The sequence below is a fragment of the Arvicanthis niloticus genome, chromosome 3, assembly GCF_011762505.2.
Source record: "Arvicanthis niloticus isolate mArvNil1 chromosome 3, mArvNil1.pat.X, whole genome shotgun sequence".
NCBI classification, from domain to species: Eukaryota; Metazoa; Chordata; class Mammalia; order Rodentia; family Muridae; genus Arvicanthis; species Arvicanthis niloticus.
The window spans coordinates 40260717-40332805 of NC_047660.1; the positions used below are offsets into that span (position 1 = coordinate 40260717).

The window sequence follows — 72089 nt, forward strand, 5'->3', positions numbered from 1 at the left end:
CCACAATTCTCAACAATAGCTGTTAGCACTATGAAACAGAGTCCCAGGGAGAGCAATGCTCAAGGAGACTCCGTTAATAACTTCTTTTAAAATTCCATTTACCCTATTATTCTACAGTGGTTGCCATGGATGAAAATCCAAAGCATCATTTATTCAATATTCTATTCCTGAATTCATTCATTCTTTTATTCCGTTGGTGTTTATCAACTACTTTTCTTCAAGCACTATGCTAAAATGATGTTTTCTAGGGTTCTTCAAAAATATCACTATAGTAAAGAAAAGCCCTTTTTTATTTAGACAAAGTGGGAAATGTAGGAGGTTGTTCTGTATTCAGATGCTAAATACTAGCCCCCAAGATCTGGTTGTCCCTGACAAGGAGATCCTCACATACAAGTGATGCTATGTAACCTTACTCCCCAAGTTAATTTCTCAATAAAAGGCTAAAGCCTATGGTTGGGTAATAATAGGTAGAGGTAGGTGGGCTTTCTGTTACCTGGCTGGGGGTCACAGGGAGAGAAAAGGAGAAAAGAAAGGACGCCAAACTAGAAGAACAAGCTGCCATAAGAAGAGATGGACGGTGACCATGAGGCCAAAAGCAGCAGCAAGTAACAAGGGACATATGGCTGGGATGTAAGTTAGAATAGCCCCAAACCTGCCCAATCTAGGCTTATAGCTTGGATATAAAATACCTGGATTGTGTGTCTTTTCTATGGGATAGCTCAAGTTTATTGTATCTTCCACATAACACAATGGAGTCTCCTACCCCAGTATAACTAGTTTGGATTCCTACTGAGATTGTCTTAATCTTGACAGATATTATACTTACTTTTACTGGCCTTTACTCAGCAAGTAGATGACCTGTGTAGTATAGCAGAGAATCAGACTTCCTACAGATTAATATCCAGGGCACACTCTGGCTACCGGTACAGTAATAGGTCTGGCAGCTTGGAGACTTCAGAAGCAAGCATAGAGTCTGTGCAGAATCAACAGTATTTGGAATTTTAAAAGCTATTTACTTCTTACAAAGAGTATTGAAACCCAAACAGAGGATTCAATTTCTCTGAGTTCTCCTAGGCACTGCCACAAATAAAAGGGAACCAGAGGCTAAGTGTAGTTAAATGGCAACTGAGGCATGCGCTTCCCTGCATTGCAAAAGCCTGGGCATCTGGGACCCCAAGAAAACTGAACCAAAGTCTCCTAGCAGCCTGACTTGAAGTCCTCATTTACAGCATGGCACTGAGGACTTAAGCTGACTGATGAAGACTTAACTGTCAATTCTGCTTATAACCAGTCAGTTACTACATCCATGACCTCAGTGTAGGTTGTTTTGACCTTTTCTGGACTGTCATCTTCTCTTCCATAAAAGTTACCATCCTGTTTTACAAAATTCTCATGCAGGTTAACAAATAAGACCCTGTAGGTAAAGTACAGCACCTAGCACATAGTAGGCTTTCAATATGTAGTCACAGCTTACATTATTACTGTCATCATGTTTCTTTGGCTGGGTAAAATGAACATCCCTTTAAACTAAAAGAAAATTAGAGATTAGGTACAGAGCTACTGGCTGAAAGCCAAGGGGGGAAGATAAAGCTTTATAATTGCCTCTCCTGGGAAAAGCAATAAATCCAGGCAGCTGTGCTGCTCCCACGCACGGGCTGCCAGAGGAGAGCTATGTCTGTGGACTTAGATGCTGTCTTGGAACACATGAGCATCTACTGTGCATAAAGCACTCTGTCCTGGCATGATAGACACATGTGGGCAGCTTCACTCCTGCCCTCTGGAAACATGTTATCTCTACAAATTAGACAAAAGGAGTGATACACACCCAAAGAAGTCATTTTAGTATGAAGCAAGGATTCTAAAGGGAGGAACACTCATGAGATATTCAACAAGGATGAGATTTCAGTATGGCTAGTCGGGGCATGGGGCATCATTACAGGCCTTATTATGAATATACAGGATATTAGGGATAAGAATGGTTAGGTAAACTTCAGTAGGGAGACCCAGAGAAGCAACCAAGAAAGTAATGAGTCAGGCAAGGAGTAGGTTCACTGAGCTAACATCATGTAAGTCTGTTTGACTACAAGAAGGATGATATAACCAGTGTCTATACTATGAATGTCCATTAGGGCTGCTTGATGTGATTGTCAGTGGGAGTGGCAACCTTTGGACAATACAGAAGGAAGGTTATGCTGGAAGCTACATGGACAATAGGCTAGAGGAAGAAGTCAGAAGAAGAAAGGTCAACTAGTGGAGTGTGCTGTACATGCTGCATTCACAGTGGAAGCCAACAGAAGAAGGAGATGCTCTCTAGGCCCTATGCTTTTGTCTATACACAGCTGCTGCGTGAAAGAGAATCATTCATTCTGAGGATATTCTCACTGGTATGTCATGCCCATGTAGAGTAAGCTAATTGGACTTAGTGGTTACGTGTGTGTGTGTGTGTGTGTGTGTGTGTGTGTGTGTGTGTGTGTGTGCATGTGAACCGGACATGTTGGGGAGATATAGAGGCAGTTGGAAGAGGAAAATTGGGGTTGTATATGATCATGTGTCATTGAATGTACATGTACAGAATTCTCAAGATCAAGAAAACTTATAATTAAAAAAACTTACATCAAAGAATCTATCATAAAAGATGATTAAAGGCTTAGACAGGATTCATATACCAACAAGTTTATAAAAGCACAGAAGTTTTCTTGAAAAAAAATAATAAAAGCATAGAAAAGAAAGGGAAGAAAAACAAATTAAATCCCAGCAATAGGAAAAAGGTTAGATTATTTTATGTGTATGGAATAATTTCATATATTAAAAATCCTGTTTCTTCAGATATGTTATTAATTTGAAGATGAGGATAACATACTCTTTAGTTCTAGGTACAATAAAGTTATACAACACTGCCCCCAAAATACATTTTGAAACTGGGTGTGGGGTGGGACTTGTTTACAAAAAAATGCTAAATTAAAAAACAAATAGTTTACTGAACTGCATATACTTTAGGATAATACATTGGCTGGTTTTGTGACTTGACACAAGCTAGAATCATCAGAGAGGAAGGAGCCAAATTGAGAAAATGGCTCCATAAGATCCAACTGTAGGTAAGAAAGTGTTTTACTGGAGCCCACAATTGAAAGATTTCAAATTTTAAAAGAGACTAGCTATTTTAAATGGGATGAGATTTTAGTGTGTTTGAATTTGTAAAGACTATGGAACTTTTAAAGTTATTTATGTTTTTAATGTGATGTTGTGGGGATTAATAAGAAAGCAAGGGTTGTAGCTTAATGGTGATGTTTGTGTGTCAAGTTGACAAGGAGTCAGTTATACTGGTTGGTTTTGTGTGTCAACTTAACACAAGCTAGAGTCATCAGAGAGGAAGGAGCCTAGTTGAGAAAATGCCTCCATTAAATCCAGCTATATGGCACTTTCTCAATTAGTGATCAATGACAGAAGGTCTAGCATGTGGTGGGTAGTGCCATCCTTGGGTTGCTGATCCTAGGTTCTATAAGAAAGCTGGCAGTGCAAGCCATGAGGCACAAGCCACAAAGAAGCACCCTTATATGGCCTTTGCATCAAATTCTGCCTCCAGGATCCTGCCCTGCTTAATTAAGTTCCTGTCCTGACTTCCACCAGTGATGAATGATGAACAGCAATGTGGAAGTGTAAGCCAGTAAACCCTTTGCTCCCCAATTTGCTTTTTGGTCATGGTGTTTTGTTGCAGCAAGAGAAACCCTAACTAAGACAGATAGCATGCTAGCACAGTAAGGGCTTTTACCCTCAGTCTGAGGATTGAAGCAGATTTCATTTTCTTCTTCAGAAACCTATAAACTTTCTAATTTATAGCCATAAGTTTGCATTACAATAATAGACTTCCATGGAACACTATCCAGTTCCAGGTAAGGTACTATGAGCTTCACAGGAGTGTCATCCCATCCAGTCTTTTTAGTAACTACAAAACAACTACTGGGACAGTTTTACAGCTGAAGAAACAGAGGCTTAAGGAGGTTGATCAATCAACATCACGTGAATGGGAAAGGGCTGTGCTCAAAGCCAAAGTCAGATCCAGTGGCCAGTCTCTCTCACCCATTTTCACTCACAATGTCCTTTTCCCCCCAGCATTTTACTCTTAGAGAAGCATAGGATATTTGACAGAGGAGACTATGACCTTCAGAGCTAGACTCTCGTTTGTTGCCCTATAATTTACCTTTGGATGGCAAGGTCACGGTCACTTCAATACCAATGATAACTCCTTTGCAGTTGAAGGGATATGCTTTAGAAAAGGGCAGAGAAAACAGCTTTCTATTGTTATCTATTAGCTAATTAAGTAAATTATGTTAGATAGTCAACACTAAAGCCAGCCATTAGAGTTTATGAGTAGATTCAGAACAAGTGAAAATGTGGCTTTGCTTTTATTATTTTCTCCATTTGTTTGTTTGTTTGTTTGTTTAGTTTGGAACAGAATGGAATTAGAAAAATCAGCCCGTTCTACCCACCCACCCCCCCCCCCGCGCCCCCTGAACCCTGACTATGTTCCAATAGGCAGAGCCATGGAGAAGCACAAAGCTCACTGAGGCTTTTGACACAGCTCAGCCACTTGAAGCTGTTATAAGGGCCTTGGAAGAATATTCACCCCTTGTCTTTTATCATCTATAAAACAAAGGGATCCACGTGTTTCTAGCTCTACTGATATCTGTCCGAGGACAGACAGTATAGAAAACAAACCTGTCTTAATATCTGGCAAGGCTAGTACACTTCCAGGTAGAGAAACCCAAATTTTTATATTGCTGCTTCTCCCTAAGAAAGAAGGATCTGGAAGCCACAACTATGCTCACCAAGGCCAAGGATTTCTGCAGCAAAGCAGCTAAAATGAGGGTCTACAAAGGAAGCCATGTGGGCCAGTACAGGAGAGAGAATATGACTCTTTTGGGGTAGCCAGATTAATTTTTACCCATGATGCCCTGTGTGAACTATCACTCAGAATGCTGTGTTCTGACTCTCTCCCTTTTCAAGGGATTCATAATCCCAAGGGTCACTAAAATGAGAAGAGGAAGTTACTTCCTGTGCACAAGGCATGATTTCTTCCCTGACAAAGTCCTCACTGATCTGTTAGCACCTGGCTCGATTTTTGTCCTCACCAGTTGGTATTCTGCTTATGACACAAAGCACAGGAAAATCAAGGCCAAATACAGATGGCTATACAACAGAAAGGGACTGAGAGCAGACTTGAGTGGGGAGAGAGCCTAGTCTCATCTTACCATTTAGGGGTAACAGGATAAAGAAAGAGAAATGGACCTCCATAGTGTCTTTGAAAACCAAAGACCCAGGCTAAACCTCTCCAGGACTGACCTGCGGGAACATCAAAAAGTATAAGTCTTGAATTCCTGGTACATCAAACATTCCTATGCTTCATTCTTCCAGCCATACACAGATTGATGTACTCTAGACTCTGCACAAATATGAGGTCAGAGGAGTTGGGCCAGACCTGGATGTCACTCATAAAGAACATGAAAACTGAAATGAACTCAAAGATGGCTTCCTCACCAGAAGAGAGAACATTTCTCTTTGCAATACTCCTCCTCTGCTCCAGGTTCTGAAACATGACAACTGGAAGACAAAATGAATAACAACTGGTGACTAACCAGATGGGTCAACCATGCTACCAAAATTTGGAACAGATTTTGTCATATAATCTTCATAACCACTAAACTTCATATCAAGGGAAATTGAGACTTGGGGTCTCAGTTTAGAAACCAACACAGCTAGTAAGTTGTAGGGGTGAGGGAATTTAAATTCAGGTTCTAGTGCTCTGATCCCCGCCCCCCTCAAGACCTGATCTGTTTCTGTGAAGCTTCTCATAATATTATATGGGTGGGTTGGGTGTCTATGTTATGGTGTATGTCTCTGCATATCGATATCTTTAAAGCTGAGCACAAGTTCTGTTATCCAAGTTGTCATCCAGGCAGGGCAAGAGGAATCCAAGACATAGAACCAGCCTTCAATGCCTGCTGGAGTTAAGAGCAGATGTGACTAAGTACCTCTGCCATCAGACGCCCCATCACTTACCAACATTGTCAGCATAATGCTTTCAAGAAAAAATTCCACTCAAGCTCCTGGGACATTTCCAAAGGTTTCTCCTCTCTCCCTTGGCACTGTATCTTCAGAGCAGTGGTCTCTGTCAGCATCGGTGGCACTAGATATTCTATTACAGTCAATATTTTTTTTGATGTAGCCTGTTTTCCTTGAGACAAGTCTTGACTTTTTTTTCCAATGGAACTGTGAGTCTGCTCATCACTAAATGTGTGAAAGTAGAGGCCACGTGTCTCCTGACAGCTTGCCCAAAGCAATAACAAAGAGTAAAGAGATAAACAAAAACTAGACTTTTTCCTATGAAGTAGCTACCGATAGGGTGAGTTTATAAACTAGTGTTCATACTAGACCGCCTCCGAGAGAGAGTGTGCACAATCAGTATTTACTCCAAAAGCCAGATGTGGAGACGCGTGCCTGTAAACCCAGCACTCAGGAGACGGAGGCAAATGGATTATAAGTTAGAAGCCAGCTTGGACAACATATTGAGAATGTGTCTCAAACACAAGCAAACAAAGGAACAACTTGACATTACATAAATCAAATTGTCCATGGGAGCCAAGATGTCAAACCCCTGAACAGGATGTAACTTGAATGAGCAAGGTCGGGTCCCTGGTCTTGTCTGTGTAGCCTGTAGCATGTTATAGGATTTTTTATATCTATATAATACAGAAAAAGAGGTTTTTATTGGGACAGAGCTGAAAGAAGGGAAAATGGTACAGAAAGCAAGTGGGTTTTGTTGTTGTTGTTGTTTTCCTTCTGGGTTTGGTTTGTTTCCTATTTTGTTTTTTTTGTTTGTTTGGTTGTTTGGTTGATTGGTTGGTTGTTTGGTTGTTTGGTTGGTTGAGTGATTGGTTGGTTGGTTGGTTGGTTGTTTGGTTGGTTGGTTTTTGCTTGCACCACTTCTTCCCTAGACCTTGAACCATCCCAATGGCCCTCATCTATACCCAGGCCCTCTTCACTCAACATCTTTACGTATCCCATGACTTAAACTTTTCACGCAAGGTTTTGAAAACCAAATCATTGTAAATACATTATCTCTTCCAAAGATGTTTAACTGGGAATAGATCTCTAAATCCAAGGAGTGATTCTTGGCGCCTCATTCTATACCAGGTATGAAAATAGCCTATTCCTCCTCTTGAAAGGTCCCTTCATAGTGAAAAGCACCAGTTCTTTCGTAAGCTTGCCAAAAGGCATGAAAGGAATAACCTGGCATTCATGCATATTGAACCCCAGGATTAGCTGACTCTAGGCTTTGTCAATACAAGGTTAATGAGAAGCTCATGCTGGAGGTGTATGACATGCCAGGCATACACATCAGCATATACTTCACAGTACACATCAGCATATACTCCACAGTACACACCAGCATATACTCCACAGTACACACCAGCATATACTCCACAGTACACACCAGCATATACTCCACAGTACACACCAGCATATACTCCACAGTACACACCAGCATATACTCCACAGTACACACCAGCATATACTCCACAGTACACACCAGCATATACTCCACAGTACACACCAGCATATACTCCACAGTACACACCAGCATATACTCCACAGTACACACCAGCATATACTCCACAGTACACATCAGCATATACTCCACAGTACACACCAGCATATACTCCACAGTACACACCAGCATATACTCCACAGTACACATCAGCATATACTCCACAGTACAGGAGCCTTCTCTACTGTCTCTGTCTCCTGTTGACAAAGATGAAGTTTCTTTCCCTGCAGGCAGTGACAGTCATGCAGACCTGAGGTCTGCTGCTGAACGGGTCTACAGTCAAATAACAGCAGATACCACCAGGAAAGAGCTTCCGGGATACTTCTTAATTGGGTACACAAAACCCAGAGTCTACTAATGGCCATTTAAATACCAGCACCATTAGCCACTTCACTGTTGAACAACTTACGAGATCAGATGTATAACAACCATATTTACTGGTCTGTTTGCAGCTGGTTGTACCTTCTCTGGCTCCATGCCCCACTCATTCAAATAACTGTTTCCCCATCTGTTTCAATGAAGGAAACGTGATGCAGGTCAGGGATATGGCATTTCAGGCATGCACAGAATGCCCAGTATAAGATTGAGAAGGAAGGCAATGTCAAGGTCAGGTGATGGCAACAGTCTGATTTTTGCTGTTGTTGTTACAAAACATTTAAGAAGAACAAATGTGTTCTTACTACCAGAATGCTTTGGTTGCTTTTGCTGTTGGGAGAGGAAAAGCTCCCTGTATGTCTTATTCAACAAGACTAGACCACTGTTACTAGAAATTTTTTCCCCAAACTATTTTCCTCAGCATAGATTTCTGGAATTCCTCCTTCTCCTGGGCAGCTCTGTCTTCCTTTGCTGGCTTCTCAGCTCTAGCTAGGCAACCTATCACCTGTGTTTCAGTATAGAGTCCCTTGTGAAAAGTAAGTCTCAAAGGCATAATGCTTCCTTGACTCACCCGAACTCTTCTTGTGGAGGTAGAGCTTGCTGAAAGCCTGGGTGCTCTCCCAATGTGATGTCACCTTAGGATTCTGAGAAAACCTTTCACAAGCAGCAGAAAATATTTTTACCTAAAGGCAGAGGAGACTTGAGGTCTGGAAACCTCCTAAGACAGGGTGGGTGACATAAGAGTGACTCACTACATGGAGAAATTCATCTCCAGTGAGGTCTAACAGAGGGGCTGTAAAGTTGTAAAAGCCAGTTCCCCTTCCAAAGGTCACTCAGTATCATCACTATCGAAAGAGACTCTCCTCACTATGTTGGTATCAGACAAAGCTATCACGGGAGTGTGACGATTAAATATATAAAAACATATATTTATGTAATATATATTTAAATCTATATTTATACACACATACACAGATGGCTTTGAGTTAAAATGTTTCAACTTCATGATGGTGCAAAAGCAATACAAATTCTGCAGAAATCATACTTTCACATTTTGAATTTGGATCAGTTCCCAGGCTAGCTATATTCAGTACAATACTCTCGAGGTGCCGGGCAATAGCAGCCACATACAGCTCCAAGTCAGTCAGACAATCATGGGGGAGACAATATTCCACAGTGTACTATGTTGCTTAGCTATGATGTTCAGGAGGTTGGAGATATTCAATGAATTTTTTTACATGATATTTTAAAACCAACAGTAAGCCTATCTGAAACAAGCCCCAACACAAACTGAGAAGCATTTGTGGCCAGGCATGTCCAGAAGATAAATTACAGGTGCTGAGAAAAACATTCCCCTAAGGCAAAATGGGAGCATCAGTAACAACAAAAGCAGTAGTGGCATTAACATCAATTCCCCACCTCTCCTGTTATCTTCTGTTTATCACAAGAAAAGGATCATTTCAAGAACACATGGGGGAAAGGTACAGCAACCAAAACTAAGTAGGTGTGACATTGCCACAGGATGCCTGTTAGCTTGTATACTGTTTAAAAAGAAAGAAACTATTTCTGTGTGTTCTTTGGAGATATTTTTCTGTGGGTACTTTAGACTCAGTCAACAAAATCCACTTAGGTTAGATTTGGAAGGCAAAGGGTCTCTTCGGGAACAGAGAGCTAAGTGAGCATCACAGAGCTGACTATCTGCAGCAGATGGACTCTGGGGTCCATGGTCTGGTACCAGTTTAGAGGACTACAGGAATGACAGCTAGGATGGTAGCAGATGCAGGTTCTTGGCTTCTGGATAGTAGGAGCAGTATGACCTAGAATCCAAATTTTAAGTGGTAGTCTGTAGTTGCTTCATCTCTAATCTTCCCTAGAATTTCTGGAGCAATTCTTTGTATTAACTCCTTTCTTTGTAATACCTTCAATGGTAAAACAGACTGACTGGCTACTCCAAAGCCATCTTTCTTTCTGCTATGTACCCAGTACATTGTACATTTTCCACCCTGATTGGCAGCTATCTGTGGACCTGTGCTAATGGATACAGACAGGGATGATGTACATTGCTTTCAGAGCAGAACTGAGTCCACTTTCTGCATAAGATGCTTCGTATTCTTTTTCTATCTAGCTGCTTTGTATAAATAGCCACAGTGACCTTAGAAGCTACATGGAATAAGCTTGAGTCCTAAAGTCACTGCTTAGAAGAGAATAATTTTTGGAAGAAAGAAAATAAGTCTTGGTGGCACCAGAAACACACACACACACACACACACACACACACACAACTGGGACATGAAGTAGAGAAGAAAAGGTTTGGGTCATGAGGAGGAAGTTAAAAGAAATACTAATGAGAATAAAATAGTGAAATTGGTACCACAGAACTGAAGGAGAAAAAGCATGCTGTTGTGCCAAGCCATTTGTTATGGTTTGAATGTAAAATGTTCCCTACAGGCTCGTGTGTTTGAATACTTGGTCCCCAGATACTGGCATTGTATTAGAAGGTTATGAAACCTTTGGCAAGTGGGGCATAGCAAAGAAAGTGGGTCACTATGGGGCGGGCCTTACGGGTTCTCCTAGTTAGCTTCAGCTTTCAAATTGACACAGTCTAGAGTTATCTGAGAGGATATTAACTGGGATATTGCGTACATCAGAATGGTCTGTGGCTTACTTGTGGGGCATTTTCTTGATTGTTTACTGATGTAAGAGGGCTCTGCCCACCATGGGCATTACCATTCCTACTTAGTGAGCCCTGAGATATGTAAGAAAGCTAGCTGAGCATTAAAGTGAGAATGAGCAAGTAAGCAATGTTTCTTCATGAATTCTGCCTCAACCTGTCTTACATTTCTGCCTAGGTTTTCTTCGATGACTGCCTATCATCTGTAAGCTGAAATAAACTCAAGTTGTTTTTGGTTATAGTGTTTACCAAACCAACAAAAATAATAGTAGGGTATGAAGTAATGGCTAGGTCCCATTTTCTAAAGATTTCTCAATGCTTCTTGGCCTAGTGAGATGCAAGACAATAGTGGTCAGACACTAAGGCTGCCACAGAGCCACCTCCACAATATTCTTCCTGTAATATTGGACTATATCTTCTCAAGCCATGAACAAAATAACTTTTTCTTCCTTAAACTGTCTTGCCAGGTATTCAGACATAGGACCATTGAATTAATCAGGCCTGGTTAATAGAGTCAGCAGAACCCCAGTTAGAGAAGCTGTTTCTATCCTTACAATAAAATTTAGCTGATAATAGTCACTCAGGTGAAAGTTAGAGTAAGTCACCAATAATACCTATATAAAACATTATTCAAGGTTGGTGCTGTATGGCAATTGTAGAGTACTTGCTGACTAGCATGCCCAAGGCCCCGAGTTCAATCCCCAATACTACAAATGCACCAAGAGAATTATTGCCTACATTTCAAAAGCAATGCAGTTGGTTGGCAGAATCCAACTAAAGGGAAATAAATTTAGTCTTTATACAGGAAAATGCACATATTAATAAGCTCAAAAGCACTGGGCATTTCACAATGCACCACAGTGGACATACAATCAAAGTCATATGCCTAGTATTTATTTTATTATTTTCAAGAAAGTTAAAGTGAGAATTTTAAAAAGAAGAGAGGAAAGGAAAGGAGAGAAGACGAGGGGAGGGGAGGGGAGGGGAGGGGAGGGGAGGGGAGGGGAGGGGAGGAGAGGAGAGGAGAGGAGAGGAGAGGAGAGGAGAGGAGAGGAGAGGAGAGGAGAGGAGAGGAGAGGAGAGGAGAAAATGGAGAGATTTGAAGTTACCATACATTTTCTGGATGGACACAGTGGAATCTAATTCCTTTGTTGGCACTTGAACCCTAACCTATCCATCACTTTGCCATATCCTCTGCCACCTTCACATTCAGTGAGATCCAAGTCACCTGAAACTTCTCAATCACACAGGTCTTCCTTTAGTTATTCTCATGGGAGACAAGGTCCAGAAAACCATCCTGACAGTGGGACTCTTGGCTCTAGGAAATCCTAAGGTGACACCCTATGAAAAAACCCTCTCCTAATGCATTGAAGGTTATCTTTCTCCACCATGGACCTTGATTCCAATGGTAGTTTCCCCTGAATGAGCTCCAAGAACAGATGCAAATTTCAGAGACAAACGGGTACATCCCATGCTACCAGTGTGAGGCCTGGCAATGAGCTGACAACTTAAATAGCATGCCTTACCCATGAGCCAAGCCAGCTGGTCTGTTTTACTGGTTGGGACTGTGCCTTAGAAATGTGTTTGTTTTATTTAGAAATGTGTATGTTGCAATTCACCCTTTTGCTGCTATGGGATAGTCAGGAACACAGAAGACTAATGATGCTTCATAATATGACATCTGTTTGAGATGAGGAAAGGCTCAGACTCAGATGCTAACTGTGTCATCCTGAAGGTAGCCACACACTGTCCCAGGTCTCTCTTTTGGAGGGCTTTCCCTCTGCATAGTTCACAACATAAAAAGACAAAGTACACCACTATAGTTAGTAACTTAATAAATCCTACCATATAGCTATACCTAAAAATGACATGCAAAATAAGGCCCAGCCCTGATCTGAAGACTGATATCCCTGTTGAGTACAGAAAAGCATGTGAAAAACAGACACATCTATTTTAAACTGATCCACAGAGCATGATGAAGTCAGCTTCCAGCTAAGTTAAAAAGAAAATGGCAACGAGCCCAATCTTTATTTTTCTTATTGGCCTTATTTGTCCACCAAAGCACAGGAAGTATCAAGTCGAAAGACCAATTTTGTATGCAAGGACAAAGAGAGAATGTTCTTGCAACTCTTTCAGGGCGAAATGTTCCTGCTCAAAGAGAAACTGCTCGCAACAGCTCTCGTGGAGAGAAATGTAACTTCCAGGCCCAGTTATTCTTTTTACCTTATCAACACCATGACTACTCTGAACCTAAATCAAAAGAAACAGAGGTAACTGTTTGTGAAGGGCAGAGCACATACCAGAGTTTATAGGCTTAGCATCATTGAATTCACCCAAAAAGACTCCTATCTGAGTGGTCATACAGAATTACCATACAGAAAATGACATTGAGTCTCAGGAGTGAAAGGCACCTGCCTACAGCCATACCGTTAGCATCAGCAGAAAAGTCAAATCAGCTTTGCGTGACTCTGAATCCTGCACTCCTCGGAGTCACTCCATGTGTCATGAATTAGTATCAAGTCTCACTTGAGTCAGAGATGCTCAAGGCACAAGGTACAAAGTTGAAGAAAAGCCTTTGTGAGGCTAGGTGACAGGAAACTTTCTCACTTGGGAGGTACTGCTGAGAGGTTAAACTCTCCCCAGCTCTAAGCCACGGCCCCTTATGCAGCCCCAAGGAAAGTAATAGACAATGAAGAAAACCGCCAGAGCTCTGATAAAGCCCTGGTGTAATTTAAACCCACTGTCTATCCTTAAACAGAAAATGAAGAACCCAGACTTGAAAGGCCATACTCTATGCTCTTCCATGTCAATGACCTTCTAAAAAAAAAAAAGTATGATGCAAGTATAACATACCTATTAGCAGTATGGAGGCTGAAAGGTGAAAGAGGAGGTGACTGTAAAAGGGTCTGAGACATTTTTAAAGGTATAATAGAAATGTTTTCTTTCCTAATTATAGTAGACATCACATTACCATTCATTTGTCAAAATTCACTGAATTATACATCAAAACTCAGCACTCTTTACACATGTAAATTATACATCAGTAACCCTTAAGCTTGTGTGCACACAGGAAGCTGAAGTGACAGCTTAATCAATAAGTGCTTACCATGCAACCATGAGGATCTCAGTTTGATTCCCAGCACCCATGTTAAAAGCTAAGTGTAGTGATTCACACAACCATAATCCAGAAGATCCCTAGAGCTCGCTGGCCAGCCAGCCTAGCCTAATGTGCAAACCCTAGTCCCAGTGGGAGACCCTGTCTCAAGTAATAAAGTGAACAGCTCCCGATTAACAAAACTCAAAGATCTCTAGCCTCCACATGTAAGTGCATACACATCTACAAGCATGCAAGCCCCTGTGTATACAAGGACATCTAAAATTTACAAATTCTAAGCTTGTGCTTTTATATACAAATAAGTGTTTCAAACAGACAATAGTTGATAAATCTTGGGCTAAAATTTCTTTGTAAAACTGCAGTGCATAAACCCATGAGTCCAAACACCTCCGTCACTCAGCCTTCCCGGTGCGGAGATTTTTCTGCAGGCAGCCACTGTAAGCTGACACACCATGGCCAGGGAGGGTCTGAAGGGAATTTTCAGGCAAACACTTCTGTAGCAGTTGGAGTGAGAAGCTGATTGTGAGGGTTATCTTGGCTTCCTGCCTCCTTTCCAGAATTTTCAGAGGTCATTCTGTGTACTTAATAGAAACACTCATCTGGAAAATTGCCTTAAGCCAGATTAAATACCATATCACTGTTTTTTAACCTGTACTTCATATATAGCATGTGTGTCTTTATCGTCATATCCTGTTGCAATTTGAAGGACATACCTGTCTCTATGCTGAGCCCTGAACAGATTCGGGGGTGGAATTTTGCTTAAAATACCAACCAGTATATCTTCTGGTTGTCTAAAATAGCTTGGCATGTATTTTAAATGAGAATTTTGTGAGAATAAATACACTAGTCTAGTTTCTCTATTCCTCAACTTGAGTTATATGTTCCCACATACATCTTCTTTAGTGAAGGTGCTTCTCTTTTTAATTCGGCCTCTTAGTACCTTTGTTTTCTATCCAGCACATGTTATTTGAGAAGAGTTTGGAGTTTTTCAGACACATTGTTGATAGCTCACTTGTGAAAGGAACATAAGCCACACAAATATGGACTTGCATTGAAGTTAATCAGGTCAGTCATGCAAATTAATAAGCCCATGAGGTCATATCCCTGAAGATAAAGGAGCAGACACAGATGACAAAAGCTGCCAGAAAAAAAAAAAAATGGGTTTGAAAGGGAAATAAACACTAAAAACCCATCCAATTTTAGGATCTTCTAAAAGTTATCAATATTTTCTGCTAGTGTGTGAACTCCTGATCTCAAACGTTTAAGAGGCATTGTTCATACTCCATAGCAGGATATGGTCACTTTATTAAATTGAATGTTTATCTGTCTCTATCTTTTTAAAATTAAAAAATGGTAAATAAAGAGAAATTCTTTAGTTCAGTTCACTCTTTAATAGTTTATTTTTAAAAATAGAAAGACAGAATTTAAAGATTAGGATTTGGCCGGGCGGTGGTGGCGCACGCCTTTAATCCCAGCACTTGGGAGGCAGAGGCAGGCGGATTTCTGAGTTCGAGGCCAGCCTGGTCTACCGAGTGAGTTCCAGGACAGCCAAGGCTACACAGAGAAACCCTGTCTCGAAAAACCAAAAAAAAAAAAAAAAAAAAAAAAAAAAAAACAAAAAAAAGATTAGGATTTGAACATCAATGGAAAAATATCCAAGACCATATGACAGAGCCACCCAAAGCCATCAGAGCATCTGCACCTAGCATGCTCTCAAGAGGTTCCCTGGTTAAGCTGATACTACAGGGTGATTTTCTATATTATTTTTATATATAAATTTTTACATATAAAAATTTTTTACTTTCTTGCAAATCCCAGGCTTAAAGAGAGAAACTATATGAAACAACTGGTACAACTTACTCCACGATCTTTATTATTATATATCTAGAAATGCTACCAGTGACATCACTGACAATTTTTTTACAGTCTTGTAATTACATAAACCAAAATTGCATAAGACAAGAGAAAGTTAATTGATTTTATATCTGTCCCATAAAAAAAAACTAATTAATGTCTAAGAAAACTACATAAGCAGTAGAGATTGGTTGTTAAGTCTGCTTCTAATCTTATGGCTGCCTTGGGACCTAAATTATGAGGTAAAGGGTTCTACTGAGTTATGTAGGTGAAGAATGAGAAAAGAAAAGCCAAGTATATCATCTGAAAGCCCCTCCAGGACTGATTTTCACTGTACAACTTAATGTACAATAGATCCATTCTCCAGAAAATTCAAAACATCTAACAGATATCATTTAAGATGCCAAATTTACCTATCTGGTATACACAAAGCAGGATCCAGGAGCCAGGAAGAAAATAAAGCTAAATATTTGATCTCATGTTCACCTTCTGATGTTGATCTACCTAATTAAGCCCCAGTGTCTTTTCCACAATGGACAATTCAATGGTTCTGTGTGGTGGGTGATTGGTCACCATGCAAAATTTCCAAGAGAAAGAATTCCCAGTATTTATACTGAGCTCCCCTTAAGTTCTTTAACTTTTAGATGTCATTTCACTAGAAACTTCATTAGACTCATAGTACCCCAGCCTCTGATAACTTAACCTGTAAAGACCTTATTTTAGTTATTAAATATATCCAGAGGATGATGGTTTCCAAGAGAAATCAAATTGAGACAAATAGCCTAGGTCTCTATTGTGATAAAACTATCTCTACTAACATCATGTCTAAAAAAAACACACTCCTAGACTTCCCTGCAGATGTGGAGAAGACAATTTCCACAAACTTTTCATTCCTCCTTCACCCTAACACCTACACAGGTTGCTTGGGCTTCTGTAAGAAGACAAGATCATAGTTCAGAAGATAACCATCGTTGTAGACATAAAGTTTTTGGTCAAAGGGATGATAATTAATGCTCTGAATTCTTTCCTGCATCTTTCTCATTGTGATGGCTAGATTGCCTTCCCTCTCTGTGTTTGTGTCATAATAGTAAAAGATCTCTTCTGTTTTGGTGTTCAAAGTGCGAGTAGCATAAAGAACTCCACATACTATGAAGGCATTAGAAACAGATGGCTTATACTGCTTAGTAACCCAAGTGCTTATCACCTCAAGAGTGGTATCATTGAGTTTACTAATCACTATGTTACCAGTGCTGGCCTCAGTTGCATAAATTGCCCACAGAGCTTGCTCATCCACAGCAAGGTCAATGTCTTGCCAGTTCACATTAGCGTATGAAAAGCGATTATTGTAGGCAGCCAGAGCTAGGGGCCGACTCACAATGACTTCATTGCTAGTTAGGTTAATTTTGGCAATATTCCTCCCATTGTACCAGTTCACATACAGGTTGTTGTTGAATGCTACTGTACCACCCCCTTGGCCATAACGAATCTGATAGGCTCGGGACTGTGAATACATTAACAAATTATCCAGTGAGTCGTAAAGTCTGTAATACTCTAGAGTCCTTGCATCTGTATTCAAAGGTGCTACCCAGTACAGGGCTCTCTCTGGATGTTGAGGAGAGTAATCTCGGCCCCAGGCACCATATTTATAACTAAACCCAAGCCAGTTGAGCTGAATCACAGAAGGAGCGCTGATGTTCACCACGCCACCATGACTACAGCTTCCTAGAAAAGAAGAAAAGAAAAGGCATTCTTAGAGAAAATGGATGATTAAACAGTTTAATATCTTAAGAACCAAAATCAACCCTCAAAATTTTTTCCCATCATGGTTCAATCCCAGCACTTTTCTAGAGGAGAAGAGCCACCCTTTGTTTCCATCTCCATGTGAGCCCACTAGAGAGCTAGAAAGCTGTGCAAGGAGCATGAAAACTGCCTCCTGGTTTCATCAGTGGGTTTGCAAATTGGAAAATGGATGTAATAGAACTCCACAAAGCCACATTTTAGAGTTTGAGATCCAAGAAATAAAAGGGGAGAGTTGATATTGTGTATATTGGCATTATTGTATACAGATGGCATTTTTCAAGTATTTTAATTTTCCATAGCAAAACTGAGTGACATCATTCTAGGAACACATTCTTTTCTCATAAAGCCAAGGTGCTACTTACCAGGGTCAGCCCTAGGAAAAGCTATGATTAATAAAAGATGGTCCTAGGGGGAGTCCTCCTGCCTTTCCTGGGACCCCAGGTGTTTATTCTTAGTAGGTACTAGTGCAGCTCTAAGCAAATCTAAAGAAGAAAGAAGAAGGAGGAAGGAGGAAAGAAGAAGGAGGAAAGAGGAAGGAGGAAAGAGGAAGGAGGAAAGAGGAAGGAGGAAAGAGGAAGGAGGAAGGAGGAAGGAGGAAGGAGGAGAAGAAGAAGAAGAAGAAGAAGAAGAAGAAGAAGAAGAAGAAGAAGAAGAAGAAGAAGAAGAAGAAGAAGAAGAAGAAGAAGAAGAAGAAGAAGAAGAACAGAGGAGGAGGAGGAAGAGCAGGAGGAGGAGGAAGAGGAGGGAGAAGTGGAGAGAGAGGGGAAGAGGAAGTTTTAAATACAGCATCTGGTAGGTTCAGACAGATAGTCCTGTGAGACTGGGGTTTCAACCTTGAGAAGCTACAAAGTCATTTAGTAATGGACTTGCCTAATCTGTGACCAGCACTCATGCCATCATGTAAGTCATTTGCTGACCATTTTTCCTCAGAGCTTTAGATGAGCCCTGCTCTTCAAAATCCATGTGCTACTGACCCATAGGATGGTAGGCAAGTATTTCATCCTTCCCATTCTGACACAGCCATTGTCAACACGTGTACAACCATGTGGGACCAGATGCACTGGTCCATTGAAATTTCATCCCATGAAACCCATGGACAAATGACCCCAGCTGGGCAACTGGCCCTTTGATTGTATACCCTCCAAAATGCCTGTCAACCAAAAGGCTTTGTGAGTTATATATATTAAAAAAATAAAATAAAATTCCTCCAGCATTTTATAACATCTATCCAAAGAACTGGACACATATTTTCTAGTATTATAACAAATATTGGTCTTTTTTAAAAAAATAGTAAGCTACTTTATTGAATAACAAAGAAAAATCTAACTTTAAATACATCTTGAGTCATTTTTCCTTGTTTGCTGCTCAGATTATGGAAAGAGAAAGAAGAAAGGGAGAAAGGAAGGGAAGAAGAAAGGAAAAAGGAAGGAAGAAAGGAAGGAAGGAAGGAAGGAAGGAAGGAAGGAAGGGAGGAAGGAAGGAAGGAAGGAAGGAAGGAAGGAAGGAAGGAAGGAAGGGAGAGAGGGAAAGGAAAGAGCAGAACATGAACACTGTATCTGGCTCCATGTGCTAAGGAGGAATCACAGACCCATGGAGGGCATAGGTGTGAACTAGAACCAAAAGCAAAGCTCCACTGAACTGCCTGGCACTGGGAAGTAAGGGGAACCAAGTGACTGCCTGGATCCAAGAGGGAAAAACCCATTCCTCCTCCTTGCTAAATGCTTCACTCTCTCCCCTCCTTACTCAAGGACTGCTGGGAGGTGAAACCATTAATAGAAATCCTGCTTTTATTTTTCCAATCTGCTGAGACTTTTCAGTCCCAGAATTAAATATGTGCTCCTTAAATGCTCTCATAAATCCACAGTTGGTGGGAAAGCCAGCCAACCATACAACAGGTAGAGAAATAAAACCACACTGTACCCAACCTCAAATAATTTTGCATATCATTAAGCAGAACACAGTCACAGGTTTATTTTAATAATGCATGCACCATTTCATAAATAAAAAAGCAACGTGTGTTCAGCCAAGAGACTGCTCTCTGCTAAAGAAATAATAAATAAAATTATAAATTATTATTTCTTCCCCTAAAAGTGATCCCTCAGATGAATGCTTGTTTGCCTTTGTTTATGAAACAACGCATGAATTATTAAAATAAAGTTAGCAGTGTGTTCAGTTTAATGATAACAAAAACTGTTCCCGCTTCCATATGCTAAAGCTGGATTTTCTGGTTAAAATACCTAGCAGAGCTTATTTGTGCAACTACATTTCACTGCGAGGAAATGAAAGTCACTTCTCTTCTTTCGGGTTGGAAGACTTAAGGGTTGCTTGCTTCATTGAACCTGACTTTCCTGGAAAGAAAATATCCCAAGCCAACAGTGACACAGTATTTCAGAAAAGTTGATGACGCATATAACTTATCCTCATATTATGAGCAGTTTAAAGATAGACCGTTCTGTCTCCAATGTAAAATCTTTTGATATGAAGGGACCAAAATCCACTATTAATTCTGCTAAAATTACCGCAATGGTTCCATCGTTAAAACAAGAATTCTACTTCAAATACAGTACTAATGGTGTTCCTACTGATAATAATAAAGGTCTATCATTTCTTATGTTGAAATTTTAACTGTGCCTGTTACAAAGATTAAAGTTCATTTTTTTCCCTTGTCTCCCAATCATTCATAAATACTCCTCTAATTGTTTGGTTACTTTCCTTCTGTCTTCTGCCCCCTTGGGATATTTTCGGTGCTCTGGATCTTGTCAAAAGGAAGTAGAAATAGGAACTGAAGGGGGGAAGTGTTATTGTCAGAACGGTGGCTGTGGCTTCAGCAGTGACAAGTCAGTGGGACAAACTGTGGTTGGCTCCCCCAATGGCCAGAAACAAACCATAAAAAACTATTCAAACTGACGGCCATCTTGGGGCCAACTCTCAGCAGAGTGCCCCCTCCTCCTTCATTTGGATCTTCCACACAAACCTATTTCCCAAGCCTATATCCTAGGCTCATCTTTATTTCCATCCCTTTTCTACCCCTGCCTTCATGTCAAGATCCTAGATATAGTCCACTCTCTTAATTGCCCATTTCCCATCCCAACTTCATCAGGACCCTTTGGCAACAATCAATTGTCCAGCCCATGATCCAAGAACTATCAAGGACTAGTGAATCATTTTGCATGTGCTGGTGGAAGAGAGGAAAGCACCAGACGTTCAGGATCCAGGGGATCCTTCCAGCTGCTCTATGAGCAAGGAAGCAAAGCTAACTAAGAGGTAATCAGGTAGATTCCTTGTTGGACCTGCCTTGTCATTCCAGAAACCGCAATGACACCCCCTTTGTTAGAGCATCTATGTACACACACACAAGCCTGGCACGGAGATGGTGTTACCAGACAGGCTCCAGTCTAAATCCTGACCCCACCCTTCAGGAACTGTATGGATCATGGAGCAAGTTGCTAACGGTCTCAGACTCAGTTTCCTTAAGTCAAATAAGCAATGCCTACCCTGCAAGACTGTTAGGGAGAACAGAGATTGTAAATGTGACTCACTCTATTATAACCACATCGTAATATAGATTCTGGTTTACATGGCTATTTCCTAGATAGTGGCTTGTAGGTGTTTCTTCACCCCTTCTGGTAGTCCTAGCAAATGTAAGAGGGCCTACCACACAAAGGAATAAAGGAATAAGAGACTCATCAAATCATTAAACCCAACCTCTCATTTATAAAACACTAGACGTGCACCCTGCTACACATCTGATGTATTTACAGAATGTGGAGCAAAGACTTCTTTATACAAGGTATTCTCTTCATCATGCAATCCATTAGCTCCTGCTCTGGTATTCTCGTGGTCCTGAGCCTCGAAATATGGCTAGGCAAACTTTTTAAACAGAGTGGATTTTCAAAGCCAAACATAGTATGCCTACAGAGAATGCTTAATTACAGGTCTGTCAGTGCAGATCCTCACCTGATCAACTAAGCTATCTATGTACTAAGACTAGAAAAAAATATGATTGACTTGTAAGAATTAGGTGATTAAGTCAGGTGTGGTGGCTCACACTTTTAAGCCCAATACTTGGAAGCCTTAAGATATAGGCTTGGCATAAATTGAATATCAGGCCAACATAGGCTACAGAGTGAAATCCTTTCTCAAAAAATTCCAAAACAACCAAAGATTAGGCAAGCAAAATGGTTATAATTGTAAGGAAATTGATAATAAATGTGTTCTGAATCATTGGGTGTACTCCCAACACTCCCCAGCATCTTTAAGCTTGGGAAATTAGCATGTCCCCTTCTAGTGTCTTCTACATCCCACCCAGTCACCCCCTCCCCATTTGCTTATGTACTTCTGTGTACCTACAAAGCCCAAGGTTCTAATATAACAAAGTGGTCCCTGAGAATTCTCACCATATTTTTTCCTATATGATGCTGTCATTTAGATTCAGGGGGAAAAGAATAGACTGGAGTCAGTTGTTTGGAGGAGGGGGTTCATAAATATAAATATAAGACCAATTATTTAAGCTAGAAAGTTCTGTGGAAATGAATCAGGAAAAGATGTTTTTGCAGCAACACACACATACAACACACACACGCAGGCACATACACATACCATATATATATATATATATATATATATATATATATATACCATATATATATACCATATATATACATACACATATGCACACATATACCACACATCACACACACACACCTCTCACACATACATATGTATGCACACATATGTACACATATACATACACATACACCACACACACACTGCATACATTGCATTTTATTACAACTGACATATATTGGATCTAAGTTCAAACTGATCACTAGGTTAGCCCACTACAGCTGCAAGGGAGCCCAGAGAATACAGAGTTATTTTAGAGCTGAGACTCCTGCATACAGTCTTTTGTTGTTGTTGTTGTTGTTGTTCTATGCAACTCTGCAGAAAAAAAAAAAAAAAGCAAACAGGCCAGATTTTAAGTCCCATAATAGTGAGGAACTTTAATTAAAGTCTCCACAGGCTTGCAACGTTGTGGTGCCTGGGGATTTTCCAGTTCTGCATTATCAACCAATCCAAACATGAAGAGAGCAAGTGAAAGAAATTGATTTAAAAACACGACAAAATTCAGCTTAATATAAACATCATAAATATAATATGAACAAAGCTGGAGAAGGGCCAAGTGGCTTGGCAGGGGTCCAGGTGCAGTCAAGGTTGTGCAAAAGTAAGTGGAAGGCTGGGTTCAGTTTGCTTAAACAACACAGCTGGCCTGAAATAGTTCACAGACGTCTAAGTGTAAAGGCCCAAGGGAAGATTCTGGAAATATTTCTAAGGAAACTAACTCAAAAGGCCCATTTGCTTTCTTCCCTAAATACTAAGCAATGGATTTTTCTCCCTCAATGCCACCCCTACATGATGGACACCTGACCAGGGACCTAATATGTGTTACAGCATGAACTCTGTCACTGAGTGCAGGTGTGCCTTCAAGAAAAGCTGCATCCCTCAGACTCAAGCCCCTCCACTGAGATACGAGAGAACTAAGTTAGATGACCCCGATTACTCCTTCTTGCTTTAAAATGCCCTCGGTTCCAGAAACGAGTGCCAGGAAAATCTATTGCAAGAGAGATATTTGCTGGGGCCTGCCTGCTCATCTTTATCAGAGGTCATGACTTTGCTTTGACTCCTGCCTTAAAGAGCTGTCATGGTCCAACAAAACCAGCTCCCACTTCTGACATGTTTATAACACTGATTCCAGACCAATTCAGCTTTAGTTTGTCTCTGAAGACAGGACATGGTCCTCACCTAAATGCCCTCTGTAAGTCAGATTAGAACAGACCTCTAACAGCAATTAGAGAGGCATGTCCGCTGAACAAGACCGAAAGGCTTAAAACTATAGTCCTAGCTGATTGAAGCCTTAAAGAAATGAGTTACATTGGCAAGATCCAGAAATATACAGTCCAAAGGAAAAGGCTTATGAGAATTGGAATTCATAAACACAACAAATGTTTTACCATTTGATGGAAAGCAACAGTTCCTATTTAAGCTGAAATGCTCAAGACCCTGAGAGAAGTTCATTTGGTGTGGTCTCTCTAAGGGATGGGGCTGAAGGATGTTAGTGATATCCTGGAGGAAGCTACTTCAGTGTACCAGGATTTAGCCCTTTCTCTCTTCACAGACAGGTTTTCACTTCAATTATCATGATTACTAATAATATCCATTGCCGGTGTGTGGATGCTGATTACAGAGCCCCGAGCTTTCCAAGCACTGTCTCATTAATCCCCATAGCAACCCTATAAGGTGAGCACAATTATTCTCCCATTTCACAAATAAGATAAAGGATCTTTTCTCTGCAGCCACATAGCTGGTAAAGTCAAGGATTCCAGAGCTATTCTCTCTGAGCCGCCACTCCACTGTTTCCATTCACTGGTGAATTTAAGTACCTGCCTGCCACACCCCCACCCCTTCCCACACACATATTGTTAGGGAGTTAACCTGGGTAATCTGAGGGAGAATGAGATGCCATCCTGTCCTGCTTGATGGGTAGCAAGGCATGCCCATAGAACGTGAGACCACAATCCCTTTAGTTCTCGGTGACTTCCAGGACTCAGAATGCAGCAGGTGCCCAGCATGCACATCAGAGGTGTGTGGAGCGGAGATGAGTGTGAAAGAGAAGGCAAAAAGAGAGGAATAGCAGTACAACAAAGGCACACACCCAACCTATGCCTAACTGAGCCAATCAGCTCTTACCATCTACCAGAAGGCAATGCCACATAAAGATCCTAGATGCTCCAGTGTCCCCGGTCCCATAGCTCTTCTCTCTTTAGACACAGCCTTCCTGCTAGGCCAGTGCAAAAGGTATATGTGTAGCTAATGGGCTTTGTTTACAAAAGCCTCACTGAGCTCTTCCTCGAGGAAACCCAGAATATTGATAATAGAACCAGTTGAAAGTGGAAGAATTTAAAGTGCAGAAGAATAAACTCAGAACTGCAAAAATGTCCTGCTATCTCCATCACTACAATCCCACCCCACCCCCAAATCAAGGCTCATGATGGGGGTCTTACATGGTAAAAACAGTTACAGAGCAGGCTTACCAGGAGCAGGAGGAGGGGGCGTGGCGGGCACAAGGCCACTTTTAGAGTCTTCGCATTCTTTCAGCTTGGTCTTCAGAGCCAAGATTTGCCGGCGAATGCTCAGGACATTGTTTTTGTCTAGCGTCTCCAGCTTCTCTACCAGGAGAGTCATATTCCTTATCTAAAGAAATAAAAATTCAGAGTGACTTTATATTATTGTGCAATTTCTTTCATAAACATTCTGGGGCTGAATTTGTCATTTAGTGAAACGTTGCTACAGAATACACCAGAGATTCTTCTGAATGGTTTCATTTGGAAGAATACATTTTATGGTTTAGATTGAACGCCTGTCACATCTCAGGCAATGTGTGTGACAAGAAGAAAATGGCAAAGATTTTAACAGCTTTAATAATAGAGCACAAGTTCACTCCAGGCATTCAGAAATGTCCATTAAAGTTCATTTCTAATAACCTTCCCCTATAAACTCGTGTTTACTCATGTTGTATTATAATTAAGTTTCTAATGAATGGTGAGGGCTGGAAAAAACATAAATTCTAAAACATGTAACTAGAATTCTCAATTATAGCCCGTGTCATGACTGTGCTGGTAAATGCTGGTTGATGTAAATTACCCAACCATAACATTAATATGGTAATCTTATGCATAGATCTTTAAAGACTTTGCTAAAACATATTCACAAGAAATATTTTTTGGCTTAATTCCTAAATGCTTTTATTGTTTCAGTTTGTTCGTTGAGAATTTTGCACAATATATTTTTATCGTATTCTTTCCCTTTCCCCAACTCCTTTCAGATCCTCCCCCTCCACACTCATTCAACATCATGCTCTTTCTCTTTCCTAAAGAGCAAAAACAAAGCAGGAAAAGCAACTAAAAACATGGAGTCCAATTTGTGTTGTCAATCTACTCCTGAGCACAGGGTAACTCTGCAGCGTGGTTAATAGACCCAGCGTCATTCAATTAAAGAAAACTGATTTAGTAGCTATCATTTACCAGTAGCTTCTTGGCTAGGGGTGGGACTTTGTGTCCATCTCCCCTCCTTCATTGCTCAGGTTTTCATCTTTCTTGAGCTTGCACACACTGTATGCATGCTGTCAGCCTCTGTGAGTTTGTTGTGTATCTGCTGGCTTGTACCTGGAGAATGCTATTTTCTTAAAATAGTCTACCACCTCTGGCTCTTATCTTTTGGCCCCCTCTTTCTGCATAGGTCTCTGAGCACTGAGGATGGTGTGATAACCGTATCCCATTCAGAACTGAATACTCCAGACTCTTTCAATTTCTGCACATTGTGCAGCTGTCAGTCTCTATGTTAATTACCGTCTATTTCAAGAAGAAGCTTCTCCGCTGAGTGTTGAGTGATACACTGATCTATGGGTATAGCAATATGCCATCAAGAGCTGTTTTATTGCTATGTTGGACAAATCACTATCCCACATTTCAAGCTGTACTACAGAGCCATAGTAATAAAAAAAAAAAAAAAAAAAAAGCAGTAGGGCACTGGCATTAAAAACAGACACATGGATCAATGTAATAGAATTGAGGGTGAGATATAACTCCACACACCATGGGACACCTGACTTTCGACAAAAAGGCAGAAAATGCACACTGAAGAAAAGACAGCATCTTCAAACAATTGTGCTGGTCAAACTGGATTGCTGCATGTGGGAGACTAGAAATTGATTCATATCTATTACATTGTAAAAAAAAAAAAAACAAAAAAAAAAACAAAAACAAAAACAAAAACAAAACAAAAAAACCCTCCAAACAGGTGGTCATCCAAAAAGGGAAGATACCTGCAATCAGGTAAACTGTGTTTCTAGTCTCATGAGGATAAATACAAGACAGAAAAGATGCCTGACTTATCATGGCTAAAGACAAGTCTATAAGATTTATGGCACCACTTTCAGAAAGGTCATTTAGTTCTAGGGCAGAATTCTTGGTGTCCAACATCTGCTTCTCAGTCAACATGTTCCCAATACACTTACACCTAACTTACTATGTAAGTATAGGCAGTCATCCAAAACAGAACATGGATGGATTTCATGGTCCTGAGACAGTAGCAGAATTAGGGCTTAGGAAAGAGATATCCCATCTAGGTCATAGCACTTGTTCAGTCCCTGAATGAAATTATTTTATTTTATTTTATTTTATTTTATTGTTTGTTTGTTTGTTTGTTTTGAGACAGAATTTCTCTGTGTAACAACTCTAGCTATCCTGGAACTCTCTTTGTAGGCCACACTGGCCTTGAACTCACAGAGATCCACCTTCCTCTGCCCCCCAAAGTGCTGGGATTAAAGACATGTGCCACAACTCCCAGCCCCAAATTGCATATTGATATACTAAGACATCAGTCATTCCTTACCTCGACTTCAAGTATATCAATAATATCTGTACTTCCAGCAAAATTCTCCTTCAGCTGTATGACCAGTTTATGCATCTCCTTCACTTCCAGTTTGATCAACTCAAAGTCCAGTTCTGTGTAAGAAATACTGTCCTTCTCCATGACCTCCACTCGGACCGTCAGGTTCAGGAGCTTCTTCTCATACACACTTATTAGCTGGACATACTCCTTCACCTAGAGGAGAAACAAAAAGCTTATGTCAACTCACAGAGTGGTATCGAGTAGACTTCCTCTGCTACGAAAGATGTGAAGATTATTTGATCCTTGCCAATCACTGCAGAGGAATGCATTTTTAAAATCCAAATGCAAAGTAAAATACCATATTACTGAGGCTTTTGGTCTCACATATACTGAAAGCAATCTGTATGTATATTGAGAATGTTAGCTCACTAGACTGAACTGGTTGGGAATCATCTCTCTTCTCAGCTCATTTGCTTGAAATCAGAGTTTCTCAGCTATTGACATTTCAAGCGAGTCTCTTTCTTGTGGGGTGCTATCCAATGCATTGTAGGATATTCCATAGCTCCCAATTATGACAATCAAAAAGTATCTCAAGACATCATTAAATGTACTCTGGGGACAATCACTACCTCTACCAGCCTTTAGTTTAGAGCCATTGCTCTCTCTAAGTCTCAGTATTTTCTAGAAGAGAAGAAACGCACTGAGTAGAATCATTTCCTTGTGAATCATGTGCCAAACATTTTGAGCCTCTTTGCCTTTTACAAAGAAGTGTAACAACCCAACTTTCTATACAGTTTGTAAGTGTAGGCACAACTGCAGAATGCACATTTCATTAAGTGAGCTCACATTTATTCCAAGAACTGATTATTGCAATCAGACCTTTAAATTACACATTTGTTGCATACATTTGAATGTCTGATCATTAAGTTAAGGTTCCAAAAATTCCCTTGGTGGTTGAGTGTATAATTGGAATCTCCAAAAGGATATTTCAATAAACAGCCAGGGACACTTTTTTTGTATGTGATCTCTCAAAGAAATGTCACTGCTTTTTCAAAGACCTGCTCATTAAAAAAGTTGCTGCCTTCAGTTTCTTTTTTAAAATGTGAGCATAAGTAATACTTCTCCCCAAACTGCACTTATGTCAAGTGCCTAGATAAATTCAGACAGATGTTGACCCATGGTCTCTCTAATGACAAAGGCAGCCCTAACGCCTGTCATTGTAATCCTTCCACTTAACCCCACCATAAAAATTAGAATAGACTTATAGGCCACTAACCTTCAGAGCTAGGGCCTCAGGAAAAGAGGTGTCTAATGAACATTGGAATTGCAGCCCTTGGCACAACTACTGTATCTCCTCAGGCAAGTGATGTTCGCTGCCATCAGATGCCCCATTACACAGAGGCTGATAGGAATCATGATATTTTTGTGTATACAGGTATTTTTTTTTAAGTGTGGGAGGTGCATATAACAAACAAGCTCTCTTCCACGCCCCAACCCCATAAGATATTCAGGTTTCAACTTCTGTTTAAAAAAAAAAAATGGTCACAAAACCTTGCCTGTGGTAAAAATATAATAATGTACCAATCCATTGCAGAAATGGAAGTTTGAGAAATGAGTGTGCTTGGTGGCATTTGGCCTTGCCAGCCCTTGGAACAAATGAAACAGCCTCAGCTTTCCTGGAACACTTTGGTGGCACATTACAGCTCCTGTTCTGCTCAAATGAGTGATTCAACAGTCATCTCTGCTAAATAAAATGTGGTCTGTCACCCACCCAATCCTGCCCCCACTCTCACAGGAAACCAAGGCATGGCCTAGAGTTTGTGACCTCCGAGAATTTGTGCTGGGCCTTCCTTAAGTTCAGATGTAAAACGAAAGGTCTCTCTCTTAATCTGCCAAGAAATGTTGGAGGGTAATCCTTTCTGCTGACATTTGAAGGAAAGCTGGGTGGTATTCAGGAAAAACTGGAATTATCCACAGCTATGGTGGGCAGGAGAAAATTTGAAGACGGGCCAGAAAATTTTCACATGTGAAATGTGCAGTTTGTATAGATTTTGTGCATGGAGATGGCACAGGCAGCCCCGAGAACTTGAGGATGTATCCTGAGTAGTCTCTGCTCAGTAACAGCAGGCCAGCTACCCAGTGATGAGCCCAGCTCCATACCACTGTAAAAGCCTGTAGTGTTTAGCACATCTCTCCCTCCTGGATTTAGAATCCTTGTTCTAAGCAGAGGGAGGAGGCCCAAGTGGGGAGTTTGTCTCGAGAGGATACTCGTCATGTCTGAAGACATTCGGGTTGTCACATTGGGGACTGATCATGTGCTAGTGCCATTTGGAGGCCAGGAGTGCTGTAAAGTGTGCTATCAATGATATGGGTCTAAGATGAAGAGGACACATATCTGTAGCAACATCTTTGCCCCAATTTCATCACTACAACCAAGTGTGAGCCTGAGAGCATTAACAATGCTTGCCTGAAGACATTGTTAGCAGGCTACGATTCATAGTCTTATTTTATTGGTCTCCACTTAACTATGTCATGGATTTATATATATAATATATATAATATTAATATAAACACACACACACATATATATAGTTTAGTTGGAATCTATTTTGAGATGGCTGCTGCTGCTGTTGTTTCTTACAATTAATGTGGTCTTGTCATAAATAAGGAGGTAATGTGGCTAGCTATCTGGCTAAATAATTAGTCTGGTTCATAGTTCTATTGGCTCCTCAAAACCCACGATGATAACTATAGCCAGATTACTTGAAATAAGTAAATGGACTTTGAAACATACTGTTATTTTCAACATTTTCTTAAAAGCAGATGTAATTAGGTTAATTGACCTTGAAAAGATCATCAAAATGTGCAGTATTTTGGTACAAGAACTGCCTGAGCTCAAGTCTAACTTCAGTACCCACTGGGCAAATCACTTAAATTTCCTAAGTTTTACTATACTTTCAAAACCAAGGATAATGACATCAAGCTTGCAAGATTATTAGAGACCAGAGATTATGTACACTAAGGATCTCACTAATGGATGCTCTATAAATTCTAGAAATTAATAGAGAAATGGCAATTTCAGTGTTTTTTTCATTCTGACCTTTTAATTTACTTTTATTCCACTGCACAAAGCGTTGCTCAATCAATGCTGTTTGTTTATAGGTTGTTCAAATATCTCCCAGGCTGCCTCAACCTTCTCATGCGTGAGCATCTATTAGCAAATGTGTCATATGAAATGACTTGCCCCAAAGACTTGGAGCCTTGAGAGAAAGAAAACAAAATAAACAAACAAACAAAACCTGAGCTGCCTTATCTGTCATCCTCTTTCTAGGTATGGCCACACAGGATGTGTCGTAAGTAGCAGAAAGGAATCTAAAAGGCTTTCGGCATTTTCTGCAGAGGCAGCTTCTGACTTCCCTGTGTACTGACAGATAATGAATTAATGGAAGACAGTCTCAAGCCTTTCACCTATTCAGAATGGGCATTCCCCCAGGTCCCTAGATAAATGGTGATTTCTAAGACAGCCTGGAGACAGCTATAATAATTCACCCAGAAACCTAGAAGCCCTCAGCTAAAGAGATAACTGGGGATTTGAAGGCATAACTGACCTAGTACATATCTTGGGTCTTCTCAGAAGAGTAATAACAGCCTAGACAGAGGGGAAAGATCTGGCTTGATTCTGAAGGCTCAAATCCCTGACCTGAATATAGCAGCCAAGAGAAGAATGACCTCAGGGAAGTCCCTTTTCCCATGTGAATGTTGAGTTTTCTATCATTAAAGTGGGAGGGAGGAGACCTGCCTATCTCCATTAAAGGCTTGCTTGAGATACTAGAAGCACTTGGACAAATGCAAATGAAGGTTACTAGTGTTATAACTGGTGCCATCCACCACAGCAAATCAGCCCTGCAAACCTCAACTAATGGTAAACTCCTTTGTTAGGCTTCCATTTCATTTGGGGGGTGGGGGTGGACGGACAAACTACTGACATCTTCAGAACTGAACATTTTCTCACCTATGCTGTCCCCTCTCTCCTCCAATTATTAGCAAAGCAGGTGCCACCTGCCCCATGCCCACTTACAGCACTGGGATTAAATGTCCCACATCTACAAACCTGGCAGACCACATACTCTCCCTGGAGCAGCTTGAGGTTTCAAACTGCCCTTCACACTCCTGCCAGCAAAAATGCCATGCAACAGGGCTTCCACAATTTCAAAGCAAAGGACTCCAACTGAAAAAGATCTTTACCTAGGATTTTCCTCTACTTGTTATGTTTTTATGCATAACTTCTTATCTCCACTTGATTATGCTGAAATAAGGCTATGAATATTAATGGATGGAATTTATAATTTAGTGCTGTGCCTTTTCTGCTGATTAATTCAAGGACATTTTATTTCTTGGGAAGCTAGATTCCTGGAGTAGTCAAACACATTTTCCTGGACACTCATTTTAACTTAGAATATTTATCTACCAATTCGAGTTGAAAGCAGGGTCTCAGGCTCGCCATAATTTTTTGTCTTAAAGGATAACTACAATGGATGTTGAGGTGGCTACACTTAAATTGCTCAGGAAAACTTATTTGGCTGAAGTAAAAGCCAGAACTCCTTGTAAATTAATGGGGTAGTATTAAATAATGCATAATGTGATTATATTCTAGCCTGGACTTCACCTGGGCATAAAATAGGAGCCTTTCCAGTTGATTTGTAGTGTGGCAAAAAGCTGGAATGGGGTGGGGTCAAAACTGGAATGGCAAGTCACATTGCTCCACAGGCTAAGAGAAAAGCAAAGGCTTTGGAATAAATTCCTCTGACTACACAGAGCAGAAACCAGAAGGTTCTAACTAACCAGGGTTTTCCCCAAGGTCGAGATCTGTTAATCTCCACTCAAATTCCTAAAGAAGCCTTCAATTTTGGCTTCATGGGAGACATGTGGAATGAAATATTCCTGTTGTGACAATTAAAAATAATTCCCAAGAAAGAGGGGGAAGGAAGGGGGTATTCACACAGATTTAAATGTATGCATCATTCAGGGAGGAAAGAAAGCCCTTTAATGATGGTAAGGAAGAAAGACAGGAAGATAAATTGAGAGTGGGAAGGAGAAGATATGAAAGACAAAGGAAAGAAGGAGGAAAACCCAGAGGAGAAGGAGGAGGGAGAGGAGGAAGGGAGGAGGAGGGGAAAGGACCATCTAAAGGTGAGAGAATACCAATAAGACTGCAACAATAAAAAGAACCAGAAAGGGAAAGAAAGAAAGCTTAGAAGAATGAGCAGGAGGAAGAGTTAAGGCAAAGCGAAACCACTGAAAACAAGAATAGAATAGGAATTGAAGAAAAATATGACAGAGAAGTAAGACAGACTAGATCTAAAGAGGATAGAAGAGAGGGGAGAGAAAAGAAATAAAAACTGGAAAGGTTGACAAAGGCCAAAGAGAAGAAACCACCAATCAAAGTTGCAGGCCTGACCAGAGGGTTTCCCAGTCTTTTCCACTGTGTGAGGAACAGTAATTGTTTTTTCATGCAGTAAATTTTTCGGCTAAGCCTTGATCCCACTCTCTTCATGAGTTCTACTAGTTTCTGAGCTCAGAGATTTACTCTAAACAAACACATTGTTTAAAACAAACAAACAAACAAAAAAAAACTGCTTACCTTAGAAAACTCTCTCTCAAATTTCTGGGAAAGGATGTGCGCTGTAAACTCTAAGCGCTCCACTCTGTCAGCAGGAAAGGTGGTGTCCGGCAGGGAAACAGAGCACTGGCAGGTCCCATGGCTGTCCACCGACCCAGTGAAATTGGAAAGTGACTGTAAGTAATAAAAGATGAGCATCAGTACTAAGCTGGGAAACAAACCTTTTAGGCATCAGGAATGACAGAAATTTGCTTGTCAAAAGAGTGATTGGAGGCAAACAAGTAGAATCCAGCATATCAATGAACAACATCACAGAGACAAGCCAAACCTCATCTCCACCCGTTGGTTAAGCCTCTATGTCAGCAGCTTGTACCAAAAGGAAGATTCCCCATGCTTGAGGAATCTTAAAGAAATCACTGCTGTCTCTGTGCAAAGAAAGAGAAATAAAGAGGGGACACAAGAGACATTTAAAGGACTACTAAATTTGCACATCTGTGCTACTGTTTGCAGGATGTGACATCTCTAGTCCATTTTCTCCTCTATGAAATTAAGACACCCCCCCCCACACACACACACACACACTGATGGGCCATCCTCTGGAGTAAGCAAGTGGTGTGAGCTGAGTCTCTGCAAACACACACACACACACACACACACACACACACACACGTGCACGCAAATGCTTTTACTCCAATCCCAGCCCAATTTCTCTCAATTATAATAAAGAAACCATGAAGGTTTGTGGGCCATGGTAAAGATATCCAGTGAGAATTCAACTCCTCTCTTCAGCTGGGAAATTATAAAATTCACATTTTTTTTTCCAAATGGAAACAAGCCATCTATTTACTCAAAAACTGAGCAGTGTGTGAGTTTGCAGCTCACTCGCAAATTTCTCAAATGGAAGCTCTCTAGCTTACCACTTGCAAAAAAAAAAAAAAGCCATTTTAAAATATTTGAAGTTTCTTTAAGATATTCAGGCTCACACTTCGATACCACTGCATATTTTAAAATGACAGGTTTGAAAGATTCTGTTTTTCTTTTGTCCCCTTTGAACTACCCCAAGGGGATCCTAGCACAATTAACATTTTTCATTACTACTCTTGCCTTGCAGAGTGAGCCTTGTCAGCCAACTGGCTGTGCCTTTTAATGATCTCATCAGAAGGCCAGCCCAAAGCTCACCTATGGAGCATCAGCCTGAAGGGACTCTTTATAAAACTAAGGAGGAAAGAGCAGTTGTCAGTCTGGAGAGATTCCAGTCATGCCTCAAAGTTCACATCAGCTGGGTAGCTGAGTGTATCTGCTCCACACACAAGCTACCCTACTGATCTTCATGAACAAACTTGTTCTAGATAATAGACACTCCTGTAATCGAGATTTAGGCCATCAGTGACTCATGGGCCATCAGGCTCTTGCAAAGGGTGGTGGCTGTGTTGGTTTTTAAATAAACTGAAGCTTCTCTAAAATGATAAGAATGAAGTGTGTGTGTGTGTGTGTGTGTGTGTGTGTGTGTGTGTGTGTGTGTGTACGTTTGTCTGTCTGTCTGTCTGCCTGTCAGCATGTAGAAGCCAGAGGAAAACCCTGTGCATTCCTTAGGCAACATTTCCCTTTTTTCCCGTGAGACAGTCTCTCATTGGCCTGGGACTCACCAAGTAGGCCCAGCTGCTGGCAAATGAGCCTCAGGAATCCCTCTCATTCTGCCTCCCCAGCTCTGTGACAACAACCTCACACTGCCACACCTGGCTTTTAAACTAGGGGTTCTGGGGACCAAGCTCAAGAGCCTGTGTTTGCAATCACTTTACCTTTTACTGTGTTACCTTACCAACCCTCTATTCCAGGAAAACTCTTAACACATTGACCTTTCTTGTCAATTCAGATCAGGGAGTAAGGAACGGGAGCAAGCATATGATGCACTGGAGCAAGGGGTTAGCGTGGGGATGGGGGAGCCTTTGCAAAGAATGAGTAAGGACTGGAGAATACACACCAGGAGTCTGTCAGAGAGGTTGGATTATCCTGGACTCAGATCTATCACTCCATCTAAAGATAGAAAGACTCCAGCATAGGTATGCCAAGTCTTTTACAAGCTTTAAAAGAGATTCCTTATTATAAAAACTATCTAGCAAAGAAAAAATCTTGCATTGCATTGACAAGAGGAGGTTAATTAGCTTCACAGGACAGGGTGGACCATTCATTCCTAGAGTTCTCTGAGAAGCTCTGTCAGCTCCGGAAACAGGAGACATCATCAAGCAGTCTCTAGATAATCAACTAGGAGCCACTAGCTAACAACTTTCAGTCCTGAAGTTCACCTGAAAGACACACAAATAATTATGAGCCTTGCTGACAGCCATTCTACTGGCTTCTGTTGAACATCTCTGTCCTAGTGCTGTGGACTCCATCCTGCTTATCATCAGCCCAGCGTGCTTGGCTGACATCAAAACGGTCCATAAGTTTGATCAGTGTTTCCCATTAGAGATATTTCTGCTCCTGGAATTCAAAGACAATGAAGCTAATGGTGATGAGTCTCTCTGCAGTGAATGCTTAAACTACATGAGTGAAATGTGGGAATGGGACACAAAGACAAGTGCTTGTCCTCTTGGCCTTTGAAAGGATGCATGATCCCCTCGTGGAGGGCAAGTAGAACCCTGTGTGCCCCACAAGAATGACTGTACTACTAAGTTCGCACTTGGTATATATTCAGTTAACAGTCACTAAGGTCTATAATACCCCATGCTCCGGAATTAAAAGCTGATTAAGACCAATTCTGGCCCAATCAAGCTCATTTTCATTCTGAATGCCCTAGGGACTTTTCCAACAGCTTCATACCACGATGACAAAGGCACACAGGCCATTGTGGTTCCAACACTGCCAGTGACTGTGAGGAGCCTTCCCGACATCTGTGAGTGGAAGCGGCCACTTCTTCGGAGGCATGCTCAGCGTTGTGAGCCCTCCAGCAGACAGTGTGACTCACATTTGTGATTTAAGGTCGCAATTGGCTCTAATTAGCAGCCAAGTCTAAGTGCCCACAAAGATTCAGGACATAAAATAATGGTACTCGGTGTTTCAGAAGTACAGAAAATGATACGTTTGGAACTTGCTCAATGACAGTTATAAAAGGGTTTTCCGCTACTTTCCAACAAGCTCATCAAGCTGACAGCCAGCCCTAGGAAATTAGGTTTATAGTGGAATTGACACCTGGTCCACTATAAAAAGGAGGTTGGAGCCTGACTCGCTCACCCCAGGCAGATAAGCAAACAAGGAAGGAAATTGAAGCCTCTAAGTACAATTTAACTACTAGTTCCTACCTACTTTTAAATATTTGCCTTCTTACTAGACAGTGGGCACTTTAAATTCCTCTGTTCCTTCACTGGTATTTTATTTTCTATTATTTCAGCTGCTGATGTTACGTCGAAATGCTGGATTTCGATTGGTAGTGGACCTTTACAACAAGTTATTATTGTTAACCACATTTTACAAAAAAATAAAATAGCCCATTCTGATTGTCCCCAGAAATTGTTTAGTACCCTGAGATAAGATTTTTGGTTACTGAGAAGCCGGCATATAATTGCGAGTCTCTAAACCTGATCCCCTTTTAAAGGCAATTTTCATCTGTGCCCTGGAAATGCAGAAAGCTGCACACAGTGGGATGTGTGCAGGCTCCTTTGAAATGAGTTAAAACCAGAATGAAACAACTAATGTGTATGAATGGACTGATCTGGGGAGGTATAACTTCCTTGGTGACTCTAAGTCAATGATTCCTCACCATAGTAAGCCTTCGATTTACTCTAAATGGGACCATTACACTTATCTACCTTTTGGGGTTTAAAGAAGATGCAGTATGTATTAACATAGTCTTGGCATTAGTTAGGCATACACTGGGTATTATTGATGTCCTTGCCCTTTGGGCCCCATCCAAACTATTTGGTGATCACATTTTCATCGTCCCAGATTTTAATGAAACTAAAATAAATGCTCACTCAAAAAAGCCCCTCCCTCCACTTTTCCCGTTCGCCTTCCCACTCAGACAAGTTGATGAAAGTGACTAACTCGAGGATCTCTAAATGGAATGCTTAGGAGTTCTGAAGGAGGCACTCTGGAGAGTTAGGAGCCCTCAAGCACAAGTCCCCCTTAGCAAGGCCAACCTGGGGAGTTGTGCAGGGTAGAACTCCTGCAGAAAGGCCCAGAGGTAAAGTGGGCAACTGTTTCCTGTCCCACGCTCTGCAGCTCCTCCACGCCTCTCTTTGTGTTTTAAAAGGAAGGCCAGAGAGTTTTTACCCAGGCCTCTCTCCCAAAGAACTAGGCAAACCAAGCATTCTATATCGGGAGCCTCTCCAGGCTGATCCCTGTAGAGCACAAACCCGTCGCTCATTCATTTTACTGCTGCGACTGTTTGCCAGTGGAAATAGCCCCAGCGATTCCTTATTTATTATAAAAAAAAAAAAAAAAAAAAAAAAAAAAAAAAAGATTGAAAAGAGTTAGCCTTCTCTTGGGAAATGTCCACACACAATGGCGTTTTCCTAAGATTAGTAATTCCTCTTCTTATAACCGATGTTCTGTGTGTATATCTGTGTACATGTGTATGTGTTTGGGTGTGTGTGTGTGTGTGTGTGTGTGTGTGTGTGTGTGTAGAGAGACAGAGAGATAATAGATAATATATGTCTTTTTCTACTACCTTCACTTACTTTTTCTTGAGATAAGATCTATCACTGAATACGGAGCTCACAATTTGCTAGAACGGTTGACAGGTAAGCCCCAGGGATCCCTCCTGTGTCTGCCTCCTCCAACCAGTGATGGGATTGTAACCACCTTGCCTGGCTTTTTAGGTGGATGCTAGAAACAATGACACTGGTCCTCATGCGAGTGTGGAAAGTGCTTTACTGACCATTCTATGTCCTCAGGCCCATTACCCATCTTCCTTATAAACTACGTGCAGACGAACTGGCAAGGCTCCAGATGTTGCCTGGAGAGTCGCACCTCCTCAGAGTGTGTTGTTTACGCCCAAAAGGCTACCTCTGAGCAACAAATCAGTTGGATAACTTTGCTGGAGTGGCAACTTGTGGTATCCCTTTCCTGAATCTCTCATCCCAGACAACATATTAGAATCAATTGGACTTTTTAAAAAATGCCTGAGTTATAAACACATGTGCAGGGTAGAACCAAGGATTCTGGATTTTTAATATTCTCCTCACCACTGATCCTACAGGTCACCCTGGGTTGAGAACCTCTTTAGAACATGCCTTTCACCAAATACATTAGCTAGAAACCTGGGCTGTTGTCTCTCCTGCTAACAATTTAATTACTTCATCCAGGTTTTAATTCATTTCCCAGCCATCACCAGTGAACAGAAAGAGTCATAAATCCTTTAAAGTGCCCAGGTCTAGTCAACCATGAAATTGTATTCAAGTTCCCCAAAAAGTGAGCAGAAGGAAATTGAACAGAGCTCACCCAAACTCAGCAACTCCCTCACCTGAGACAGAGTACCACCTTCTGGCAGAGATGTGCTTCCCGGAGGCAACCAGGTATCTGTAGCCTGGGTTAATATTGGAGTTGTGGTCAATTCCAGGGAATGTGCAGTGGTCAGAGTTGTCAAACCCCTGGATGCAGAGCCAAGGCAGAACAGAAGGGCCAGGGAGAAAAGAAGGCAGTAACTCATCTTGCCTTCTTAGCTAAGATGCTGGCTTCTTCCCAGAGCCCCGGGGCTTCTTATAGCCCCCAGTGGGGATTTCCCCATGGCCTGTGTGAAGAAAGAGGAAGTACCCACACGGGAACATGTGACCCGCCCTAGGAGGGTCGGGACAACCTGAGTCCTATCCACACCTTGCCACCTGCCACCAAGCCCCACTCTGTGGCCTAACCTTAGATACAGATTTTCCCCCTCCCCAACAAATATTAACTCACATAACTTTCTTCAAGCCTGTATCTGGTTTCTAACTGGATACTTCCTTGAAGGAGACAGAATCAAAGTAGCCTTTGTGGATGAGACAGAGTTTAGGGGCTCCTAGAAAAAAAAAAAAAAAAAAGCAACCTTTGTCCTTCTGCCTAGAAATGACTTCTGGGTGTTTGCTCCCATTTTGTAGAAATCTGCTTTCCACAGAGAGAGTGGTGTGGGTTCACTTTAGAGACTACGAGTCTCATCTAAGATGTCTGAAAACTTCCTCTTCAGAACCTGCTGCCCAAGACAGCTCTGGCCTGCCCCTTGCCTTATATCCTTCTATACCAAGTTTTTTTTTTTAACAACCCCACCAAGACTTTGTTCTCTAGAAATCCACACAAAACTCTGTACTTTGTGCTTCTAAAGGAAAAGAAATAGCCCAATCAAACAAGGGACCCAGATGACCTGTTGATTATTCCTCTAGGTCAGGGTATTGCTCCCAACCCAACCAAAGAAGCCCAACAGAAGGATTTCTCTGACCTCATTGCCACCCACTCTGTGGGCTAGCCAGGTACTTAGGACTCACAGATCACCCTTCACACTAGTGAAATTTGCTAAAATGCTTTCTATGTTACCCAGCTGACCTAGCCCTGAGCTTCAGGCCTCTCTCTAACATTGGTCATACCTTTGTGACCTCAGCTTTCTTCTCTGCAGAGGGAAAAATGTATTGGCCTTAATGTTAAAACTTAGCTCTGTCGCTCAGGAGTTGGTGGCCTTGGGCATGTCATTTGGCCTCTCTGTAGTTCTTGTAATCCCTAAATTATTAGGACTCGGTGAAACAATATCTTAAAAGTTGCTTGGATGCTTTAAAGTACTATAAAAATGTCAAGGTTCTTCCAGTTTTGTGTTTCATTTCTAAAGGCCTGGATCGTTATGTAAGGTTATGGAGTTTGAAACAAGAAAAACAGGCTGAGACTATCCTGTATCTCAGCCCATCCCAGGAACGTTAGGAAGAGCCTGGCTTGTGGGGTTCTTTCACAGCTTGACCTCAGAAGCTCCATGAACTCTCCAAAGCAACACGGTGATAGTGTAAGGAGCCCAGTGCATGATTCATATCCTCAGAAGAAGAGGTAAGCAGAAAGAATGCAAGCAAGAGATTGGAAAGAAGAGAGAAGAAATTTGGAGGAAAGCAAAATAAAAGCAAGTCTATGTCTTTTATGTATCCCCCAAAGGCCCCTTGGACTGCTTCCCCTGACTTAGAGGGACTGAATGGATATACTACCACTCAGATGAATATCCACAATTTCAGAATTCCCATGATCTCATCACCCAGATTTAAGATGCTGCCTCTACCACTACCCACACTGAAGCACATTTGTCAAGTCATGTGAGAGTGTCAACTCAGGCCAATGTTATACCTGGTCCATGAAGCATGAGATAGGAAGCAGCTAAAGGAAACCTAGGAAAGACAAGGACCCAATGCCAGAAATAACATCATCTACACAACATCAATCCAAAGGAAATCTGTGGTGAAGGTCAAGGTCAAATAGAGTGGGCCCAAGGCTAACCGTTCAAAGAGTAAGAAATGTATTTTTAAGCTCATATGTCTCTTATTGTTCCCTAAACACAGTTTCATGTTAAAACTTCAATAAGCAACAAATTGGTTTTAGCATCAGTAGGCCCTATGCATATTTGGAATATATTTATAATAAAATAAGTGCTGTCAGTTTAATATTCAAATTGAACTAGATGGCCTTTTTTTTCTTCCTGGGAACTCTCTATTGAAGCAGGATGTGGACTGTGAAATTCATTATTCCCTGTTGGAAGTCATTCAGCCTTGGCCCCTTTCACAAAATGTTCTAGTCTCTTCAATGCTTAGCCCAAGACAGAGAAAGCATAGGACATTTGTGAAAAAGAAAACCAGTGTACTGACTCCATTATACTAAGATTGAATGTTATGAATATAGATGTACAGAAGAGATCATGCCTCTGCCTCCCATCTCTGGTCCCTTCTTCCTCCAGATTCCCACCAAAACAAAGGGTAAAATCCACTCTCATTTTCTGGTAGTCCCTGTAACTATAATTAGCCTTCCTTATCCTTGTTTTCAAAAAGGATGTTAGGTTCCTTTTCAGGGGAAAAAATCTCATCAACAATGGTTGTCTGTTGTCATGACTACCTTTGAAGACTTCTGTAGTGAGTCCTCTAGAAGACCCCTTACCAGAGGGGTTGCAACCCATAGAACATGAGCAGCTGTTCTCTCTAGCACAAGGGTGACTTAGCCAAGAGAAGCAGCATCCCATTGTGCTTAGAAGGTGCTTTGTTCCTGAATGCCTCTGTGTTTTCCAACTTATTTGGTAGCCTCAAATACACAAAAGCATCAGTGATGCCTCCACAATGAGATTATTAACAATAATAGTTTGATGAGCTCCTCTGCAAACACCTTTGTTGTAAGAAACAACAAGCTTCTTGTAATTTGACAGTCTCAAAAATACGAAAGAATGATCAGGACCGCAAAGCAAGCATTGTTTTATTTATAAAAATGTAGCCCAACCTTGGATTCCCCTTATCACAAGGGGTCACTGAAGCTCACTTCACTAACACAGCATTCCTCACTGACAGCATGAAAGTTATTATTTATGCACTTCTTGGGATACTCCCCAAAGCTGTGGTTCCTGAGCAGGTGCAACATATAAGGAAGTGATTTGAGTAAATATCACTTTAATTTAATCCTCCTATCATTAGAAAAATAAAATGCCAAACCCACTTTCACACGCTTTCCAAAAGGAACACCTGTAGAGTATTCAGTGCGCACACAGATGACAGAGATAAGGTTTAGTCTACAGATTGACAATAGAAGCTGTGTTTAGGTGACCATTTCCGTGTGCGTTGTTTACATCCCTGGAAATAAGCAAATCTTGTTAGTAATACCAATAACCAAGTGCAAAAGACAGAATTCACTCATTCTGAAAAGCGGCCTTTTGTTAATAAGTGCTCTAGAGTCCAGTCCATGGAGATACATACTCTATTGTGTATGCTAAAGGGGGAAAAAAAGCATCTTAACCCCAGCTCTGGAGTAGGTAGAGACAGATGAAGTCTGGAGCTCACTGGCCATCCCTCCTACTTGTAGAGTTTCAGGCCAGTGAGAGACCCTGCCTCAAAATAAGACCTGAGGAATGATACCATGTGTAGATTGACCTCTAGTTTACATGTATATGAACACACACACAGGAAAGAAAGAGAGAAGGAGGAAGAATAAAGTGAAAGGAAGGAAGGAAGAAAAAGAGAAAGAAAGAAAGAAAGAAAGAAAGAAAGAAAGAAAGAAAGAAAGAAAGAAAGGGAAAACACACATTTGGTAAACACACATTTAGTCCCTCTAAGGGACTAAACAAACTGAACACAATACCAATTGTATAAATCCAGAGAAATGACTAAGCAGACCATGGGGACCTGAGTAGGTGGGTTAAGCAAGAACTATCCACATGTCAAACATCTAAAGAAAGAAGATCCTAGTGTAAATCTCCAGCACCTAGACCAATCTGTATCACTTGATGATCAATAAGTCCACACTAAGAAAAACACTGAATGAATGAATAAGGGTTATGAAGGAGAGAACACACATTGTTTAAATCAGTGTTGAAGAAAGGGGAGTGAATTTGAAGCCAGAAAAAATGACATCAGTAAAGGTTGGGCCACCTGAATTCTCCCCAGGGTCAGGATTTTGCCCTGGAAGCCTTGTGCAGTCAGGCCTCAGAACTAATGCTTGAGTCAAACTCACTCTTGGGTCACTGCTCCTCAGTATGATGCAGACCTCCTCAAACCAACATTGCTAAAACCTTCCTATACCAGAAACTACCTAGACTTAGCTATCCTATCATGATGTAGAACATACAAACACCAGATTAGATTTCAATAAAATCTTTAACATTTTTTGATTGTAGAAAAAAACACGAAATATTGGCAAAACGCTAAACTACATTAGTTTTTAAAAGCAATAATGAAACCAATGCAAACTTCTGCTCAATTGGCAAAGGAGAACAGAGATATTGAAGGTAAAAAAAAAAAAAGTGTTATTTTTTAAGGAAAAAATGGAGCTTTCATCCTCCACAGTGGGGTATTTTACATAAACAAAATACAATAGCATTCAGGAGAATTTCTGTCAGGAAAAAGTCAGTATCATTTTGAGGGATTCACTAAGGAGACATCACATGTCTGTAGCCCAGGATGGACTCTGCCCAGAGATCTGGAGCCAAGGCTCTGAAATTCCTCTTGCCATCTTCAGACTGCATTGAGACACTCCTTCACTTCAGCTCTTCTGTATTCCAGAGCTTCACATACTTTCTAGATAGTGTGAACTGATTTTTCCTCAAAAATCAGGTAAGTTGGCTTCTCCAACCAGAAGTAAACTCTTTTCTATTCTTACTCGTTTTCCCCATTGCTAAAGCTCTGCTTGCCTCACATCCAAACCACCTGAGCAATGCTATCTGCATTCTTAGCAAGACCCATTTTCTCCATAGCTGATTGCACATGCCTAACCATATACTCTCCTCACTGTGAGAAAGATACAAACTCTTGCTGGATCCATGAGATGTTGCAACCAAGAGATTTAGTCACTTTAGACTCTCCAGATTTAGTCAAATAACCATTGCTAAAACAGAATACTTGAAATAGTCATACTAATAAGAAGAAAGGCTTTTTTGGCTCATAGCTGCAAAAGTGTCAGTCCACAGCACTATTGCTTTGGGACTTGTTGAAAGACAGCACGTTGTGGCAGGGAGTCTACAGTAGAGAGACCTGCTTGCCTCCATTGCCACTAGCAAACATTAAAGGAAACTATTGTCCCACACTACCCTTTGAGGATACACCCCCAATAATGTAAAGTTCCCACTGGACTTTCTCTTTTAAGGTTTCAAGCATCTTCCAGTAAGTCCAAGCTGAAGAAATGAACATTGAACAAGTGGTATTTAACATTCCAGACCCAAACTACTAAACATGCCCTTTGCTTTTCTGTCTCCACCATTTCCTTGGCAAAGTCTTCTAAAGATCTGTGTTGTAAACAGTATATATATATACATTCCCAAAAATTCTTATGTTAAAATTCAAATCCCAATCATAATGATATTAGAAAGCCAGTATTGGAGAGGTAATAATTCAGTCATAAGGGTGGAGACTTCATGGTGAGAAAATAATACCATTAATTACAAACAAAATAAAAGGTCCAGAGAGGTCTTCAGCTCTCTTTCTACCTCTTTCTTTGATGTAAGAATGCATCAAAACCTTGAAGACAGAGGAGACCTCTACCTAAATCTGACCTGATATCGACCAAATATGAGAACCTTCTAGATGTAGGGCCTTGTGTGACTCGGAGACCTCCTGCCACCAAAGGTGACCTGAGTGCACTGAGGTGAATATGATTGATTCTGGGAATGTTAAGAAAGTTCTTGTAGGAGGAAAACTCTCCAAATGCAACTTGAAACATTTTTTAATCCCAACCACTAGAATGATGGGAAATTTCCCATAGTTAATAAGCCACCAACTCTGTGGCACTTTGATTTATCAGGTAAAACCCAGGCAGTCTACAGATACTAAATCTAACCAAGATGTCAAAATTCTGCACTTAGTTTATTTAGTAACAAGTAAATGTGGTGAAAAGGGAAAATATTCCAAACTTCAAAAAAACATCTCAGGCCTGAGCTTCAGAAAATGGTAACCACTAGTCACATATGGTGTTTGAACACCTGAAATATGCTAGTCTAAAATGATATATATTAAGAGCTAGGAAGGTGATTCAGCAGTACTGACTGTATTTCCAGAGGTAATGAGTTCAATTCCCAACAACCACATACATGGTGGCTCACAACCATCTACAATGGGATCCAATGCCCTCTTCCAGCATGCAGATTGTATATGCAGACAGACCACTTTTCTACATAAAATAAACGTCTTTTAAAAATGTATTGAATTTCAAACAATCAGCATGAGAAAGGGACTAAATATGAATAATTGTACATTAACCATATATTGAAATGTTAAGTTTTGATACATTGAGTGAAATAAAACGTTCTTTTAAAATTAATTTTTTCTATCTTCACTTTTTATTCAGTTGTTAAAAGCTTTTTATCACATTTGTGGCTTGCACTACATTTCTATGGAAGTGCTACACCAGAGCAAACTTCCTGATGTGCTATGATGAAGAAGATTCTGAAGATTTCCAGAAAGCCAAGGTGATACCAGTGTCTCCCTCAGAGAAAGGTTAGCTAACCAGCTGGCTTGCTGTCACTGGGCTTCAAACCAAAATCCCTTCATAAGGGATTTTTAAATTCTATGAAAGCTTTCTCTAAGGAGCATCAGGATGAAATGAGACTTTTCCCTTTGTCTCAAAAAGATTATCATAAAAGCATGTTGATGATATTTGAGACCAAGTAAAATGTATCATATTAAGAATTATTTCCCCCAAAACAATCACATGCAATTTATTTGATGTCCACACCTTAAAGATAAAGAGATTTCACACAAATGTCTCTGCTTGGGGCTCCTTTGAGGAGGAAAGAAGATCCTATGACCACAAACATGATATCCCTCATGGTCAAGGTGACATGAAGATGTGTGGCATCATCCCCTCTAGCTGGCACACACCTGGAAGGGCACAGTTCCTGCTATCCACACTTGAGCCAATTGCAGTGATAGGACTATCCTTGGGTATTCAATCATTGGTTTGAGGTTTCAAATTGAAACTAGAGATTTTTCTTTAAAAAAAAAAAAAAAAGAACACAATAATTTGTACATCACATCTCCCCTTCTCTCCTCAGAATAGCAGGATGTGAGAAATGTACTTCAGGTATAACAGGTCTATAACAAACCTTCAGATTTGTTAAGTTCTAGGAAACAACTGTACCACCAGGAAACCAATTTTAAATCTGTTACTTAAATGGAACAAAAATTAATGAGTCATTAAATGAAGCAGTATCCAAACATGTGCAGGAAACTTTCACAAATAAATTTTATAAAACTATCAAATAACTCAGCCTTGTCTGTGAGTATGTTGGGAGGCCATTGGCTCATCTACCCTGGTCCCCGCTGAGCATGCTTTAGTTTATCCAGCCAGCATTTATTGGAACTATTGGCTCTTGTAGGGCACAGGGCAAAATAGAAAAGTATATAGCCCCTGTTCGAAATGATTAAGAAACCTAGGTCAGTGACAGCAAAGCCTTAGACCAAGGGTAAGAGTCCTCTAGACATGGAGCCTTGAGTGACTTGGAGACCTTCTGACCATGAAGGTGATCTGAATGTACTGAGATGAATCTAATTTATTCTGGGAGGATTAAAAAGATTTCTAGAGGAGGAAAAAATATCCCCCAATTTGATTTTAAACATGTCAATCATACATTCTAATCAGTATCATCAAAAGGCAGTCTCAGTAGCATCAAGTGGAAGGAGTACATATTACTGGCACCTGTGCCCAGCAAGCAACAATTGATAACTTACTGTTAGGACCTCAGGAATCTAGAAATATTATGGTGTCAGTGCCAGAGGCTCCTCTAATTTAATCACACTATGAAAATTTTTGCCTTTCTGATGTTATATAATGATATTACATGCTTTCATATTTTCTTGGTGTATGCAAATCTTGCTGCTGTACTTAGAATAGCTATGGCTTTGATGTCATCATGAAAATTTTATAAGATTATTTTTAAATAAGTACATCTGTACAACACTAACCTGAATTTTTTTAAAGCTTGTTGCTTTGTTCTAAGCCTCTGGTGATTAGACCAACCATTACCAAATACAAATAGTATACACCCCATCTTGACCCCCTCCCCTCCTCTCCCTGGGACAAATGCTTCTATTTTACTACTCTTATACTTGATTATGATTCAGTTTGTATATATATGTTTTTTGGATTTTATTGAGTACCCAGGCTCTTCATAGAGTGGAGAAAAAAATAATATGCAGATTTGATTTTTTAAAAGAACCTAACTGTTCATTTACTTCTAAACACTTGATGCATGCTCTGTATATCAGGCATTCCTCTAGGTATGGGAGATATAGCAACAGAACTACAGAATTCTGCTTTCGTGCGTTTGATAAGCATAAGAGAGTAAAATGAATGCTGTGCAAAGTAAATAAAATAGGGGAAGGATTGAGGGAATGTAGCAGGCAGGGCTGATCAGGAAACATCTCTGCAAGAAGGAGACATTGGAATGCTGGGAGGGAGAGAGAGAGGAAAAGAGGAAGGAATAGGGGAGGGAACACCATACTGTCTGAAGAGAAAGTTCATTCCCCCCAAAAAGCAAATGCATATCCCTGGACTGAATGACACAGCAAGGCGGCCAGTACAGCAGTCATAAAATGAAGTGGAGGAGAGTGGTCTGAAGTCAGGAGCCACCTTTAACGCCAGTATGAGGATTTTGGTTTTTGTTCTGGGTATGTGGCATCTGTAGAGTAGAGAAACAAGATAATTAACATTTTGGATTAACATTTGATTGGATTTGCTCTGTTGGGAGCAGACAGTACTGAATAGAAACCAAAGTGGGAAACTGGGGTAGGGGCTACTGAACTAATCATAGAAGGGAATGACTGGGTTTCAGACAAGGTAGACAGGTGTCCTGCTATGGAGACAACCCTGAGACACGGACACATTCTGGATGACACTTGACAAAAATTATAGTTGAAGAAAGAAAGAAAGAAAGAAAGAAAGAAAGACAGAAAGAAAGAAAGAAAGAAAGAAAGAAAGAAAGAAAGAGAATAGAGGAGTAAGAGGAGGAGGAAGAGGAGGTGGAAAGGATAAGTGGATTCAGGAAAACACTGAAGTACTTGCACTTAGCAAACAGAAGAAGGAAGTTGGCAATTGATGCAGAGACCACAAAAGGAGCCTGCTCAGAGAGGAAGTCCAGAGGCTCTGCTTTGGGAATGTAAAATTGGAGATGCCTTTTAGATATCCAAGCACAGATAATATGTAAGCATTGAATATGGTTCTGGAAATAGGAGAGACTTGTGCATGTGATAAAGTGAAGAATTTTTGCTATATTGATGATACTTAAAACCATGAGATGCAAGGAAAGTAGTAATGGGTATCAATAGGGAGAAAATCCACCTGAGATCTGTGATTTTTAAAGGCCTAAGTGTAAAAATCTAGGCAGTGCAGCGCTCTCTGCCTGTGAGGTCAGAGGAAAACCAGGCAAGTGTGGTGTCCTTGGAGCCAAATGAGGAAATAGCAAGGAGAAGAGAGCGAGCAATCAGCTGTGTCAAATGACTCAGCTGGATCAAGTGACTTGAAGATTAAGAATTGACCCCTGAAAGGGTTACATGTCGGTCATAGTGACCTTTAGTTGCCCAGTGCCAAAAGAATCCTATGAATCTAAAACTATAATGAGGGGATACATAGAGAGGAAGAGATCTTGTGGACCTCCAATTCAGGAAACTCTAAAAAGACTTTTAAAAAGAAAGAAGAAGAAGAAGAAGGAATAAAGGGGGGGCACCAGATATAAGGACCAAGTGAGACACTGTTTAAAAAAATTGAATTTATGAACAGTACGTAAATACTGGGTGTGATTTTAAGAACTAAAACTCATCGTGTACAAAACACATGGCTTTAAAATGTCAGCTAGGCTAAAGAATTATTGTATTCGATTAGAGCTTTATTACCCTCCAAATACCATGCCCTTACTACACCCATGCCTACTTGAAGCACTAAATTCTCAAGAAATCAGAATTCAGAATTTTTGTGAGAATTAGGCAGGGTCTGTTAGGTTTTCCCATCCAACTTAGTTATACAATCAGCCCACAAAGGGCAGGATGAGGCAAACGTGAGACTTCTATACATAAAGGAAAGCTACAGTTAATCTCCCTGCAAGGGGAAAAAAAAAAGGCAGGCGGTTCTTTGTTCTTGCAGTTTGTAAAAGATTCTTGAGGAAATTCTGAAGCTAATCAGTACATCTTGTTTGATTTCATATTCAAACACACGGAGGGATTTCCAGCACAAAAATGTCCTCCTGTACTGCTCGGAAGAGCAAACACCCCTGTGGCATCAGAGGATGTTGTAATAGTTAGAAACAGTTTGCTCAGTTCTGCTCGAGACGCTGTGTTAAACCGGTGAAAATGTGAGCACAGGTGTACAGTGTACCTGCGAGGTGGAGTCCTCAGGCTTAAAACAGGGTGTTCAAACCCAGGTTGCTCCATCCTTTGGGGTCCACAGACCTCCCCCCTCCCAACAGCCGGGCTACCCACTGAGAAAGCTGAGGAAAGAGTTTTCCCTAAGGAAGAGCACATCAATTCATTATCTATACTAAATGTCCAATCCTGAAAACATAATACAAGTAACATTATACAAACTGAATGTGTTGTAGTTATATGTTTAAGATATGGTGTGTGTGTGTGTGTGTGTGTGTGTGTGTGTCTGTGTGTGTGTGTCTGTGTCTGTGTGTGTGTGTCTGTGTGTGTGTGTGTACACAATTGAAGAAGAAAGAGGCTATGAATTTGAAAGAGATGAGGTGAAAGAAGTATATGAAGGGGAGGGAATGGAACCAAAGAAACAACGTAATTATAGTAAATCTCTGAAAATAAAATAGTATTTTTAAAAAAGAGTTCTCATAAGGAAACAGACCATTAGGAGTCAATTAAAATCAAATTAAAAGCAACATGTTGGTGGAATGTAAGAAAGTAGCAGCCACCAAAACTGAGGGAGTAGGAGCCAGAAAGTTACTTTAGGAAGTGAAGTCTGAGCTTCCCAAAGCAAGTGACAACCACAAGAACTGAGACTCAGAAGGAGGGACAGGAAAAGAGGAGAGGACAAAGGGAGAGTGTCTGCAGTGTCTGAGACTGAGAAAGAAAACGACCTGTTTTGCGAGTTTCACAATGTTCACTATTATTAGATCATAGAGTTTAAAGAAGAGGATGAGAACTTACACCTCAAAGTGAAGAGGGACCAGACCATGTGGGCTTTGTGAGCCACAGTGAAAACATTAGGCTACCTCCCGATGGGAATGAGAGTTGTTAAGAAATTTTGAATAAGGTCTCTTGACTGTCCATTTCCTAAGTCCCTCAGCTAAAATGAAGAAAAAAGAAACTGAAGAAGAAAGAACGAGGATCTTTTGGATCCCCTACTAGAGGGCTGTGGGGTGGTAGGCTGTGAGAGGCAGGTGGGTACCTGGTCGAGCTGGCTTTGAATCTGGAGATCCTCAGAAATGGTAGGAGTTTGGCCTTGCTCCTGGGACCCCTGGTTGCTTTCACATAGACACAGCCCTCTACAGCCCCTCCCAAAGAGAGTTTTGTGGCCATCAATCACATAGCACAGTTAGAGGGCATGACTATAGGCCACAGAGCCTCAAGACATCTCCATATTCATGAGATACCTAAAGGACAGAGGGAGTAGCCAATTAAGCATTCCTCTCCAGACCCTCCTCCTCGAAAAAGGTATTTAACTCAGGCCCACCCTGAGAACACGGGGTATAGCTTCATCCACTTTCTGCCATGACAATAAATATCTTAAGACCTAGGCTACCTCTCTTCTTTGGGGCCCACCATGGGGAACCATGGAGATGGTCTTCAACTACCAAGCTGCCTTCTAATCTCCCACCAAAGACCTCTTCTATGTTCCAGCTACAGAGGCCACCAACTCAAATGAGCTAGCCGAGCCAGACATGACCCAGCCAAGCAAGTTGGCATGACCAAGATCCCCCTCCCTGCAGAACACCGCCAGAGCTTTTCCCCCTTGCCCCTTCGGCTGGGGCAGATCCAGCCTGTATGCCCCCATCTTGGCCTTTCTGTGGCCTCTCAGCGGAGCCTGAGAGCCCAAGGGCTTGAGACCAGTTGGTTCCAGCTGCCTCCTGGCCCAGGGATTCCCAACCCAGGAGCTCTGGCCCCCCCGCAGGATCTCAAACTGTGTTCCCTCACCCCCAGAGCAGAGTCCTGCGGCTTCTCAAAGCCTGATGTCTGCCTGGCATGGCATGGAGTGAACACAATCAACTTTCCATGTCTCTGCCACCCTGAGCCGCGGCCCAAGCCTCTTAGGGAGACAGACATAGGACACACAATTCAGCCCAACAGGGCCCATGCCCACACTCACTAAAGGCCAACAGATTGCAACAGAACTAAGAACTCGGGATCCTGATCCTGACCCCATGAGGCCCTTCCATTGCTCACCTAGCAGAACACAGGCATGTTAGAGCAGAAAGGGGGATGCCATTCTTCCACACACCTGATGCAGAGCACAGAATGGATCACAGGAGAAGGTGAAGCAAGAGGATTAAGATCGAAGCTGTGTAACTCTCAAGAACAGAAATAAGTGGCCAAGACCCAGCACTGCTCGTCTGTCTGAGCCCAGGCTAACCTGAGGAGAGAATTCCCTCTGATAAAAAGAGAAAGCACTGTAGCGGTTGTAGCCAGCTGCCTTAGACTCCTTGGCTATAACTCAGACCATCTTGGGAAATAAGAAGGAGAGCATCCAGCCCAGAAATCCAGCAAGTGAAAAAAAGAAGTCTAAAATGAAGACTTGTTTTTAATATGAAAGTAACATTTAAGCCGGACACAGCTAGAAGGCAGACCACATTTATCCTGTCCCCTAGCCCACTAGACACAGGGAGCTCAGGGGCTCAGCTCAGTAAGCTGTAAGGGGGATCAAGAAAAAAAAAATGTCATTTCTCTAATGACATCCAGGGGGAGCTGAGTTCCAAACTTATGCCCCGTAGCTCCTTGTTCACTAGGGTGTAAAAAGTGGTTGGAATCACAGTTCCTCGTTACTCTGATGTTCTACCATTTTGCCTTCCTTCTCTGTGTCAGTGAATTCTTAGCTCCAGTGTCCTCCAGAATACAAATACCTCCAGGAAGGTTCTGGTCTTAAAATACCATCCATTAACAGAAAGTAATATAAACAAATCAGGAACCGGCCCCTAAATCCCAGGAAAAGTTAATGGTCAGGAGCTAGGGTGCAAATCCTTTCACCCTGCCCTCCACCGTGGCCTCCCCATCCCCATTCCCACCCCCACTCGGTGATAAAGAGATCCAAGGACACACCAAAGCCAGCGTTGTCTCTCTGCCTCTTAGGAAGTTTCTTGGAACCAGTCCTGAAGCCATAAGCAAATATTTACTTAGTGCCTAATGTATACTGGGGACCATGCAGCCAGCTGAAGAGCATGTTAGTTTTCCACTCCATTGCTGCTGTAACAAAGCACAAGAAGATGAGTGGTTTAGGTCAGCAGACATTTAGCATCTTACTGCTCTGGAGGTCAGACTGCCCACACCGCTCTTGCTTGATCAAGATGCAATCACAGATATATATTCTTCTGAAGCCTCCAAGGGGGAGTCTTTCCCTTGCCTTTGACAACCTCTAGGGGACAACTGCTTTCCTTAGCTTCTGGCTCCATTGCCTGCCTATCTGCAGGGGGCTCCCTTATATCCCATTCTGATGGGAATTCTTCTGTTTGTCTTTCTACTTTCAGAGGTCTTTATGGTTACCTTGAGCACAAGAATATAATTCAGGATCTCCTCATCTCAAAGTCAGGTGTTTATCTACCTTCATCTCCACCTCCAACCTTCCTTTCCTTTTTCATGTAATATCACATGTTCCAAGGATTGTGAGTAGCAGGGTTTTTTTTCTTCCAATTTTTTTTTGAGTGGGATCGTTAGTCTGTTTACCCTGATGAGGTCAAATCAAATACAAAGTTAGCCATTACATAAGATAGGAACTGTGTGGATTATAAGGGTAGTAAAGTTGAGGAACAAACATCACTTCCTGCTGGGGTCACTGGAAAGAGCAGGCAGAACAGTGGGCTATGTAATATGCATCAGGTACAAGATAAAAGACACACAGTCTTTGTAACCCATGCAATAGCATCACCCCCAAGATTCAGCTAAAGAAGCCATGGTCTCTGCTGAGATGAGGTGAAAGGGATGGGTCACAGGGAACACAGTATGCTAGGCCCACTGGTGGCACTTTGTACCTTTGGGCTCTGAGTACCAAAGAAATTGGACCCCCAAAATATATCAGGTAATATATCAACGGTGGGGTATCGGATGACATGGTGGTGAGATAGGATGGTGCTCTTATGAATACAAAGGTAAACAAAGGGAAGGGGGAGTCTCGAGACAGAAGAGTGCAGAGCACATACCTCTACTAGTGGAGCACAGAGGGCTGGTGACAGGTGGGTTGGAAGAGCTGAGCCAAGAGAGACACACAACAGGAGAGAGATAGCACAAAGCAGGAAGCATGTTTCAGCTGGCTCCCAGTGAGAAGTGGTCCAGCTGGCAGAGAAAACACTGGCTGGCCTGGAATATTGTCAGGGTTGGAAGTCCAAGGGGAATGAGTATCTGTGATTATGAGTAATGCTGAACAGGACAGGGGCATTGAGGACGTCACCTGGAGAGGCATGGCGGGGGGTGGGGGGGGATGCTGCTTAGGGTCTGGGGACTGAAGGAGCCACTGAAAGAGCAGGAGGCAGATAGAACCCGTGGCATGAAAACTCCGTACTTCACCAGGACAGTGGGATATAGTGACTTCTTTACCACAGCACTGATCAACTACTAGATTATCAAAGCCATGGCTCACTGAGAGCAAAGGGGTCCCTGAGATGATGCTTATCAAAACCTGGGAGTTTGCCAAGGAAATAGAACTCAAGCAAAGCTGTCTCTGTACAGGCTAAAACTGGTAGTATTACTCTCCCTTATTGGAGAGGCTTCCAAAAGGCCTGAGAGAGGACTGAAGCCAGCTGGCTTAGAGTGGCCTCAGCTCTCCTGCTAGCCCTGAGCCCACAGGACCAAATAGGGCCCCTTCCCGGTTTCCCCATAAAGCCTCAGTTGCAGATCTGCAACATATCTTGGGCAACTGGGTATGGCCACAGTCTCTGGAGCAATGTCCCATGTGTAACGGACCACCGACAGTGCCTATTGTTTGCAAGAACAGACGGAAGTAATGACAGAGCGACTCAGGGCACTGCCCAGAATGATCTTTCTCCACAGAACATTACTCTATGGTGAAAGAAAATGCCTGTTATGCAAAAGGAAAGAAAGAAAGAAAAAAGGAAAGGGAGAAAGAGAAAGACAGAAGAGAAGAGAGAGAAGAATGGGATAAAGAAAAGCCAGAGGAAAAAAAGTGCCTAAAGAGTGAAGGCAATGTCAGCCGCTACAAGTCAGAATAGAGGGGACAGTATGCTTTCATGGTCTGGGCTGGTCACATGAGAAGGCTGGCAATGAATCTGCTAATGAGTGTGAATTCTTCTACACGTATATACTACTAGTATTCAAAGAGTTCTCTTTTGAAAATGTAGGGGCTAGGAGATAGCTCAGCTGGTAAGCACAAAGCTCAAAGTTTAACGCACAGAACTGGTGTTAAAAGAGAGACAGAGACAGAAAGCAAGAGAAACAGAGAGAGATAGAGGGAGCAGAGAGAAACAGTGACAGAGACACAGAGACAGAGAGACAAAGAGACAAAGAGAGACACAGAGAAAATGAGTCATAGTAGTAATTACTTGTAACCCCCAAACCATGGCAGAGACAGGCTTATCCCTGGGGGCTGCATTCTCAGCCAGCCTAGTTGAATCAACAAACAAACCAGTGAAAGACCTTGTCTGAAATGAAAAAAAAAAAAAAAGCAAACAAAAGGTATACCATGACACCTTTGGATGCCACCCAAGGTTGTCCTCTAGTCTACATACACATGCGTGTGCATGCACACATTCATTTTACCTCCCTCCCTCCCTCCCTCCCTCCTTCCCTCCCTGCTCCCCTCTCTCTCCATTGCCCTTTTGCTGGAGAAGCCTGAGTCATGCCATGCCCAGTAGTCTGTTTCTGGAGCCCAGAGCATCTTCCTTAGACCTCTGAGAGCAGACAAAAGGGAACAGTACTTCAGTTTGGGGGGCTGAGGTCTAAAGCCAAGAGTTTTAAGATAAAAGAAACCCCCAATCAATGCAAGGGTCTAAGTGCCAGCTTCGCCTTTACTCTCAGCTCAGATAAGTCCCCATGTGCTAACACCCATCTAAAAGAGGGCAAGTGCTGGAAAAAAATCCTGATAGAAATCTGCATGCCTTCAGCTTTTCTGCTAGGTGTCCTTACACCACTTCCTCAGGGTCCCCACGAACTTTAAGTCAGCAGCCAAATTCTTGACAGTGTATTTGAGTCATCTAAGTCACTCTGACCCACTTAGATGCAGCCCAAGGAGTGGACAAAACAAACAAGAATGTTTGCTGGCGCTTTAATCTTCTCCAAACACTGAAATATTGAGATGTTTTATCTCCTCTTGCACACAGAGGAGATTAAAAAGCCATGATAAATGGCACGCTCTCCAGGAGGGAATGTCATATATAGGGCAATACATAATTTCCTGCTTCTTCTACCATTTGGGATAATTGTCCTGGTAAAGTGAAAATGGGGAGGAGGTATTAATTTAAGATTAAAGCACAATGATAAGTTCTGTCATACTGCTAATTTCTTTTAAATGTTCCTCTGAATAATTCCACCTTTGCAAGATGGAATAAGTACACAATTAAAAACTGCATTAAATAAATGAATAACTAATTAATGGATAAAAGAAACCCTGAAAATACAATAGGCCATGCAAATCGTACACAATAATTTGAACAGGTTACCTTCTTATCCCTCATCTCTGGAGGAGATGCACGGATGCTGATGGAAAACCTTTCTCTATGGATGTGACCCTGGAAGAATTGTGGTTTCCACTCAAATGTTGTCTAAAGGAACTTTAGGAACCAGCACACAGGAGTCAGATATGATGGATCTATTATACCCTCCAACTTCTCCCACCTTGCCACCATTGCCTTCCCCACAATGCCTAAAATCCTGGCTTCCCTTTGTCCTCCAGTTAGAAGTTCCGCCAACGTGACTCTACCACTGATTAGGATTTCCACTGAAAGATGCAAAGGTTCCTGGAAGGAAAAACAAACACTCCTGCAACAACAAACAAACAAACAGTCCTGCAAAGGGCAAAGGTTGATTATCCATTGACACTTTGGTATGAATCTCCTCAATTCAATTGCTTTCCTCCCAAAACTCCATTGAGGCAAGCATCTTTGTGGTGGGGGTGGGGGGGTGGAGAGAAATGATCATTTTTCAGTAAAAGGTAACAGTAAGCAATGATTTCCAGAGGGCCTAGAAGTGACCCAGTGCCTAAGGCTCTACAAAGTGCTTTTGAGCTCATGAATAGGTAAAGGGAGTGAGTATAGTCCATAGACACAATGAAGGCCACTCAGCTGTAAAAAAGAACAAAATGATGCCCTTTGTGACAACACAGATGGAACTCATTCTGTTCATTGGAATAAGCCCTTCACAGAAAGACCAGCACTGCACAATCTCACTCACACGTACTATGCATCTACAACACTGATCTTATAGAGCTAGACAATAGAACGGTGGTTTCCAGAGGCTGGGACCGGGTCCATCAGTGAGTTCTATAGTCATTGGAGGGGCAAATATGTTATTAATATACAAAGGGGTGACCGTAGATACTAATTGTACAATGTATATCTCAAAATACAAGAAGATTTTGAACATTTTCACCATAAAGAAATAATAAATGTCAGAGTAGACAGGTGTGTTTGGCATGATTTAAATATTGTACAAAGCATATGTGTATTGAAACTTCCCACAATACTTCATAAATGTATAGTTTGACACTTTTATGTCTTAGTGAAAAAAAATACATTTTAAACCCACATATCCACATTACATATTCACGAAGGGGCTACACCTTAAGCATGGGCCAAACACATGAAGAAGAGAAAGAGGAGGTGAAATCTCAAGACTACAATCTAACCTGTTGTTAAAATGGTTGCGTAGAATCTCCATGGACCAGTGTACTTTCAAGCAACCGAACTGGAGGCTAGCGTCCCTGTACCAAATGGAAGTCAGTATGATTAAATGCAGTTATACACTTGAGGAAGCTGAGACTCACACCCAAGGAAAGTTCTCATGAAGCTGGTGGCAGCAGATATAGCACAGCTCTGTTGTTTTTGAAACACCTGCCTTCCACTAACCTAGGGAGTTCCTGGGGTAACCCCTCCCTACGAACATACATTAAGTTGCTAGGACTCAAGACCACTCATTAATATGGTAAATGGTAGAGAAGAAATTCAAGCAATCACTATCTGACCCCAGACCTATGTTTTTTCACCCATCCCCACTTTTCCTCAAAGCAACCCCAGAGTCTGCTCTTGGTGTCCCCCACTTTTAATGTCAGCAGAGCTAGGCCTGCAATGATTAAGGTAGCAGCACCATGATTCGCCAGTTCCATGATCAAAGTCTGCTTCAACCAGGGCCCATGTACTGAGTGCTGGTTTGGCAAGAGGTGAGGTTGAAATTCGTGAGGCAAGCCTGTGGAGAACAAGAAAACAACAAAACACTAAAGCTGCCCACAAACATAAGAGTCAAGCTGAAATCCTTGCCTCCAGACTCTCACGGGACATTCTGGCCTTGCTGTAAGCCCAGCCTTGAAGTCTTGTTCTCGTTGCAAAGCAGCTTCCTCCAAAAACAACTGATAAGAGCTGCAATTAACGGCACTGATGCTGGGGGCAAATCTACCGACAAAAGATCCTGTGGTTATTAAAATTATCACTGATAATAAAATAACTCCCTTCAGCAGGTGCCAGGTGAAGAATTGAGATACAAGGCTCAGGAAATGGTCTGAAACTCACACTCAGGGAAGGTTCTCATGAGGCTGGTGGCGGCAGACCTAACTGAGCTCTGTTCTTTGGGGAAACACCTGCCTTCCACCAAGCTAAGGAGTTCTTGGGGCAACCCCTCCCTACAAATACACAAAGGCCACTAGCCTGTTGGCACATAGCCCAAGCTTTCTCAGTTAGTCCCTAATAGCCCCACAGGGTCTTCAGAAATATCCTACCACCTGCCGTGCCCCAGACAGTTCTGTGGTTCTAGCCCTTTGTCAGCTTCCCTGATGCTTGGACAAGCTAAGGACTCAACACCTCAAGTCTCCCAGAGAGCAGAGGTAGAAAAGGTATCTAACAGAACCCCTTTGTTCCTCATCCACCCTTGGCCTTAGCTCAGTCCACATGTCTCCATCCTCCTGGCTTTTTTTCCTCTCCTAGAATGTTCTGGTAAGTTCACATCCCGGCTATGCCTCACTTTCAGCACTTCACCACTGCAGAGTAATGTGGCCATGTCTGTCCCACACACAATTTTATTGTTTCCAGTGTGCTGTGGATCCAGTGTGGTTTAGGGCCCTTGTTGCACTGTCTCTGAAAGTTCAAACCCTAGATGCCATACAAGTGATGGGGCAACATCAAAGATAAGGGGTTCGAAATCCCAGTTCCAGGGTTATTTTTGCTATCTTAAAGTACTTGGGGGCCAATGGCCAAAAGACAATCAATGGATTTACCAGTGTAGATAATATATTTACATCTTAATGAAAGCCATTGATCCTATAAAACTCATCTAACCCTTCTCCCTGGACACACAATCACAGTTCTCCTAATTAGGATTTCAGTTTCTGGAGTCCAAGAGGAGACATTTGAAGAAGAAGCCTCTTCAACCACCATACAACAGGAGCTCTCTGGTACAGGTAGCATTAAAAAGAGAGAGAGAGAGAGAGAGACTTGTCTACCTGTATTTACTGTATAACAGCCGGCTACCCTCCCTATTTTACAACATCTTGGATTTGAAAACTACAAACAGAGGCAATTCTTACTTTTCTTTAAATTTATTGTTCTCTCATATATTACATCTCAACGACTGTTTCCTCTCCTCCACTCCCAGTCCCTCCCCAACCATTTCTCCCACTCCCAATCCATGGCTCTGTTTTTCTCTTCAAAAAAGAATAGGCCTCCCATGAAAAACATCCAAACTTGACATATCAAGTTGCTGCAAGACTAGGCACCTCTCCTCATACTAAGGCTGGACAAGGTAACCAGGTATGAGGATAAGAATCCCAAAAGCAGGCAAAAGAGTCAGAGATAGCCCTGGCTTCCACTGTAAGAAGACCAAGTTACACAACTGTAACATATATGCAGAAGCCCTAGGTCAGACTCATGCTAGCCCCCAGTTTTCCACTTCAGTCTCTGTGAGCCTCTTTAAGCCCAGGTTAGGATTTTTGTGATGTCCTTGACCCCTCTAGGTCCTACAATTCTTCCTCTCCCTCTCCCCAAGGACTCCCCAAGCTCCATCTAATGTTTGGCTGTAGGTCGTTGTTTCCATCAGTTGCTGGATGAATCCTCTCTAATGACAACTTGGCTAGGCTCCAATCTATGACTATAGCAGAATAGAATTAGAAATCATTTCATTGGCTTTTTTTGTTTACTTCCATCCTAGGGCTCTGGGCTCTCCATCTTCTGGGTCCTGACCCTGTCCTGGCCCTCCAGACAATGTGGCATGGGTCTCAAGCTGGACCAGTCATTGGTTGGGCACTCCTACAATTTCTGCATCACCTTTATCCAGCATGTCTTGTAGGCAGGACAAATTGTGGGTCGAAGATTTTCTGGCTGGGTTGGTGCCCCAATCCTTCCACTGGGGGGTATCAATCTCCATTGACTTTTGCCACAGTGGTGATGGCTGCTGGGGTCCTGGCTCTTCTGGAGGCCCCTTAGCTGGTCTGCAGGCATATCACAGACCTAGAGGTGCAGCTTCTGGGGTTCTTTTGTCTCTTGCACCCAATCTTATATAGATGTGCTACATGTCTGGTAAATGTCCAGCTCCTTAGGAAAGGTACAACAGCAGCATGAAATGCCCACCAGGTCAGCAATTATTTCCTGGAGCCTGCCCTTTTCCACCATAGGTAAAAACCACACACAGCACCTGGCAATTTGATGTTAACTAGCTAAGAGAATCATTGTCTATTCTTGACAGTTACATCCTGTATGTGGGGCAGGGATGGTTGAAGTATAGTTGGCCATTAGAATGTGTCCCTCACATGGAAGAGGACCCAAGCCCTTTTGAATGTACCTGTCACTAACAGCAACATGACATTATTGCCCAGGAACACGGGGGAAAGACACCATGTCTCATCTAAATTGATCAAAGCCGACAGTGAAGATAAGGTCAGAAGAACAAATCTAGAAGTCGAAAATGTAAACAATACCAACTCAAGCAACCACAGAGGGCCTGCCATATTGGCCCCCAACACACATCAGAACCCCTCCCATTCCTCTCATTGAGGAGCAGCATGATCCAGCAACCTCCCTCAAGCACCAAAGTTGACTCCAGGGGTCAGGTTTTAAAAAAAATGCAGATAAACACAATTCTGCTACAGTCCTAAAGATGTGAGGGGCCCAATGATTAAGCCCTCCTGTGCTGTGCTTTCCTCTGTGAGGTTTGTGTTTTAAGAGAGTGAGATATTTTAAGTGAACAGAATGAATCCGGACCCACAGGACTTCCAGCATCAATCCAGCAGTTAAGTGGGAGGAAGATATCTTTGTTGCTATTGTGAGAACACCTGGAGAGACAGGATAGGAAAAAAAAAGTAAAAAAGGAAAGCCAAACACAGAAGACCTGGACTTGTCAGAATAATTAAATTATTTCACGTATTGGGCTTTTGATAAGCATTCATTTAGAGAAAATATTGCTTCCCTTTTAAAAGTACAAGACAATTAAAACCATTGTTTGAAGATATTTTAGGTTCTCAATGCTAAAAATCCTTTGATTCTAAGGCCTGCATAAGCTGACTGAGTGAGTGAATGTGTACACCTCCAAGCCCGACAACTTGAATTCAGTCCCCAAGGACCAACACAGAACCAGTGACTACAAGTTGTCTCCTGACCTCCACATGTATGCCTACACATATAAAAAAAAAATGAACCTGTAATTTAAATTTTCCTTTTAAATGTTTGCTTGCAAAGGTTGGATCCCACCCACCCTTGTCATATACAAACCCCTCCTCAAGTCTGGACAAAATGCCCTGGTAAATATTCAAGATACAATCCTAAAGACTAATGTTAGGGTTTCCCACTCTCTGGCTAGCCAATCCCACTCATCCTACCTCAAAGCCAGATTCCTGGAGCCTAATCCTCACCTCTCCCAAGAGCACTACCACCAGTAAGCTCAGGCTAAACAGCCTAAGGTCATACTGGATTCCTTCTTCCTTTATCTCCACATTGTTCCCATTAACAAATTCTGTTGGCTCTACTCTTAAGAGGAACCTGACCTCCCCAGCCTACCTGCAACAACCATCAAGAACCCTGGTCTGGACCACAGGAAAAGTTTCTAGCTGATTTTCCATCTTGCTTTCTTAGAACTCCCCCACCCCACCCCACCCCCAACCTCCAGCTTGCCACATCAGGGATTTTAAAGTATAAACTGAGAGGGACTATTCAGACAGCTCAGCTGATAACAACCTTTGTGTGTCAATGGGGTCCAATTCCCAGAACCCTCATGACAGAAGAAGAAAATGTCTCTCACTTCCAACATACATACTGTGACACATATGTACCTACACACATCGAGAATAAAAAAAAAAAAAAACAATAAGTAAAAGTTAAAATATTTACCAAGCAGACTTGCTGTGCTTAGAATCTATTTCTCTAGACCAAGCTCTCACCAGAGTCTTGCAGGGTTTGCTATAAATTAGATAAAAAGGAAAGAAACCAAGGGTCCCATCATCTTTCCCCTCTACTTCATCCCCTTTCAACCACCCTTGGAGTCCTTTCTTCCACTGGCCTCACCTGAAATTGCCTTCTCTATTCAAGTATTTAGCAAACACCTACTGGGCAACTAGTGACAGGCATTTGGTATCTAGTCTAGGTCCTAGGAATACAATAGTGAACAAAAGGGATCTAAAAATAGAGAAAATCTGCTCTTATAGAGGTCACATGCTGGTGAGGATGAGTACGGGAAATTATTGCTTGATGGTTGCTTGCCTTTCCAGCTAAACTGGCAGTCCCTTGGGAATGAGGACTTTAACTGTCCTGATTCGTTTCTCCCTCCTCAGAACAGTTGGCTAATTGTTGATGCCCAATCAATACTTACTAAGTGAATAAGTGAGTGAGAGACTCTTGGGGTTAAGGTTGGTCTGTGCTCTTCCTAGAGAGCATCAAATCGCTCTCTGCTCTGGAAAAGGGAACAGCTACCTATGGAAGAAGCTATCAGAGAGTCCTCATCTGTCTTCACCACACACTGGGAAACCTGGGGTCCAGATGTTTCAGTCATTATGAGCTAGAAAAATTGGATAAGAAAGTCACTATTCCAAGCCTTCGGATGCCTGTCTGTTTTGGCTGGGTGGACACTCCTGTTTCAAGTATCTGGCTGCCTGGTCCCAGCCATGACGTCCCCATCCATTCTCACCAGTGCCTGGGACAAGAATTCCAGAGGAGAGGCCTTCTTTGCTTTGTCCAGGATGGCATCTTGCCTCCCTTTCCGATGTCTTTATAAAGTGAGTCAATTAAACTGGCAGCTGTTTTCATTATCAAGGGCTGAAGAACAGAGGCATCCTACCCAGTCCCTGGAGATGAGAGGAACTCGAATTTTTCCTGGGTGGGTCAAGAACCTAACTTTGGAAACAATGCTTAGCATCTTCCTCAGCCAGAGCCTCAAACACCTATAGTCAATATCTAATTAGTCTCCTCCTCCAAGTCCCTAACAGCGAGAAAAAGCATGTTTCTTTTTTTATTATTATCCCCTTTCAGCGACAGAGGAAACAGGAAGAATCAGCATTTTCCTCTGCAGAGTGGATCTGGCCAAACTACACAGCTGCTGCCTCCACAGAAAACTCTGAGCAATGGACTTGGTTGCATCACCCTAGGAAGCTGCAAAAGAGGAAGAGACGAAAAACAGAATTCTAAAGACCCCCCAAGCTGTGACAGGACAAGGTGTCAGAGAAATCCTATGTTGTGCAGCTCTCAGGATGCTGCCTTCTTGCACTGTCCTTGCAAAGTACCAGCATGCTTTCTTTGAGATGTAACAAGCCTTCACACTGAAAGATTCTTTTTTATCTCCTTGAGAAGTTGGATACCTGGAGACTGTGTTTTGAAATACATATATTGACAACCAATTACGTAGCTCTGTCTCTGTGGTGCCTTCGCCTTTGTCAGATGGCTTTCCAGTGTTGACTGTGATCTGCTCATAGCGGCTTCATTTTCCCTGGGAAGTCTCTCTCCCTCTCAGGGCTTCTCCACAGCTCATGGTCCCCCGGGAAAATGATGCTGACTGAGCCTGGAAGGAGGCAGAAAGGGAGAATTGGGGAGATGAGAAGGGTAGGTGCCCCATAAACTCAATTACATCCAAAATCCAGGATCTGAAAATACCTGTTCCACTGTTTCCCTATTCTATGCCTTCATCAAGCTGGTTCTCAAATGTTCCTCAAAGGATATGCCAAGGCTACCTTGAGTCTGATGAAAAGTCAGACAACTCATTCCAGTGTGGACAGAAACATCTGAGACTTAGTGTCCAAGAAGCAGTGATTCAAACTGGGCATCCTAGTGTGTCCTAACCTAGAGATTCTTAATGAGGAATTCAGGAGCTATCAACTTGGAAGCCACAGGGAAAACTGTACAGACACGTAAATGTGTGTATTATTAAAGAACTCATGGTTTTCATTTGATTTTCACATAGACCTGTCCCTTTATAATAACAAGAATTATATAGAAAACTGAATGACTGCCAGGAGAGATTTTTCCAACAATCTGACAAGAAAATTGGAGGAGAGGTACAGGTCAAGCAAATCCTCCTCTGGTCCTTAATTCTGACAGCTCACATGCTTGGGAACTTCTCAGGTGTCAGAGGTCATTCTAGACACACTGTGTTTATAAACTTCCCTACTCCTCCCAACGGTATGTGAAAACCTATCATGAATCAGCCCATTATACAGTTGATAAAGTCAAGACACCAACAAGCAAAAAATCAGGCCTGGTTCTGACACTAGATAGCCTAGCTGTGAAATCTCTGCTCTTGACCACAGTAACATAAGTGTAGCTGCCTAACTTTCAGCCCCACAACTGAAGGCTCCCCCACACCCAGACAACCCTAAACCCCACATCCTCAATGCACCATAGAGACCATGTTTTTGGCAAGCCTTCCTCAGAAACCAGACATGAGATGCTCTATTTCAAGCAAGTGCTTTATAAGCTGCACAGTGCATCACAAATGTGAATTAAGATGGCAGCTGCAGTCTACATGTTGCCTGAGATGGTAAATTTAAAAAAAAAAAATCATCCCAAGTGCCGCAGGACATATCTAGTTGAACACATTTGCTTTTCGCTTTAGTCTCTGGTGACCATACTTTATACGCAGGAGGCAGTCTTCACAAAGTACATTTAAATGCATGGAGTATGACACCCGCACTTCCAAGTACTGAGAACATAAAATTCCCCAACTAGCACATCTGGCACAGATGTGTGCACAGTGCATTCAAAAGTGTTCAGGGTTTTTTTTCTCCCAGTGTTCTGCAGCTAGTGGGTGCTCAAATATTTTGTCAGTATCAACGGTGACATCATGAGAGGTTGCATTTCTCTTAATATTGTTATAACTCATTTCAAATTCAAACTGTCTAATATGATCAAGTAAGAGGATTCAGTCATAATTATTCCAATGAAAAATCCTCTTCAACTGATTGAAGGTCTTTTTTTTTAAAACAAGATCTCAAAACTCCTGAGATGTAGAAAATATATCTTCAAGCCAATTTGATAAGTCTTCTTTTCCAGCACTAAGGAGCAAATAAAACTTGTGATGAAAATTGAGCTAAAAAAGATTAGACTATGAGAACAAAATTGAATTAGTCCTGCTTTTTTTTTCCTTAGTATTAAAATTCCTCAGGATGGCTCTCTCTGACTTCCTGTCTATCTGTTCATCTATTCATTCAACAAACATCTCCTGAACACTTCCTATGTGGCAGGCAGTTTCCTAGACTCCCCAGCTGCATCTATAAGCAGAACAGATTCCAATCCCTGTAGAGTTTACACCTAGGAGACTGTAGAGAAACAATAATCATAGTAACAAGTGGATTAGATAGCAAGCTATGTGGTAATAAGTGCTCTAAAGAAAACAGAGCCAGGTAAAAAGGTCAAGACCTGAGGTATTCCCACTTTACATAAGATAGTCAGGAAAGACTTCACGGAGAAGGTAGGTATGAGGAAGAATATGGCATAGGTAATCTGGAAGGATGGACAGGCAGCAACCCAAGTGGGCAAGGGGTACAACCCACCTTTAAGGAATAGAAAAGCAGTATGGATACACCAGGGATATGATAACAGAAAAATGAGATCAGAGGGGGAGCTGGTCATGTAGAGCTTTCTTTTGTGGGAGATGGGAAGCCACTGTCAATCAAGAAGAGAATGGTGGTTATTGGATTATTAATTTGACTGGACTGACAGGGGCATGGCATTTCCAGTGAGAATTGTCTAAAAGGGGAAGACCCACTCAGACTGTGGGGCAGTACCATGCAGAAGCTGAAGCTCTGGACGGAATAGAAGGACAAAGTCAAAGTGATTCCTGGCTGCCATGAGGTGAGCTGTGGCACTCTGCCACATCCTCCCGGCCATGATGGATCGACACCTCTGAGGCCGTGAGCCAAAATGAATCTCTATCCCTTTAAGTTGCTTCGCGCTGGTATTTTGTCATGGTGGTAAAAATCTAACACAAGGAGATGGATTCACATAGCTTCTGGCTATGTGAAGACCAAATGGTATACATGAAAGGACAGAAGACACTAGGCAGAATCAGACACAAGGGCAGGAAGATCAATTAAGATGTTGTTGAGTCACCTGTGCAGAGAGATGGTCAAGCGAACCTGGGAGGGAACTGCGGAACAGTGGGATATGGCCAGGTTCAGGATGTCATTTTGAAAGCAGAGCCTATGAGATTTGATGGATTGGATCTAGGGCACAAAAGGAAAGAGTCCAGAACGCCTGGGCTCTGGACGCTGCACTATTTATTATCAAAGCCAACCAATTCCTCAGTTCTCTATATGAAGAATAAAGGAAAGAAGTGGGAAGAAGAAATGCTCTTGGCTTATAATGGCAGCAGGAGCTGTCCCATGACAAAAGTCAGGAACCTCTATATCCTTTTCAGCCTCAGTCTCTCCCCAAAGAAGGCACCGGAGGCATTTTTACTCTGTGCCCTTTGACCTCACCTGCTTCCTGTAGACTACGACATCAGAGCCCACCTAGTTTTAGTATTTTATTTCTTTTCCTTTATGGTACATCTGTCTTCATCTTTATTCCTTGGGCTTCCCAGCTCACTCAGAGCCCTGATCTTATGGGACTGGTGAATAAATGCGCTGTTCAAGAGGTCAGAGTTGTGGACTGTATTCCCCTTCGGCTTCCAGTTCTACAGACAGAACGGGTTAAACACAAATTTCACGGATTAAGGAAATATCATGGACTTTTTCCAAATATATCTATAAAGTGGTTTAGCAAGTGACATATTAGTTACAATCTAACCCAGGCCCCGAAGTTCATATTTGTTCTTTTTATAAAAGGCACCTCATTAAATCACTGTCTAGTCCGTAACTGGCTTTATTGGGACATAAATTCATTTCACTAAACCAATAAATGTTAATTCTTCACCCTGGAGACGCAAGTCGGTCTGGTTTTATCCTGCTCCAGCTCCTGAGGCCACCATCAATTACTCATGTTTGGGTTTATATGTCATTATGGAATCACTTTAGCTAGAACTAACGGGAAGTGAAAGGACAATAAAGCTAAGCCTCGTTCCAGAGAGAATATACCGAGGAGGGCACTCACCTGAACCCCATTATTCTTTTCTATAAATTAAAATACCCTGGCATTCTGCAGCAGCAATCCATTATATTTAGATTCCCTGCAAAAGCCAGGGCAGGCGAGAGGCGGATACTAATGAAGGCAGCTGGAGGGTCTGGGGAGGAGACAAGTCCGGACTCACAAGGTTTGCGTTGGAAACCTACTTTGCAATAACTAAGTGTGACTTTCAGCCAATTGCTAAATGTCAGGGAAACTCAGACTCACCTTCAAATTGCATACAAAAAGGGCACTTTCAAAGACTGGGGGAGAAGCTCATGAGAGCTGGACTGGGAGAGGATGAGTGCCTAACTGAAAGGGGTTTTTCTCTCTCTCTCTCTCTCTTCTTTTCCTATTATTAAGTTGGCTATTAAGGCAATTGCTTATACCAGAACCCTTCCATTGTGGTCTTAAATAAGTGATTTAACCTCTTTGGGCTTCAATTTTCCCATTAGAAAAATAGGCCTGATCATATCTATCTTCCATTTACCCTGGCAAGGTATACAGATAGGGATCATCTCTACAAAATCCTTACCATCTGACCAGAAAGCAGGTCAGTTTCAGAGGATCAAAAGACCACTGAAGTGAGATTCCATTAAAAAACAAAACAAAAACAAAAAGCAAAGGCATCGTCTCCTCAACCAACTGTTCTCTCCTATGATGGAAGGTTTCTCTTTAAAGCCGTCAGCTCTTTTTTATTTTTCCTCCTTCAGATAGAAAATGGCTTCCTCTCTCAGAACCATATATAATTTCAAAAGCAAGGGTAGGGGGGTGAAAAAGCAGACTTGGCAAAAAGTAGAGGTGAATTGAATGCCTGTACATCCCATTCAGGATAAACTGCCCTTGGTGTAAAACAGTCAGTAACATTTTACAAGGGAAAAGTGCAGATAAATGACTGCAGTCCCAAGATGGTGCTCCTGATGGCTTTTTATAAACCATGCACGCTGCCTGGATGCCTCTGTGCCTGCTGCTTCTGCTCTGAAGGGAGTGTGAAAGAAGGGTTTCATGCCAGCCACGTTGGCAGTGCCAGCCAGCTATAGCCAGACCTCTGTCCTGCAGGCCAGGGAGCCTCCTCCCATCAGCACCAGCTCCTCTCCTACAGCTGAGGACATCAGAGGGCCAGACTCAACCCAGGAGAGGTGTGGAGGGCTTTTCCCACCAGACACTGGACAACAGAGCTACAGAGTGGACTGGGAGAGGCATGAGGTTAGAGTGACAGTGAGTGGGAAGCTGGCTTCAACATTGACAAGCATCATGACCTTGAACCACTTCCTCCTTCTGGAGGATGTGTATTGAGAGGATAATGAGCTATAACATTGCCACTGATGTATTCTCACATTCAATATGTTGGTACCTCTTCTTCCTGTTACTGAGCTGGGCTTACTTACCTAGGCCACACCAGAGTGTTGCCAACTAATGGGGAATTTGTAAATAAGGACACTGACGCATGAAGCGATTTACTCAATGGCCATCAGTGTTCAACTCCATATGTACTCACTGTAGAGTCCCAGTTCTTTATCTAATACAGAAACTAAGACTGAGAGAAGTGGGCTGCCTGAGCACACTTCCCAGGGCTCTTGGCAAATATGGTTCAGGGCTGCTTGTTTTGAATCAGTGTTCTTTGCATTAGCCTTGAACATTAGAATCATCTTTTTTAACAAATAAGGAGACTAACCTCCCCCCAAGTAATTACTTGCTCAGAGCCATCCCCCAAAGTGGCCAGTGTTTTGCTCAAGCAAATTCTCTAAAACCACCCCATAGAACCCTCCCTTGGTCATCCACAATGGATGTGTTCAAAAATGCTAGGGAGGAAATAGAAGACGTGTTTATCAAACAGGAAGATCATTTCCACTCAGGAGCAACACCACACACTGCAGGAAAAGTGATCTTACCAACATCAATAGTCACAGAAATAAAGTTAGATGTGAAATGAACAAATGCAAAACCTGTGCTAAAACTCAAAGTTTACCGCAATAAGTGGAACATTTTAATTGATAGTTGTGTGTGTATGAGAACAGTATTTTTGTTCACTGCGTGACATGATTGCCAAACAAAAGCTGGCTGATGAAATTCTCTATTAGAAACAGGAACAAATCAAACGAATGAACGTGATCAGGCTTCTGTTTCCAGCTGGTAAGATCTAGGGGACCCAATGATGGTCCCAGAAGGTAATATGAATCAGTGTTGGTTTCTTTCCAAGACACTGTGGCATGAAACCTTATCTCCCACTTCTATGATGATTATGTAGGTACCAGGAAGATGAGTCATGAGTTGCTATGACAGCACCTGAATCTCCACCTTTCACTTCATTAATCTTTTGGAACATGGCTTTCATTGTAGCACTCAATGACTTAGAAATTTTAAGTATAACCCTTTTGTCTTAGGGTTTCTACCTCTGGGAGAAAAAGCAGCTTAGGGAGGAAAGAGTTTATTTCATCTTATAGCTCTCAGGACATAGATACTCCATCCATGAGGGAAATCAGGGCAGGAACTGAAGGCAGGAACCTAGAGGCAGAAACTGAATCAGAAGCTATGGAGGAACGCTTCTTACTGGCTTATTCTTTATGGTTTGCTCAGCCTCCTTTTTCATACAACCCAGCACCACCTGTCCAAGGGAAGGCATTACCTATAATGGGCTGGGCCCTCACATGTCAATAATTAATCAAGAAAAAAATGACCTCCATAGTTGCCTACAGGCAATTTAATGGAAATATTTTCTCAATTAAGTTTCTCTCTTCCCAGATGACCCCTAATGTATGTCAAGTTGATATAGAAACAAGTCAAGGACCCTTTCAAACTCCTAAGATTCTCAACAAATCTTATTCTCTGGGAGTTCCATTGAATGGTCAACTGTGGTCACCAACATTTCTTTTTACTAGTGCAGGTTTTCTATAGACCAAGTAGGCCCGCCAGCTCAGACCCTATGGTCCGAATTCTCCAAGTATGATTTTTTTAGTTCCACATTTCTACCCTACATAGATGACCTCTTTTGCATACCAAAAGAGAACATGCATTTGTTGTATCATCAATGTTATCAAATCTATGACAAGACCATTGTTTCAGAGGTTCCATCAAGTTAAGGTGGATATGACAAATCAGAGATGTTTACATTATGTCAACCCAGAAGTAGAGAGGACAGAATACAGGAAAGGACAAGAATGCATGTAACTACAAAGATACAGACTCCCAATGACCTACGTTCCTCGCCTCCTACTTTTCATCACCTCCCAATGAGAATATGTGTTGAATCTAACAAGGGAGATCATTCATAGATTAGAGTTCTCATGATTCTTTTCTGGAAACATCTCCATAAATATGTTATACTACATATCTAAGGCATTTCTCAACCCAACCAAATTGACAATTAAGATTGACCATCACAGATACAATTCCCCATGATCAACACATATTCTTTGGACATCATGCTGTAAGGCCATTTTCAAACTAGAATATTTATAGGAAGAACTTGGCCTCCTTATCTAAAAAAAGAATTAGTATAGATGTGGTACCTGTCTTCAAACATGTAAGTGATTATCCCACAGGTAAAGGGAGCCAGCATATTTTGTAGAGTTCAACCCAAATAATTCTTTTTAAGATGAGAAGATGCAGTTAACTATATTTTGGGTCTTGATAAGTCAGAGTTTCCTAACAATTAAAGTGATCCATAAATGAAATGACCTGCCTAGAAAAATAATGGCTCCCCAAGCACTGGAATTGTTCCCAGCACGTTCCTGGAGGCCTTGGGCAGGATTATTGCAGAAAATAGCTTTGCTCTGATGGGAAGTTGGATGAGATACTGGGATATTTCCTAATTCCCCGAAGAATCCAAATGGAGATTCTTCAGGTTGCTATATCTTTGCTTGGATGAGTTGGATGTTCTGCGTGCTCTGTGGCTCCCATATGAAGTGTGCAGGCCCCTGGGTACGCAGACAGGCACAAAAACAGAGAGAAGTTGACTTTTTATCTACTCTATCCTCCTGATTTTATTACACAAAATGGATGAGACTCGGGAAATTACATTATTTCCCTAGATAAGCTATTCTAGTTTATATCCCTGATCAGAAAGATTTCTGCTTTTTTTTTTCTTCCCCCTAAATCTCTAGGCCTAACTCTTAAGCCCATTCCTTCTGGCTTTATGCTCAGTGAATATGAAGAACAATCAATCAAATTCCTCATTATACCAATTCACACAACTCAAAATGGATTGCATAAGGCTTCTCCTCTCTAAACTGAGAGATTCCAGTTCATTTCCTGCTCTTCTTAAATATTCTTCCTAATGATCACTTCCCCCAAGTTCCCCTAAAAGTTCTCTCAAACTGAACACAGAACTCATAATGACTCCCTGTTTTCTATAATAGTGTTTCCCAAAAGTGCTCCACGGAACATTAATTGATAGTTATTGCTTTTAAGTACTCTGTGACCAAATAAATGTGACACATTCCAGACTAAGTAAGGTTAATTGGATTCCTCAAAGCCCTGGATGTGTACCATGAGTCTCCTAGACCGTAATACTGCGTGTCGCATCTCCCAAACTTATTAATGCAGAGATCTCTTTCAGAGCATGTCTTACAGCGAGTGCTCCAGAGAATACCATTTGGTAAGTACTAGAGCAAAGTGTTAAACATATACCACTTCACGGGGCTCTCCAGACTGAACTCTCCTCTGTCCATGTGAGTACGTAAGTGTCTCCATCTCTCCAGAAAAGCTGCACCCTGCTAGGTTTTCCCCTTCTCCCTCCCACTTACGTTAGCCCTCCCCAAGCCAACAGCAAAGTGAGATCTTTTCCAAGCATCAATCCTGCCTGCTGTGGTTGAAATGTGTTTGAATACTTGGTCCCCAGCTGATAGTGCTATTAGGAAGGTTATGGAACCTTTAAGAAGGTGAAGCCTCACAGATGGAGGGAGTCACTGGAGGAAGGACTTGATATTTTATGGACCAGCCTTCTTTTCTGGTCATTTTCTGCTTCCTGACTAGAGTTGCAGGATGACCAGCCAGCTTTCTCTGCCATATTATAATGATCTCCTCCAACTGTAAGCCAGAATAATCCCTTCCTCCCTTAAATTATTTTTTGCCAGGGATTTGGTCACAGCGATGAGAAGAGTCATATGCACTGGCTTGAGCTGAAACAGTGGAGTTGAGCACCATTTTTTTGTTTGTTTGGTTTGGTTTTGGTTTTTCTCAAGACAGCATTTCTCTGTGTAGCCCTGGCTGTCCTAGAACTCAGAGCACCAATTCTTGAGAGAGACAGTGAAGAACAAAATAGTTGACTTGCTTAGATCTTCAAGTGGGCAGGGAAAGCGTCAGACTGAGACTCAAAGTTCAAAGTACTTTATGCTACACCGATGGACTGACCTGTGAGCCAAGAACCGACTAAGAAAACATTCTGAGCCTCGCTTCAGTCCCCCTGCATAAGACTACCTTGTAGCTCTTCTTTCCAAAAGTCTTACCACCAACTTTGCAAACTTACCAGATTCCACAGCACTGTCCTCCACGCAGGGTCACAGGTACAGACCAGTCTGGCACCTGCCAGCAATTCATTGAGCAGTTTATCCGAGTCTGTCTCTGTTTCTGTGTTGGTGCATGGAGTTGTTGGACCTGTGTTCCTCTAGGCTCCCTTCTAGCAATTTCTTAAGTGCTACGCTAGTTATGCCAGCAGTGTTCTCTCCAGCCTCCTGTACTTCAATAACTAATACTATTAAATTATAATATATTATGCAGTACGCCAGCTTAAAGCAATGATTTTGGATTCTCTCCAATGTGGCAGGTGCTCTACAAATGTTGGTAATGCTCACAGCAATCTTAGATTATGTCCCCTTTCTCACTGCTGTGATGGAAAGCCCGGTATAACAACTTAAAGGGGAAAAGCTTTGTCTTAGCTCATGATCTCAGATAGTTTTAGTCTGTGGTCCCTTGACTCTGTGTTTCAGGGTCTGTGGTGAGGCAGAACATCTCAGCAGTAAATGTACATGGCTTTGGGAGACATTTACCTCATGCTAGTCAGGAAGCAGAACAAGAACAGGAAGGTCTATGAACAAGATACCCCAGTGACCTAAGTCTTCCACTTCGGCCTGTCTCCTAAAGTTCCCAGAACCTCCC

The 72089-nt window shown here is 41.8% G+C and overlaps 1 protein-coding gene across 1 annotated transcript; it reads right to left on the reverse strand.

The window, feature by feature from the left end:
• Window positions 1-15617: 15617 nt before the first annotated feature.
• On the reverse strand, window positions 15618-38178 carry Olfm4 (olfactomedin 4). Its single transcript, XM_034498637.2, has 5 exons — window positions 37953-38178; window positions 32513-32665; window positions 26872-27084; window positions 24513-24672; window positions 15618-17343 (listed from the first exon to the last, which is right to left on the reverse strand). The coding sequence occupies exons 1-5, from the start codon at window positions 38136-38138 to the stop codon at window positions 16532-16534; spliced, it is 1524 nt and encodes a 507-aa protein (XP_034354528.1). The 5' UTR covers window positions 38139-38178; the 3' UTR covers window positions 15618-16531.
• Window positions 38179-72089: the final 33911 nt, after the last annotated feature.

Coding starts and splice junctions, on each gene's coding strand:
- Olfm4 (XM_034498637.2), bottom strand. CDS start 38,138: ATGAGTTACTGCCTTCTTTTCTCCCTGGCCCTTCTGTTCTGCCTTGGC. Junction 32,666..37,952: donor AAGGTGGTACTCTGTCTCAG/GTGAGGGAGTTG, acceptor TATTACTTACAG/TCACTTTCCAATTTCACTGG. Junction 17,344..24,512: donor GCCCCCTCCTCCTGCTCCTG/GTAAGCCTGCTC, acceptor CTTCTTTTCTAG/GAAGCTGTAGTCATGGTGGC.